The 72,089-nt window shown below is 36.8% G+C and overlaps 5 protein-coding genes and 4 long non-coding RNA genes across 9 annotated transcripts; 5 read left to right on the top strand and 4 right to left on the bottom strand.

Annotated features, from left to right (window-relative positions):
- Positions 1-746: 746 nt before the first annotated feature.
- On the top strand, positions 747-1,703 carry LOC135077523 (cuticle protein 67-like). Its single transcript, XM_063972076.1, has 2 exons — positions 747-850; positions 1,299-1,703. Exons 1-2 carry the CDS (start codon positions 833-835, stop codon positions 1,635-1,637), a joined length of 357 nt encoding a protein of 118 aa, XP_063828146.1. The 5' UTR covers positions 747-832; the 3' UTR covers positions 1,638-1,703.
- Positions 1,704-11,704: 10,001 nt separating this feature from the next.
- On the bottom strand, positions 11,705-26,604 carry LOC135077529 (uncharacterized). Its single transcript, XR_010258469.1, has 2 exons — positions 26,392-26,604; positions 11,705-12,412 (listed from the first exon to the last, which is right to left on the bottom strand). It is a non-coding gene; the product is annotated as an uncharacterized LOC135077529 (long non-coding RNA).
- A 1,415-nt stretch (positions 26,605-28,019) lies between these two features.
- On the bottom strand, positions 28,020-28,682 carry LOC135077298 (uncharacterized). The gene has a single exon (XM_063971832.1). It carries the CDS (start codon positions 28,680-28,682, stop codon positions 28,020-28,022), a length of 663 nt encoding a protein of 220 aa, XP_063827902.1.
- Positions 28,683-30,135: 1,453 nt separating this feature from the next.
- Positions 30,136-32,926, bottom strand: LOC135077528 (uncharacterized). The gene is made up of 2 exons (XR_010258468.1): positions 32,771-32,926; positions 30,136-30,650 (listed from the first exon to the last, which is right to left on the bottom strand). It is a non-coding gene; the product is annotated as an uncharacterized LOC135077528 (long non-coding RNA).
- Positions 32,927-35,482: 2,556 nt separating this feature from the next.
- On the top strand, positions 35,483-36,643 carry LOC135077533 (uncharacterized). Its single transcript, XR_010258472.1, has 2 exons — positions 35,483-35,553; positions 36,356-36,643. It is a non-coding gene; the product is annotated as an uncharacterized LOC135077533 (long non-coding RNA).
- A 3,152-nt stretch (positions 36,644-39,795) lies between these two features.
- On the top strand, positions 39,796-40,740 carry LOC135077534 (uncharacterized). The gene is made up of 2 exons (XR_010258473.1): positions 39,796-39,842; positions 40,462-40,740. It is a non-coding gene; the product is annotated as an uncharacterized LOC135077534 (long non-coding RNA).
- Positions 40,741-48,648: 7,908 nt separating this feature from the next.
- LOC135077521 (uncharacterized) lies at positions 48,649-50,236 on the top strand. The gene has a single exon (XM_063972074.1). The coding sequence runs from the start codon at positions 48,795-48,797 to the stop codon at positions 49,377-49,379; it is 585 nt and encodes a 194-aa protein (XP_063828144.1). The 5' UTR covers positions 48,649-48,794; the 3' UTR covers positions 49,380-50,236.
- A 1,888-nt stretch (positions 50,237-52,124) lies between these two features.
- Positions 52,125-55,263, bottom strand: LOC135077299 (uncharacterized). The gene is made up of 2 exons (XM_063971833.1): positions 55,015-55,263; positions 52,125-54,566 (listed from the first exon to the last, which is right to left on the bottom strand). Exon 2 carries the CDS (start codon positions 54,555-54,557, stop codon positions 52,125-52,127), a length of 2,433 nt encoding a protein of 810 aa, XP_063827903.1. The 5' UTR covers positions 54,558-54,566; positions 55,015-55,263.
- Positions 55,264-62,994: 7,731 nt separating this feature from the next.
- Positions 62,995-63,540, top strand: LOC135077522 (uncharacterized). Its single transcript, XM_063972075.1, has one exon. The coding sequence runs from the start codon at positions 63,049-63,051 to the stop codon at positions 63,493-63,495; it is 447 nt and encodes a 148-aa protein (XP_063828145.1). The 5' UTR covers positions 62,995-63,048; the 3' UTR covers positions 63,496-63,540.
- Positions 63,541-72,089: the final 8,549 nt, after the last annotated feature.

Consider the following 72,089-nt stretch of genomic DNA (forward strand, 5'->3'; position numbering starts at 1 on the left):
ATTGATTAGCTAAAGACCTACCATTAAGTTTAATTAGTCTTTAAACCTCAACAATGAAAGTTTGTCTCCCGGGATTGGGTACAACTAAGTCCTGGTTCAAAGTTAAGTTCCTTGACCAACTAATTCATGAAAAAATAGGAGATATTCAGATCTTACTGTAAAATTAAATTACAAGAACCTTTAAAACCATAACAAATCTAAACGGAAAATATTACCTTATGTCCATAAATTGAACTTATATTTAGACGATTAAACATTACAGAATTGTCTCACACAGTCAAATATTTATACCGAATATTTATCTCCGAAAGACATTTAGGTACTTCCACTTGGAAACAGTTTAATTTTGTTTCTTGCCAAGTGAAGGCCATAAAATCGCTGTAAGTCGATATTGGTTCCGTACATGAACGAAAATATTTTTAGAAGTGTTAAATAAATATAAGTTACAATAAAGTTACATTATATTTCTTCAAAATGTTTTTTTAAAGTAGGCTCTTTCTATTGTATAATCGGTTATTTTTTTAGTAATAGTTTAACACCACTCATTTAAAAGGATGTATCCTGCCTCTCAGAATGATCTCTAATTACACTAACAATTTCGGCACACATAGGTATGTTCTACTGTGATTATACATTCTTTTGTTTTCGCCATAGCTATTCAACGAAACCTTGGCGATGCCACACAAAGAATCAATTTTTTTTCACACATACTGATTTGTATTTTCATTTAAAGTGGGACAAATATAAAAGGAAACACGTTTTTATGTCAGTCAGTGCATTTTGAAGAGTCAAATCTAACAGGCGGCGGTACCAAAGAATAACATTATACAAAATGTCAAAAATTGCATTGGTAAGCACTTCTTTAAATACTTTCTATTAGAGTGAAGCGATTCGTTCAAAATTGGTCAAAAAATGTTATGACAGTGTGAGCATACGTTTTTATGGAATATATTATAGAATCGTAGAGTTACATTTTATCGGTACGAGTAATTAAGTGACTAATGCAAATGATATTACCGCAAAAAATGTTTGGCATCCGCATTTGTCGTCAATAAAGCGTCGTGTAATATATTTATATCTATTTTTACACATTTTTTTAAACATCCGCAAATCTGTATTTTGTTATCACAACTGCTAGAATAGCAGTCTTAGTAAAAAAATGATAATTACTGTATATTTATTTTATCACCTTGATGAGACTCTATCATCGCTTAAATGACATATGAACGAGAACAGCACATAGAAAGCACTGCTGTTTTATTCCCTGCTATTACAAATGTAATAATTTTGGTTCACAGGCAACAATCATGGCGTTGCTGGCCACAACAGCAGCCGAGCCTTTCGTCTTCAGCGCACCCTTAGTTGCGTCACCCTACACCTCCGCCGCATACGAGTACCTCAGCCCCGCCGCCTCTGTAGTGGCAGCCCCAGTAGCCCCTGTGGCCCCCGTGGCCCCCGTGGCCCCCGCCGTGCCAGCCGCCTACCCCGCCACTGTCCCGTACTCGACAGTGTCAGCCTACTCTTACGGGTCAAGCTACAGCGTCCAAGACTACTTTCCAACGGTGGTTAACCCTAGTCCCTCCCTGGCGTACAGTCTGCCGTATGCATACGCCGCCGATTACTACTACCGTCGATGAGTTGTACGTTTTTTACTGTGACAATGTGATATTTTAATTCATAAATAAATGTATTGAAAGTTTTAAGTTACGTTTTATTGTTTTAATAGCTGTGGTAGAACTTCAATATTGAAATCAAATAAGCTTGACTGTATCTTTGAGTGTAGAGTGTGACTCGACTCGACTCTCAATTGTTAATTTAATAGGAATCGTTTGACGCAACTAAAAAACAAATTGTATTTTCAGATGTGTTTTTAAATAAGTGATTACAGTTGATATAAACGTTGAGGCTATCTTACAAATGGATGTGCTTTAATATTACTTAAATATTAATGATTGCTAATTATTTATGTTAATAAGCATAGGTGTTTTTATAATATTTTAGTATCACTTAAAATAAAATAGATCTTGGTCTGCATAATATAAAAACGAGTATATTTCTTTCACTTAATATGCTATAAACATTATCAACAACGAAGTTATATAGATTCATCTGGAGATGTTTATACCACGAACAGGAAGGCGCTGGATGCAGGCCGCTACCAACCTGTAATTATGAAAATCATTGGGGGAGACTTATGTTCAGCATTGGACATCCTATCGCCGAAATGATGATGATGATGACGTGATTAAAATAAACTATCGTACACTTACTCCACTAAGGCTGAGTTATTTTTTTATTTCCGGCTGACATTGCCGGAGTTCGGTTTTTGAAGACAAACATTTTTTTGTGACAAATATTGTCTACATGACAGGCTTAGCCTAGCGTTGAAATCTCAGTTACTTTATGAACTGAAGCCCATGTCGGTACAACCTTAGCATTAAACGGGTCTTGTTAAAAACTTTTATTATTTATTTATTTTATTATATATTTTTTGCACCACCATATTTTAAGCATAACAATAACTAGTGCTTTTTGTATGGAGTTTGACAGATCTTTGTTAAAGTAAGATGGGTGCAATTATGTAGTAAAAATAAGTTTGCATTTAACAAGTGTCATTTTTGTAAGTTTTTCTTGTGAATGCTACAATGTAATCAAAAGGAAAATTGGTGATCAAATAAAAAAGAAGTAATTGTGGTCCAAAATAAAAGTATTTGAGTTGTATCAACTCTATACAATTCCCAAAGCGTCTGGAAGCGCAACTGGTTCAGTAAGCTAGTTCTTCAGCGTGCGTGGAGATAACTCCTCTGGCTCAAGGTCGCCGCGTGATCGGTGTTATGCACTCCTGCGCATACGTTAACTATTTATTGATTTACTAGCGGCTGCCCGCGACTTCGTACGCGTGGACCTCGTTTTATTACTAATGATGTTGATAGATGGCGTTTCACGGCTTCCCCCGCATGAATATTTACGAATGTCAAAAATTTTTGTCCAGCTCTGTAGATTTTTACCAATGACGATAGATGGCGCTTTTTACCCACGTCTTATTTATTTGTTGAAATTCAGTTTGTCACATATCGTCGTAAATTATAGCCTATATGTTAATCTGTGTTATAAACAATAATAATGTAAAGTTTCAACAAAATCCGTTCAGTAGTTTTTGCGTGAAAGAGTAACAAACATCCAGACATCCAGACATCATAATATTAGTAGGATAGGATGTCACTGTTATAGTAGGTAATAAATGATACAGTTTGTCTTCTTTTTTGCTGTTTAGTGTTTGTTTGATTTAGTCGTTTGGACTTCATTGACTTTTAATTTGTTCTTGTAAGGCAAGAACCATCTAGTGCCTAACTCTTATTTTGGGAAAATATGGTATAAAAGTGCCTGCATAGACGTGTGATGGGTGTGCGGTGCATATAATTAAGTTATACCTTGCACACAATGTTGATGAATTTTATTATAATTACAAAGTTACTAACTTTTCACTTAAAAAAAAATTTGTTATTCTCACCACTGGTTAACTCCTTATTGACTCCGTTCAATAGTTGAAAAAGTGTTAATTTAGAATTTTTTACAAACTGGCTTTAGCGTAGGCCTACACTTACAAACATTAAACATGCAGTTTATTTTGGTCTGTCAGTTTCATTTCCAGAGTGGAAAATAACCAAGCACGTAAATTCTTAAGGCGTATATCTAAAAATACAATTTCCAAATGTCAACAATGCTGTTCCCTTTTTGCATTGGCTGTAATAATAAGGTCAATGGGGTCCGTTGCCGCTAACTGGGCGATACGAGTATATAAGCCCTGCGGCCCTCAGAAGGGCATCACTCACCCTTGTGAACCAACCCAGCACCATGTTCAAACTGGTAAGACATTCTTATTTTAGACTAGCTTTTTCCCATGGCTTGCAAAATTAGCTCGTCACAGATCGTTATAAATTATAGCCCATATTTTATTCTGATGTAGGTATAGACAATAATTTTTAGGGGTTTTTAAGACTATTTTTCGATTTTCAAAATATTAAAGTTTAAGGTGCAAAATTTTGTTCGAGTAGGGCGTCCCCCCTTCCCCCTCTAAAAACTAAACTGTTGGCTTAAAAAAATCTGGGAAAATTCATAATAAGTGCTTTTTATGAACTTTTAAGGAAAACTGTAATGGTTAAGATAGATTAATAGTTAGTTTAAGAGTAATAGTCGTTTATCTCATGTATTATAAAATTTCTTACCTAATAAAAATTCCTTAGAAAAAAATATTAAGTTACTTGCTTCTGAAATATATTGTGTTAGTGACGGAACCCTACAATGCGCGTGGCTCGACACGCACTTGGACATAGTTTACCTATCAAAAACAATACTTGTCAAAAAAACCAAGTCTCGCAACTCAGTTGTTCTACGGTAAAAAGTTGTGAGATCCATGTAATACCAAGTCCAGGCCAGGAAATCTTTAACGTTTTACATAAATTATTGACTTGGCCATCGCACTAAATAATTGATTTACACGTGTTTTCATGCGATGGCCAAGTCAATATATTTATGTAAAACGTTAAAGATTTCCTGGCCTGGCCTTGGTATTACATGGATCTCACAACTTTTTACCGTAGAACAACTGAGTTGCGAGACTTGTTTTTTTTGACAAGTATTGTTTTTGATGGGATCTCATTTCTTTTTGTATTTTGTAGACAGCAGTTATGTATCTAGAAAACTGGACCGAAATTGAAAAATTTTACTCGACTTGGCGGTTGCACTACCGTGCCCCCAAATCTCATTTCTTTTTAGGGTTCCGTACCTCAAAAGGAAAAAACGGAACCCTTATAGGATCACTTTGTTGTCCGTCCGTCCGTCTGTCAAGACCCTTTATCTCAAGAACGCGTGAACGTATCAAGCTGAAATTCACATGAAATACTCAGGTCTATTGTCCCTTTAAGCTGTGAAAATATCAAACTTCTAAGACAAGCCAATCAAAAGATACAGCCGATTATGTCGATATTTTCAACAAATTTTCGACACTCGCAAAGGAATCAAAACCTACAGGATACTTCCCGTAAACTCAGAATCTTGAAATTTGGCATAAAGCATTGTCATATAATGCAAATATAGGAAAAATTGCGAAAATTACATTTTTTTAGTTATATAATATAATAAAAATATTTTAATAAAATGAAACTTACTACCTTATTTCTCACGAACGAATAAAGGTATCAAATTGAAATTTATACCAAATACCTAGATCTATTGTCCCTTTAAGAAGTAAAAAAATCAAACTTCTAAGTTAACGCGATCAAAAGATACAGCAGTTTATACCGACACCTTAGACGAATTTCCGTCATACGCTAGGGAATCAAAACCTACAAGGTACTTCCTGTGAACTCAGAATCTTGAAATTCGGCACGAAGCAACGTTATATAGTACAGATAAAGGAAAAATTGCGAAAATGATAAATTTGAAGTTATATAAAATTTAAAATATTATTTTTGCTTACATGACATAAAATATTTTTTTAATAATTATAAACTTACTACCTACCCTTTTTCACATGAACGCGTAGAGATATTAAAGTTGAAATTCATATCAAACACTTCTTAAATCTAATTGCCTCTAAACTGTGAGAAATTCTAAATCAACGCAAAAATTCAAAACGCTGAGGTAGGTACCTACCTATAATGCAAATATAGGAAAAATAAATAAATAAAAAATAATCATACCGCATATTTTGAAATTCGCCACTACTCGCAACGGAATCAAGTAAGTAATTTGATTTAATACGTCATAAATTGTAAACCGCTACGTTTGTACGGCGGAACCCTCGGTGTGCGAGCCCGACTCGCACTTGGCCGGTTTTTGTATTTTGTAGACAGCAGTTATGTATCTAGAAAACTGGACCGAAATTGAAAAATTTTACTCGACTTGGCGGTTGCACTACCGTGCCCCCAAATATTTTAGTTTTTCCTTGATTCATACACCAAACACTACTTCTGCCGCACAATTTATAAACGCAGTAAGTACCACTTACTGCATTTATGATTGTTTTGAATATTATGAATCCTGACATCGCGATCTATAAGAATCAAAGACCCGTTTTTTTCTATCTATCTTAGAACGGAAGATACATATTATCATAAACGCAGTAAAGAGCATATTTTAGGTTTCTTCACATACTATGTTAGCAGTAAGAGCACATAATAACTTAATATTACATGAATACTCGCGCTTACTTAATTTGCTACACAGTAATAGTGCAGTATGTGCCAATTACATCTTTCTTATTATGTTTCTACAATTGTTAAGTTCACCTTGCACATAGTATATGTGCAGTAATTCCACTTAAACACACACTGATATTATGTTTCCATAGGAAAAACAGATGACTCGTACTTAATTTAATGCAGTAATTACAATTATACTGCGTACATACTAAGGATTGTCAGAGTGCTGCCTAGGTGTTAACATGTTATGAACGCAGTGACTGACTCTTACGTTATTGGAAAAAGTTGAAAACCTGTCACAAATCTAGCCGAAGACCCAACAGCTAGATTGACCCAACACTATCCTACCGAAGATATCCCGGAGGTGTCTGTACGAGATTAGAATGGCTCTCAAACAGCTGAAAAACAACAAGGCACCGGGCGATGATGGAATCACGGCTGAGCTTCTGAAAGCAGGCGGAACGCCGGTACTAAAGGCTCTTTAGAAGCTATTCGATTCTGTCATCCTTGAGGGAAAAACGCCTACGGCATGGCACAGAAGTGTGGTGATACTCTTCTTCAAAAAAGGCAACAAAACCTTGTTGAAGAATTTATTTTTTACCCATCTCACTTCTGATTCTGTTTTTGAGACTCATCACGAATGGTTTCACGCGACATCTAGCCTCCCGAACAAACCGGTTTCCGATAAGGCTTTAGTACGATAGACCACATACTTATCTATGGCAGAAAACTGAGGAGAATAATCAGCAACTTTGTCTGGCATTTGTGGTCTATGAGAAAGACTTCTCTCTTCAAGCTACAGTCTCTCCAACGGTGCCAAATTTACTATAGATATAATCGTTGAAGGGCTTGTACGAAAACGCCACAATGTCAGTCCGTCTCCGGGATCAGGACTCCAGTTGCAGCGAGGGGTCAGACAGGGAGATACAATATTTCTAAAACTGTTCACTACCACCCTGGAAGATGTTTTCAAGCTTCTGGACTGGAGCGGATTGGGAATAAATATCATCGGCGAGTACATCACCCATCTTTGATTCGCGGACGATATCGTAGTCATGGCTGAGACCGTGGAGGATCTAAGCTCAATGCTCGATTGCCTCAATAGAGCCTCTCAACAAATGGGTCTTTAATGGACAAGACAAAAATCATGTCAAATGCCGTGATGTACCCACTCCTCTGAAGATTGGAGACACTATAAGTTGTCTGATGGCCGCTGGGGCAGGAAAGTTCTTCAGTGGCGACCACGAGCTGGAAGACGCAGCGTGGGCAAGCCTCCCACTAGGTGGACCGATGATCTGGTGAAGGTCGCGGCAGGTGCCTGTATGCGAGCGGCACAGGACCGGTCTTTGTGGAAATCCTTGGGGGAGGCCGTTGTCCAGCAGTGGACGAAACGAACGACCGAGTCTTTATTTTATTAGATTGGTATATTAAGATCTAAAAGTGGGTGTCATATCTTAATTTTTGATTGAATAACAAGCGATCTCAGCAATTATTTTGTAATACTTGTTTCATTTACCCCTTGGTCATTTGGGAAAGTTCAACATGAAAGCGTTATTGGCTTATGATAAGCGCAGTATAATTGTATTATTACTGCGCATTTAAAGTTTTGATAAATTATTTTGATTCACACTCCCACTCATAAATGCAGTAAGTTGTAAAGATAAGGCGCATATATTACGTTGTAAGAACTAAAATTTAAATCAATCATTTAACACATGTACCGTAAGTAACGAAAACTACTGATAAACGCAGTAAGGAACAATCATACTGCATTCATGGGTAGTAAGTATCGAACGAAAACTTAGTTAATCCATAACATAAACAGTTTTTTAATAATTTTAAATACAAAATATTAATTAAAATACAAAAAACTCATATCAAAATAAACTTTGAGTTTAGCTCTATAAGCCCATATATTTTTTTTTACAAATATTTGCGTAACTAATTGTAGACACCCCAAAATAAAATTTCAACTTTGATCGCGTTTTTCTCGAAACTGTTCACGTGTTACTTACTGCGTTTATAAATTGTGCGCCAGACTTATATTCCAAATTTGAAGCTTCTAGGTCTGCTAGAAGTGCCTTAGAATTTTGATGATCGGTGAGTCAGTCAGTGAGTCAGTGAGTGACAAAATTAAGTAACTTTGACCCGTTATAATTCTTAAACTACTGGTTCAAATTGAATGAAATTTTAAATATACCGTGTCTTTACAATGCCTGCATAGCTAATGAAAATTCAGCCTTCTAGTTTTATCCACAACGAAGTTACAGGCGGTCGAAAATGGCCTGAATTGCTTCGAGAAAAGGATGGTACGGCCGTGCCGCTTTTTTGCTCGACTTGGTGGAGATTAGTAAACAATTTGTTTCTATGGACACGTCATGCATAGACATGACAGTATCCATAAGTGCACACGCACACTAAGTACTAAGTATAATGATGCTCATTGCTCGGATCAAACTCCCCGCACCCCGCGCTTCCCTCAACCAAAAAGTGGTGGGGTGCGTCTTTGTGAATGAAACGATCTATAGTAATGTTTTTTAAGTAACTATCACAGAATCATGTTTTATAAGGTGTATTGTGTTATTGACCTCGTGTAATTGTCGTAAGTTTTCGCCCGAGTTAATATTCTATTTATCTAAGATACAAACAGTTCAATGAAATGTAATCAATCAATACTCCCCTTTGAATCTGTACAAAATATGTTTCCTCAACAAATATTCTTATCATTGTATCTATTAGTATCTTTTCAGAAAACTTCGAGGTCAATACTCTGTATAGAATTGCTGACAGGAAAACGATATTGCCTATAGATTTTAGTGATATAATAAACGTAACTCACATGTAAAATTATGACTACATACTTCAATAGAAAAGTGCTATTGTATAAAATATTAGAAAAATTAAATATGAATGTAATTTCATTATTTGCTTCAAAACATGGAAGTGATAAACCATTGAAAAGGGTTTGATATAGTGAATGAGTGGACTTCCTAAGACTCATATTATTGTCCCCAACCATTGGTATACGGTAAAACGTGCCATGTAAAATCTGTTATAAAAGCCTATTTTTTTGTTTTCTTTTTTCAGTTGTCTTTCTTCGCCATCCTGGCCCTCGCCTTTGCCGCTCCTGCGCCTGAGCCTGGATTAATTGCCCAGCCTATCGCGTACAGGGCCCCTCTGACGTACGCTCCAGGCGTCGAGTACTACGGCCCGGCGGGCCAGCTGACGTATGGGGCCCCACTGGCGTACTCTGGCTACCCAGCGTACGCGGCGTATCAGCCCGTCCAGTACAGCAAGATCTACTGAGCACTGAATTAAAATTGATTGGCAGCGTTCGTACATTTTTAATGTCACAATAAATTTCCGTTCCGCCTATAAGCCTGTTTTTATTGTACCTGAGTCAACATCATGTCTTAAACTGAGTTGCACCATCTTAATTTAACTTCGACAAACGTCAAAAATCTGTCAAACTCCATACAAAAAACACAGGTTATCGTTATGGATACGGTTAAAGTTGGTGGTGCAACTCAGCCTTAGTAGACAAGATTGATTATGTTTAAGCTAAAACACTGATTTGGTCTCTTACATCTTAGTGAAATCATTTTTTTTACTTAAAGTGATTAACATTTGTTTAAACGGAGCTAGATACCATATGCTAGATACCGTAATATCCAGACTAAAGAAAAGGCCTTTCGTAAATTGATAGCGAACGAGGCAATTAAGTTATCTTGTTGTCTTCACCAGAAACCTGAAATGAATCTTTCTTCTTGTCATGTTGTTTACTTGTACATAATTGTCGCGTCGCATATTGACTTAACTACAAGGTCGTAGCAGTTTGTAAACAATTATTAAGCCGCCCACACTGCAATGACAAGATGGACTCGCAAAAAATGGATCAAACGCCTACAATGGAATTAGTTGTTCAATAAACAATAATGCATACCTAATACCTATTGTCTGATAGATTCCCCACATAAGCATTATTATGTTTTAAACAGGTAGGTTCACAAGAAATCGTAACAAAATAGGTAAATATTCGAGTCACTGATATTAAATTTCAATATCTATTTACTCGTATAGATTACTCGTACATTGACATTTTTCACTTGTATCCAGAACAGGTGCCGAATAGGTTTTAGTGACAGTAAAAAACAGTGTTAGCAATTGATCTCGTCGGCTACAACATGCAGATAAGCGTTGCCCTTGATTCAACTTGAGAATGTCGCCTGTATTACATTGCGCCTGCTATAAACAATATTTCCGAAAAACATTGTATTAACGTCTCAATTAAGCTTCAAATGAAAAGTCATAGAAGCATAAATAAAGTTATTTGGCATAGATGAGACTTATAGAAACGTTTTCTCTTTATTTTGTGGTTATAGTTATTTTCAAGAAATGGTGGTCTTCCGTGGTCTGTATGAGAGTAGAATTATCTCGACTCAGAGGTTCTGCGTTCGAGACACACACACCTATGTGAACTGACAAGTACCTTTATGTCAAACTCATCAGGAATCGGGGTGTGAGCTGATCACTTCAGTTGGTAACAAGAGTAAGCGTAGGGTACGTTAATGTAACTTGATCAGAGGAAAATAATAAACAAGTTTTATGCCACATTACACGTCAGGTCATTGGAGTGAATCAGGTACAGTGGTATGAGCTGATCATTTGAAGTAGCAACCAGAGTAGGCGTAGAGTACGGGTGCGGCGGCGTAGGGCGCGGAATAGGCCACTGGAGCGGAGTACGCAGTTTACGTCAGAGGGTAAGCGTAGAGTACGTTAACGTAACTTAATCAAAGATAAATAATAAACAATTTTTATGCAGAAATAACTATATTATACACGTCGGTCATATTGGAGTTGTCGAAATCAGGTACAGGAGTATGAGCTGATCATTTGAAGTAGTAACCGGAGTAGGCGTAGGGTACAGGTGCGGCGGCGTAGGGCGCGGAATAGGCCACTGGAGCGGGGTACGCGGAATCCGTCAGAGGGTAAGCGTAGAGTACATTAACGTAACTTAATCATAAAGAAATAATAAACAAGTTTTATGCAGAAAGAACTATATTATACACGTCAGGTCATATTGGAGTTGTCGAAATCAGGTACAGGGTTATGAGCTGATCATTTGAAGTAGTAACCGGAGTAGGCGTAGGGTACAGGTGCGGCGGCGTAGGGTGCGGAATAGCCCACTGGAGCGGTTTACGCAGAATACGTCAGAGGGTTGGCGTAGAGTACGTTAACGTAACTTAATCAAAGATAAATAATAAACAATTTTTATGCAGAAATAACTATATTATACACGTCAGGTCATATTGGAGTAGTCGAAATCAGGTACAAGGGTATGAGCTGATCATTTGAAGTAGTAACCGGAGTAGGCGTAGGGTACAGGTGCGGCGGCGTAGGGTGCGGAATAGGCCGCTGGGGTTGAGTACGCAGAATACGTCAGAGGGTAAGCGTAGAGTACGTTAACGTAACTCAATCAAAGAGAATAAATAATAAACAAGTTGTATGCAGAAAGAACTATATTATACACGTCAGGTCATAGTGGAGTTGTCGAAATCAGGTACAGGGGTATGAGCTGATCATTTGAAGTAGTAACCGGAGTAGGCGTAGGGTACAGGTGCGGCGGCGTAGGGCGCGGAATAGGCCACTGGAGCGGAGTACGCTGAGTACGTCAGAGGGTAAGCGTAGAGTACATTAACGTAACTTAATCAAAAAGAAATAATAAACAAGTTATATGCAGAAAGAACTATATTATACACGTCAGGTCATATTGGAGTAGTCGAAATTAGGTACAGGGGTACCTATGAGCTGATCATTTGAAGTAGTAACCGGAGTAGGCATAGGGTACAGGTGCGACGGCGTAGGGCGCGGAATAGCCCACTGGAGCGGGGTATGCAGAATACGTCAGAGGGTAGGCGTAGAGTACGTTAAAAAGAGAAATAATAAACAAGTTGTATGCAGAAAGAACTATATTATACACATCAGGTCATAGTGGAGTTGTCGAAATCAGGTACAGGGGTATGAGCTGATCATTTGAAGTAGTAACCGGAGTAGGCGTAGGGTACAGGTGCGGCGGCGTAGGGCGCGGAATAGGCCACTGGAGCGGAGTACGCAGAGTATGTCAGAGGGTACACTCCGGGAGCAGAGTAGGTCACGATGTCGGGCTTCGGGCTGGCGAAGGCTACAGCCAACAGAGCGAAGACGGCGAACTGGAATGATAAAATATTATTTTGAATAAAATTCTTTATGTATAATTCAATTATCGTAAACTTTAGTTCACATATTCTGGGATAATGGGAGAGCTTTTAATGCTATGGCATTGTAGTCTATGTCGCGTAATGTAACATATAACTTTCTTTAGTTTCACCAAACCAAGTGTTCTTAAAATTGCTTTTGAAAGACCATAGAAAGATAAATACGACTGAACTTAGAAATGTTGAATATAAAACTATACCACCCTAAAATTAACAACAAATTAAATGTCAGCAATAAAAAGTTGCTTGAATATTAATTTCGAGATCTATTTATTGACTTCAGACGTTGAAGAGAATTGAGGTAGTATTCCAGAAATCCAGACAACCTTCAGACAGATTAAGAGGGAAAGGACAATGTTCGTTCTCCATACATTGTTCGCCTAAGAACCAACAATTTTGACATATTACTACCCGAAAGCGAAATAATACGATTCTGTGTGTAAGAACAATGATTCCTGATGGACACTTGCCATAAAATTAATGATTAAGAATATTAAATCACAGCGATTTTATAATATGTCGTTTATGACAACATGGCGTCTAATGTATTGTGTGAATGTATGAACACCGATTCGCGAAAAATGTTTTCTATTGTCGTCACGCCGAGTCGCAGCCAAATAGTATAAAATAATAGAACAAGTTTTAGAAATACAACTCGGCATTCCACTTTTATAATATGCCCACATATTGCACGTAAATAAACAACATGAATCGTAGGTTGTTTCCACCCTTGTCATCTGACACATGAAATAAACTCCTATTGTATTATAGATATCGAAGCCGAATCGTATATAATAATAGAATGGGTTTTGGAGATCACTCGGGGTTCCACTTTTATAAAATACCTACATATTACATAAAAATATCACGAATCATGAGTTTTCTTTTCACCATTTACATCTGACACGAGATAACAAACTCCTATCTCCATGACTACCATCGTAGTCTATGCCAAAGACTACAATATTTTAAGCAAGAAGTTTCAAACCTTAGCGGCTACGGTAACCCCTGGGCCACATACATCATGATAACATTCGGTCGACACCGGAACGAAGTCTTGCGATTATGCAAAAAAGCATCGTATTCTAGTGCGGCTATATCACGTTCAACCGGGGTTTTAATTCGACTAAAGTCCTGACTAAAGACTGGAAGAAAATACGCCGCATTGTATGAGCACTTCGTGTTCGTTAAAGCGGCTTCAGATCTAGCCCACATAGTTTTCTTTCCAATAATATCCGCAAGTAGCGCTGCATGATCTTTACAACAAAAACGGCAATAGTTATTAAGGTGCCAAAATTATATGATTACTTTGGCACGGTATTATACACGTTCGAAGATTTGTCATTTTCATTCATTTCTTCATCATCATCATCATTTCAGCCACAGGACGTCCACTACTGAACATAGGCCTCCCCCAATGACTTCCACATCGCACGGTTGGTAGCGGCCTGCATCCAGCGCCTTCCCGCTACCTTTATCAGGTCGTCGGTCCACCTTGTGGTGGGTTGACATTGCAGAATATGACTTTTGATAGGTTCATCATAGAATTCGACGGGGATATCCTCACGGAGGAAGTTCGTAACAGGGCGGAACAAGATCTTATAATAATGCAAGGCCGAAGCTGTTACGCGCGTGCTCCTACGTGTAATCCGGCGAGTATGCAATTAATAGTAATGTCTGGTAAATAGTGGTAATACGTATCGTTCGTTCGTTCGTTTCAGCCGAAAAGACGTCCACTGCTGGACAAAGGCCTCCCCCAAGGATTTCCACGAAGACCGATCCTGCACCGCTCGCATACAGGCACCTCCCGCGACCTTCACCAGATCGTCGGTCCACCTAGTGGGAGGCCTGCCCACGCTACGTCTTTCGGCTCGTGGTCGCCACTCAAGAACTTTTCTACCCCAGCGGCCATCAGCTCTACGAGCTATGTGCCCCGCCCCGTCTATGTCTGTATGCGCTACGATTACAGGGTATCATTTTGCATAGTCGCAAGACTTCACTCCGCTGCTGTCAAATCAATGTCGCATAATGTTATCGCAATGTGTGTGGCCCTTGGCCAAATCACAGAAGCCTATGCGAAGAAAGAGCACTTGAATGACAATAAAAATCAGGGTTACCATTTTATAAGATCTCCTCACTATTGAGGGTAACAAAGTAACATTAATAATCTAGCCATTAATTACATTTATTACCTATACGAGAAAGTAAAGCAACATGCGGTTTTATTTTAATTTGTAAAATATTTGAAACAGTTTGTTCCAAGTTTAGTTTTGGGTCAATTTCCCAAACACATTTTTTGAGCGGCGTAGCTGAAAATCATATGTTTTTTATGACATAGAACTTTGATTTTTTTTTACACGAAAATATACAGAGGTTCCATTTTGAGGACAACATTATTAATGAGTATTTTCTTTTACAAATTCGACAAAAAATAATTGAACTAAGCGTTTCTAATTTTGGTGCAGTGTCCACATCCTTAGTTTCTTACAATATGTATTTTTTTAGCTGAAGATCAATACAGAACTTAGGGAAAAAGTATATTTTTGGATTATACAATCTATCTATTATCTAAGATTAACAAATTAAGCAAGTTTCCCAAATAACTGTGATTAAGTCACGTCCTTAAGTTTTGTCCGCGAAAAATTTATGATTTTGGTGTCAATAATGAAATAGCTCGTCAGTTTCTTTAAAGATCAAACAGGATTTAAACACTCCCATCATTCGTTAGGTTTAGTACCGCCTCCGCGAGTAGTGACGGCAGACGGGTGCAAGACCTCTGCGTCTTCCCGCCAAAAACGTAAATGTGTTGTTTTTTTTTAAACGGACAACAATTCTGCAATTTTGGTGTCTTTTTGTATAAGATTTCTAAGCTATTCTTTTTAGTTGAATTCCTCGTATAATGTAAAGGAACTGTTTTCATACCATGTGTTAAAATGTTATTGTTATATTTAAAACAGATTTCATATAATTTAGCTTTTTCAACGAGAATCTAATTTTGGTGAGTCAATTTTGGTGTTTTTGGTGGTGCACCAAAGCATTTTTAACCGACTTAACTCCGTCAATTGTTAACCGATTTTCAAAATTATTTATTTGTTCTATAGGGTACACTTATGTGGTGGTCCCATTGTCACCAAGTCAGGATCTGATGATGGGATCCTAGGGAAATCGAGAGTAAACCTCAAATTTTGTAGGAATGCAATACGTTTTCTAAAGTTATTCAAGTAGTCATCATCTAATGTTGATGAGGTGATGATGGAAGGTAAAACTCCTTAACGCTTAGGAGTTGGAGGATAATTCTTTAAATATTTTAGGTAGGTATGTACATACAGTTGTATTATTTCAGGTATTTAAGATGAGCTGATGATGAAAGGTCAAACAACATAAGTTAGGAGTTAGATGATACTCAATACTCATTTGTTGATACATACATTGACACATGATACATTGATACTTTTTAGTTGCCGATATTTAAAGTAGGGAGCCTGTATTTTGCTAGGAAGATTATTTACACTTGGATTGTGATTAAGACTATAATTTTCCATTACAAAATGGAAAATTATAGTCTTAATCACATTAAACATAGGTACTGTCCCTCTTCAGTGACAATAACAAGGACTAATCAACTAAAAAGCATGAAAAAAAATAATTTTAACAAAAAATTAAAACCGACGCCAACAATCACTTAAAAGTAGAAAATAAGTACGTCGTTATTTATTTATTAGGACAATATACCATGATTAATATTTTTGGAGTCGGTGCTGGTAAATTTAAAACCATTTCTTGAGCTTGGCACTAAGATATGACCGACTGACAGCATATTTTCTAATTTTGGTGCTTTAATATAAATTTTGGTGTTCTCTTAATTTTGGTGTAAGGAAAATCTAAAAAACTACTGGACAAAATTTAATGTCTTAATCATTTTAGAAACAGTATAAGTTTCCAATAAATTTGATCTATAATTAAAGAATAAAAATACACAAATAACAATTTCCACCAAAATTAGGCAAAAATATGCACTTGTTGAAATTCACCCTTTTACAACAGTATTGCTGTTTCAGCTGTCACTGTGAAGCTTTGGGAAAATAAATAAATAGAAAAAATATTAACATACATATTTATTTAAGTTTTTATGTTCATTATCATAATATGCCAATTTAAGTTACACTGTGTGACAGTCTTTGACACTAAACAAACTCTTCAGCTTAATAATACCTACCTACAGGGCGTTTTTATAGTTACTCTTGCTGATGAAACAAGAAGGGTTTATTCTACTACTGAAATACAACTACTTTTCTTACAGGACCAATATCAAATTCTCAAAAAAATTCACATCCTCGTGATGGTGATAATTTCTATGGAGAGGTTTTTTTTATATTCGGTCTCTTGGGATAAGTTATTCCATTTGAGCAGTAGAATTAATCCTTTTTATTCGATCACATATAAAAACAACACAAGTGTTTAGGAAAACTTCTTCTTTGGTATGGTATCACTACGGAGTTATAATGTCGGCAACTCTGTATCACTGACTTGTAACTTTCAAACAGCATGAATAATAAGGGCACCACATTGGTTTTCTTTCTGAAAAAAGGCTTTCAGTTTTAGTACTAACCCTTTAGCACTATTTCATTGAAATAAAAATACAATAAACGCACAGAAGACTGAAATTGAGTCAACTGACGTGACATTTATAATTTGTTGACATTATGACAGTTTGACAAGACTAGGGATTGAAAAAGTTTTAATTGAAAAAGTAAAATGACAATTTATTAAAACGATTCACATGGATATAATCGATTAAAAATATTTATAAAATGTTCTGATACTTGCCTGTAGCGATTATCCAATCCTGGTTTCTACTGAAAAACTACCTCGTGGCAAGATTTTAATAAAATAATAAAATCTTTATCTTCTCTTTCACAATCTATAAAAGTTCATTTGGTCTATTATTATACATGTGCTATGAATGAGGGTTTTCGCGATTGAAAAATCCGCGAGATGGCAATACGTAGACGCGAGGTCCAAATGCTGCATGATTGGTGGATATCTGTCAATGTCATGTCAAAAATAACCAATCATGCAGCATTTGGACCTCACGTCTACGTATTGCCATCTGGCGGATTTTTCAATCGCGAAAACCCTCATTGGCATAGATTATGAGAGACTGGCAACTATACTAGGTTGATATCAGGTGATCCGTCTGCTCATTTGCCTCCTGTCACATAAAAAAAAAATATATATGTTTCTCACACTTCAACTGGCATTGGATTCAACATCGGATTCTGACACTTTTACAGTTATGATACCATGAATATCAGTTTATGGTCCTAATTATTTTTATTTTATTTACGACCTTCGACCAGTTGGACACTTTAGATATCTTCTTGTAATAGTGTCAAACTGTCAATATCTTTTTAGCTTTTAACGCAAATCTAGTCTTCAAAGCAGTTTAATCGATTTATTTTATTTTCAAAATCGATATTTTATTGTCTATGATGGCCGCAGGAACATCACTATACATGGACTCCCAGCAATAAAGTACGGTAATGCCTCGTACAGATTTTATCGGCAAAAATTATGGAACTTGATAGGTTTTAGACCATGCCACGCACCAAAACGTCCGGAAGTTGTAATAGTATTATAGAATAAACGTTAAAAGACTTATTTATTTAATTTTTCAATGCTTAAGTGTCCATTAGAATGAAAGGGTGCTTAATGTATTAAAAAAAATAGAAAATAATTATGATGGGTTAATGTTTTTGGGCGGTTTTTTAGGCGGTTTCTGACAATGTCCTTTATGAAGGTAAGATTAAGTCACAAGAATTCACAATACCTACAACATCTAATAGATGGAAATTACCTACGTAATTACATAAAAGTAATGTAGGTACATTATTTTATTAAAGAAGTTTTGGATAAACCTTCCATGAAAGTTGTTACATTTAGTTGCCGATAGATGTCACTGCACTTTGAGATGCGAAAAACTGTACCGCGGTGTCCAGATTTTTTACCCCTATTATATATACCCTGGAGTGTTTTGACATAACAAGCAATAAATTGTCACCTAAATATTGACGTCTTATTTATACCTAGATAAGAGTCCCTTAAGTGCGCCGAGAGTATCCGTGGTTTATTCATGGTCCTGTCGAGTCGGATATCATCAGGAAGCTGATGTCCATTGGGCACTGGTAACGGTGCAGGTGCCGGGATCACACTTTGTGCATTTTTGGAGGGGGGGTGACGTCCTGGACAGTGGATTGCTGTCGCAAACAGGACAGGTGAAGAAGCTGGGTCAGCTAGGAGCTGCTGACACCAGTTTGACAGTACCAGCTGTGGTGCTGTCAGGGCAACCAACTGGTTGAGGAACATCAGATGATGATGGTGGTGCTGCGCTGAAGTGGCGCCATCTGGTGGAGACACGCTCGGAGCCCTAGGGAGTCGTGTTGGAGCCCTAAGGAGGACGTCTCGGAGCCCTAAGGGGTTCGTGTCGGAGCCCGAAGAAGTTCGTGTTCCGTTCGGCGCCGTCTATTGTGATAGTGTGTGAGTGAGACGGATAACAATTGTAAGTACTCTTTTGACATTTTTATTTGTGAAGAAAATTGAAGAATTTTGGACTTTATTTACACTAGAAATTTAACTTGGAAAATTTAAACTGTTTATATTAACTTAGAAAAATTTTAGAAATAATTTTAGGACTTAGAATAATTTTGAAAAGCGGTTGCTACGGGGAACCTATGCCCGATTTCTGTCAGAGTTATTAATTTTCTCAAACACTTAGAAATTTTCGGAATTTTTAGCATTTTTTTTGGATATTTGTTTACATGTCAGTTGAACTGTCATTTATGATGGAACGGTTAGAGAACTGTCAATTTGATCTTGCGTCAAGGATAGAAAAAGCGAAGACGAATTTCAAAAAAAGTCCGAAAGATCGTTTGACCAAAGAGTATTTGGAGGAAAGGTTGGAACTTCTTGAAGGTTTGTGGAATGAATTTCTGTTGGGTCATAGGGAATTGTTGCGCACTACGGAACCTAAAGTATTATCCGAGTCGACCTATATGCAAAACGAGACCTATGACAAAACGGAAGATTGTTATATCGATTTTAAGTGTAAATTGAAAGGGGGTTTAACTAAATTCGTTATAATCCCAAGTTCGTCCAACAATGATTCCAACCAGCCCACGGTACAGGCGCCTAATGTCAAACTTCCAAAGGTGAATATTCCGGTCTTTTCGGGCAAGTACTCGGAATGGAACACGTTCCGAGACTTATTCCAGTCTCTAATCCATTCCAACAAAACTTTAGGAAACGCACAAAAATTACTTTATTTGAAAGGGTATTTACAAGGTGAAGCCGAGCAACTTTTATGCAACATCCCAATTACCGATAGCAATTACGAGCAATGTTGGCGTTTGTTGGATGAGAGATACAACAACAAAAGATACATTTGTCATCACATCCTGAAAAGACTGCTAAGCCAGAAAAATGTCACTTGTGAGTCGGCTAGTGGTTTGAAAGGGTTGATGGATACTACAAACGATTGTTTGTCTGCTCTTTCTAATCTTGGTATAGATACCGGTACTTGGGACGTGCTTGTGATTTATATAGTAGCGTTGAAGTTGGACCCTGAGTCAAAAAGGCAATGGGAATTTAGCATCATGGATAACAACTCTAGTGAGCTACCTACTTACGGTCAATTCGAGGAATTTCTTAAGAACCGATACCGCGCCCTTGAATTTTTGAGCTCAGAGTCCAAACCGATTCCGAATAAAAGCTTGCCTATCAATAGAACGAAAACTATGCACGTTGCGACGTTAGCCTGCCCCTTTTGTAAGGAAGAACACAAATTGAGCACGTGTAAGGGGTTTAGAGATAGTTCAGTGGAAGTTCGACGCGAATTTGTGGCATCCAACAATGTTTGTTATTGTTGTCTCGGGAACAATCACTCTGCCAAATTTTGCCACAGCAATTACAAGTGTCGTATATGCAAGAGAAGGCACCATGCTCTCCTGCATCCTTCAACCAAGAGTGCCGCTCAGGAAACCCAAGCTAGGGAGGTTCAGGCTGATGATAATAAGGAAGTTGATGCCTTTATTTCTTGTACATCTACAAGAGATAATGTTAATTACAGCCAGGTTTTGTTAGCAACGGCACTTGTAAATACTGTCTCTAAATACGGCCAAACCTACACGATTCGTGCTTTACTGGATCAGGGGTCCCAATCGTCCTTTATTACTGAGGCGATGGTTCAATTGTTGGGGTTGAAAAAGATACCAGTTAAAGGGCAGATCATAGGAGTAGGTGGCACGAACGGGCTTACGACGAGGTCTATGGTGGAAATTAAAATATCATCACGAATTGATCCAACCTTTTTTATTACGGTGAAAGCTTATGTGTTGGGGTCCATTACTTCACTTTTACCTACTCACAAGATAACAGCGGAGGAATGGAAGGAACTTGAGGACATTGTTCTCGCGGATCCGAGCTACTATACTTCCAATAGTGTCGACTTATTGTTAGGTTCAGAAGTATATAGCCGGATAATCCAAAATGGAGTCATAAAGGGACCACTTGGTTCACCACTTGCTCAGTGCTCGTCATTGGGGTGGATTTTGTCTGGGGTCGTGAATTCGCCCGCGAAGCCCTCTGGAACAATAAATGTGATGCACTGTAGCGTGGAGGATAATCAGCTTCTAAGAAAATTTTGGGAGCTAGAAGATGACATTCCGTTGCCAAAAGAGAAAATGTATACAGAAGATGAAAAAGCATGCGAGGAATACTTTACCAACACTACTCGTAGGGATGAGTCTGGTCGGTATATTGTGCGACTTCCGGTAAAAAATGAGGGTCCTGATGTGACGAATTCTCTGCAAATAGCTGAAAAAAGGTTTTATTCATTAGAACGAAGACTGAAGAACGGCGATCTGAAACAAAAATATACAGAGGTTATTAATGAATACGTCGACATGAATCATATGGAACAGGTGCCTAAAGATCAAATTCTAAATTCCAAGGCAATATACTTACCACACCATGTAGTTATACGCGAAGACAAAGATACTACAAAGGTTCGAGTAGTGTTTGACGCATCATGCAAGGGAACTAATAACCAATCTCTAAATGATTGTTTATTGGTAGGTCCAAGACTACAACCTGACTTACGTCACATAGTCATGCGGTGGAGAAATCATCCTATTTGTCTGTCCGCCGATATTGTTAAGATGTATCGGCAGGTGAAAGTGCATCAAGACGATGTCGACTTTCAAAGGATACTTTGGAGAGACGATGTAGGCGCTGAAATAAAACACTACAGACTTTTAAGGGTCACCTTTGGAGTAGCTTCAGCTCCCTACTTAGCGGTGAAAGCCTTACAACAAGTGGCTTTGGATCATAGTGAAGATTCTCCAACGGCGGCTGAAAAGATACTGTCCGACTTTTATGTGGACGATCTCATGACAGGTTGTGAAACAGTCGATCAGGGTATTCAACTTTACCGAGAAATAAACATGATGTTAACCAAAGGAGGATTTGAATTGCAAAAGTGGACTACTAACAATGAAGATTTGTTAAATGCGATGAAAGAAGATAGTGATATAAATCAAGAGGAAGAAAGCCTGAAAATAAAGACTGATGAAATAATAAAGATTGTCGGTATTACCTGGAACCGTAGTAAGGATGTGTTCCGCTACAAGGTTGATGTGCCGGCATTCGAAGAACCTGTAACAAAGAGAAAAATTATTTCAGACATATCTAGATTTTACGACCCCTTGGGATGGGCGGGGCCGTGTATTATAAAGGCAAAAATGATGATTCAGAAGCTTTGGCTAGCAGGTATTGATTGGGACGAAGAAGCGCCAAATGAGTTAGTAAGGGAATGGTTAATTTATCGTGAAGAATTAGTTCACTTACGAGACATTACTATACCACGTTGGACTGGTGTTAAGACTGGTGATTTGGTAGAGCTGCATGGGTTCTGCGACGCCTCCAAAGAAGCATATGCAGCTGTTGTATATGCTCGCGTTGTTGACACTGAAGGAAATATTACAGTGACGCTGCTTTCTGCAAAAACAAAGGTAGCACCTGTGAAGCAAGTTTCTATACCACGATTAGAGTTGTGTGGGGCTGTGTTATTATGCAGGTTATTGTTGGAAGTGGCATCTGTAATGAACATTGAAAAAACTTACGTGCATGCTTGGACGGATTCGACGGTGGTGCTGGCCTGGATCAATAGTTTGCCGAATCGTTGGAAAGTTTTTGTAGCGAACCGGGTGTCTGAAATTGTAACCAATCTCGATTCCCATCATTGGTCACACGTATCGACGAAATGTAATCCAGCAGATGTAGCTTCCCGAGGGTTACAGCCATCAGACCTAGTGAAAAATAACATGTGGTTTCAAGGTCCAGAGTTTTTGCACAAAAAGGATATTGAATATCAGAAGCCTAAAGACATTGAAACCAATTTGGAAATGGCTAAAATCAAAGCTTGCTGCACTACGGTAGAGACATTTCAGTGGGAAAGGTTTTCAACATTAACTAAGTTAATAAGGGTAGTAGCTTATTGCAAACGGTTTTTAAACAATTGTAAAAGGAGCATCGTTGATAAACGTGATGGATACTTAACAGCTAGAGAGATGCAAGAAGCTATGAATTGTTGTATAGTTGCATGCCAACGTGAAAACTTTGGTGTTGAGATCGACATATTAAAGAAAAATGAAAACTTACCTAAACGCAGTCATCTTCAGTCCTTGAATCCTTTTCTTGATGAGAACAATATATTGCGAGTTGGCGGGAGGCTTGAAAATTCGCAGTTTGATGAACGTCGAAAACATCCTATTCTGATGCCTCGAAAGTCTTTCCTGACCAATCTCGTCATACTGGATGCGCATACGCAAACTCTTCACGGCGGTCCACAACTAATGATGTGTTATTTGCAATCTCGGTATTGGATCTTAGGATTAAAACCAATGGTAAAGTCAGTTTTTAAGAAATGTGTGACTTGTGCAAAGCATACTGGTAATGTTCAAACGCAGTTGATGGGACAGTTGCCTGCAGCGAGGGTCACTCCCACTCGTCCCTTTAAATCTTGCGGAGTGGATTACGCCGGTCCCATTCAACTCAGAACGGCTAAAGGCCGCGGGCACAAGTCATACAAGGGATATATTTGTATATTTGTGTGTATGGTCACGCGTGCCATACATTTAGATGTGGTGTCCGAGCTTACTTCGGAAGGTTTTTTACAAGTTTTCAAGAGATTCGTGGGTAGACGAGGATTGTGCACAGATATTTGGAGCGACAACGCCACAAATTTTGTTGGAGCAGCGAGTGAATTGAAAAGGTTATTTACATTGGAGAAAAGCTCAATGATGCAGGAGATAGCCGAGAGTTTGGCAACCAACGGATGCACTTGGCATTTCATACCATCTCGCTCTCCCAACTTTGGTGGCCTTTGGGAGTCAGGTGTCAAATCCGTTAAATACCATCTGAAGAGAGTAATTGGGAATTCTACACTCACTTTTGAGGAGATGACAACAGTGCTGGTCCAAATAGAGGCGTGTCTCAATTCTCGACCTCTATCAACCATCACTTGTAATGATGATGACGGATTTAATGTTTTGACGCCTGGACATTTCCTCGTGGGTGAAGCACTTGTTTCACCACCTGAAAGGAGTTACGAATCCTCGAACGTAAGCACTTTGCGCAGATGGCAATATGCGCAGAGAATGCTCCAAGATTTCTGGCGTCAGTGGTCGACCCAATACTTGCAACGTTTTTATCAACGTTATCGGTGGTCTACGCAAAATCGTCAACCTAAGGTTGGTGATGTCGTTGTTGTAAAGGAGGACAGCTTGGCTGCCGGTCGTTGGCTTTATGGCAGGGTGATTGAAGTCCACCCCGGTAACGACAATATTGTTAGAGTTGTTAGTTTAAAGATTAAAAATGGTGTTATAAAGAGGCCAGTGTCTAAAATTTGTCTCCTTCCTATTACTGAGTAATATCGGTGTGTTTAGTTTTAGTGTTTTACGTTTCAAGTTGAAGGATGAATCTTTTGTTACATGTTACAATGGCTTTTTTTACACAGTTTGTTTTTTTTTTAACTTTATTATTGATGTGTACAGTAATCTATTAGTTACTATTGTTTCATGGTGGGCGATGATATCGCAATTTGAATTTGAGTTGACTGTTAATGTTAGTTTTATTTCCTGTTGTTAAGGACCTAGGACGGTCCTTGGTGGGCGATATGGATAAACCTTCCATGAAAGTTGTTACATTTAGTTGCCGATAGATGTCACTGCACTTTGAGATGCGAAAAACTGTACCGCGGTGTCCAGATTTTTTACCCCTATTATATATACCCTGGAGTGTTTTGACATAACAAGCAATAAATTGTCACCTAAATATTGACGTCTTATTTATACCTAGATAAGAGTCCCTTAAGTGCGCCGAGAGTATCCGTGGTTTATTCAAGTTTGATTTCTTTTGAAATAAGACCTCTATTAACTTATTAATTTTATCTAATTATAACTTGTTAATAGACACAAAAATTTTAATAACATCTATGTAGGTATAAACTAATTAAAAAAATAATCAATTTGCGAATTTGCCCGAGATAAATAAGTTACATAATAGTTTAGGAATGAACCCTGTTACTTAATTGTGCCCGTACTTGTTTATTATAGTTAAGCTGAGAGATATTTCTCGAAAATCGCGTCAAAAGGACAAAGGGAAAATGTTTCTTCACAACAATGTCTATAGACTTATCTTTAACTTTGCACTGACCTCTAGACTGTTTCTTATCAACAGGTAATAATTTATCACAGTTTTTGTCGGCATAGACTTTTAGTGGAGTATACACAAGACATCATTATAAAGAAAATTGAGCTTACACCTGACATTTATCCAATATACGTTGTATGAACTGACTATGTAAACCTAAGTACCTAGATAGTTTCAAGTGAAAATTCTAGCCATTTTAACGGATTCTACCGGAAAAATCTCATAGGCAGATCTGAGAACCCCATTTGTTTGAAACTTAATAATTATTTTGACTACCTTCCTAATAATGCAGGTGGCAAAAATTATACACACAATATTCAAGAAGCCATAAAAATAAAATTGCTGTTATGCAATTATTGGGAAATTTTAAAAAAATATGCTGATCTTGAAAACTCAAAACAAAACAGTCCTGTTTGCCCTTTACGTAAATCGCGTAGACTGGATAAAAATGTCAACGTCAGTGAGGTGTAAGGGACCTACACAAGTCACTTCATCTGGCCTTATTTAGCATCAAAGGGTCGAACGCAACGTGACGCAGAGCTAGCGGCTAGCGGTCAACCGTGCATCTCTTTTCCCTTTACATCATCGTTAACTACGTAGATTTAATTTTTGGCGTTAAGAGCTGCATCTCAAACTAAATAACTTGAAAAAATCGAACTGCCTAAACCACGAAATTTCGACGGGTTCTCCAGTGTCTAAGTAGCTCAGATGGAAGAGCAGTCGCCCACCAAGCGAAAGATCGTGGGTTCGATTCGATTTTTCAAATAATTTACAATCGCTATCTGCACTTAAAAAGCTGAAAAATATTTTGTAGATATTCAGATTTTGGTATAAAACTAATTAATAACAAACATAATTATAAGCGGCGATTGCGAATCATAGGCAGCGCTCGACAACATTTGTGTCACTACGTGTGGTTTCGACACAAATTGCAGTACAACAATATGCCCAAGGGATGAGAGTCGTTTTAGCCAAACATGTGACAATCAGCAAAGATTTTAATTTCATTTGACAGGTCAATCATACATTGATTGGCTTGACACTTATGGCTTAATACTTCAAGAGGATCTAATTAGGAGGCTCTATCACCATTGAATGTTTCTAGGTGCGCTGCAAGGGCTAAATTTAAGTCTATGGCTTATTTAAATTTTAGAAAATGTACTCACCAGTCTGAAGAACATTTTCAAAGTGTTATGTGGACTTATCACAGTTGATAATAATCAAATGGCGAGTACTGTCAGCTTATATAGTGCAAGTTACGACCACGCCTGACCAGTCGTGTCGTCGGCAAACGACAAAAAGCGTCCTTGATCTTCAAAATAATAAGTAATTCAATGACTGTACTGTCTGCTCCATAAACAAATGCTCTAATTGTTTTGGTAAAGGAATAGGATTACTCCTGAAACAACAACGCCTGGAAAATATTAGTCCTCAAGATTTCTCTGACTAATTTTATTTTTATTTATTTTATTGGGCTATCAACATGAGATACAGTATTAAACACAATTAAAAAATTAAGCCAAAGGTCTCTAGCTAACTGCTCCCACACAAACGATAACCACAGCATGCATAATATTATAATGTAAGCAACCCGTGAACTTTACACAATACAATAATATAATATAGTACCTAATTACAACTTTGAATTTAAACAACAAAAAGAAAGCAACAAAAAATAAAATAAAAAAATAATAAGAGGCCTCCTAGATGCATGCCACCAGGGGCACGTCACCCGTCTTAATTGTTTTTAAGAAACCAGCGAGGCTTTGAAAATGTATATCAAGTTCTGGCAACTTCTTGCTGAGATCATTGTACAAACGAGATACACGAACAATAATTGGTGAACTGCGACCCATCCTCGTCCTACAAAATCTATTTCTGAACAATCCACAAGGGTAACGTGGTATTCTCAAGGGCACGTTATAGGCAAGCTGACCCAGCAAGACAGGACTATCAATGTGGTTGTTCACCAATTTATGGAGGTAGGTCATATCCATATATACACGTCTCACAGAAAGCGGATCCAAACCAAAATACTTTGCTTTATCTGGGTAGGCCTTAATTGTTCTCGGCATCCTGAAACGATAAGACAGACTGCGGATCAGTTTCTTTTGAATTCTTTCAATCCTATTGATATGCACATTATATCCTGGACACCAAACCGTGCTGCAGTATTCAAGCTTACTCCTAACGTAGCTATTATAGAGCAGGATGACTGTAGAACGCCTTCTAAAACCCTTTGTACTTCTTAGTATGAAGCCGAGAGATTTATTTGCTTCCTTAATTATTTTGTCAATGTGTTCCGTGAATCGCAACTGGCTATCAAGCATTCAACAACTCCAAGGTCCCTAATAGTTTTAACTTCTTCGAGCTTATCACCTGCAATTGTGTACTCAGTGGATAGCTTATTGCGTTTTCTGGTGAATTTGATGTGGTGACATTTTGAGGAATTCAAAAACATTTTATTTCTACTGCACCATTCCTGAAGGTTGTTAATGTCTTCCTGTAGGCAATTCGAGTCAGCTAAGCAAGTAACCGTTTTAGTTAGCTTGAGATCATCAGCGAAGAGATAAACTTTGCAATGCTTGATAACTTATCTTATATAATGTTATCGTATACCTTTGTCAAGCCTGTACCTACAACGTTTTTTTATTTATTTTATAATAATAATAATAATAATAATAATTTTTTATTTCAGAAAAAAATATTTTCCATAGTGGGTTAGTAGTTACAGATGTACTTATAAGCTAGTGTTAGTAATTAAAACAAAGAGAGTGGAAAAAGAAAACCTAACCTACTTTACATTTACCCGAGCAGGTCTCGAGCCGACATGGACGCTGTTCCAGTGTCTCAATATAGGACAGCAATAGCGACTCCCTATCGCCGCCAGGAGGCTGTTGGAGCTGTCTCGGACGCGGCTCCACGCGGAGGCAACCCGCTTGCGCATGACGACTGGGAAACTGTCTATGCGAGCCTCAGTGAACATAGCTGACGCGCTACAGTACCGAGGCAGCCCCATCAGCATCCTGAACCCATTATTATATTGGACGCGCAGGGCTGACAATGTCCTCTGTGTGTACTCAACCCATAGACTGCAGGTGTAGAAAGACTGGCAATAGGCTCTGAAAAGAGTTAGTTTAACTTCAGTGTTACACCGTGCAAATCTACGGGCGAGCATGTTCGCTCTCATAGCTAGAGCCCTGCGCTCCCTTTCTATATCAGCCTCATCCGACATACTTTCATTTACCCAGTGCCCCAGGTACTTAAAACTTGTCACTCTTTTCAATGGTAACCCTTCAAGAGTGACAGGAGGAAAATTGTAGTTCCTACCTTTGGATTTAAAAACCACAATCTCACTCTTCTTACTATTGTACCGCAGGCCATGGGCTGCCGCATACCCCTCACATATATTGAGCAGTTTTCTCAGACCGCTAATTGATGGGCTCAGCAGCACCATATCGTCGGCGTAACTAATGTTGTTATATGAGATATTATCAATTGAGCAGCCGACTCCGCTACCACTGAGCTCACCAATCAGACAGTTCATGTAGAGGTTAAAAAGCGCAGGAGAAGACAGGCCGCCCTGTCTTACCCCGCACTCAAGCCCATACGCCTCAGAGAGCACTCCTGCCCACCTCACCTGATTCTGTTGATTATTGTACCAATACTGAAATAGACTTATCAGATCTTTAGGAAAGTCATAAGTTTCAGTAGCCAGCTTCTTCCAAAGTACATCATACTGAACCGTATCAAAGGCCTTCGAAAGGTCTAGGAAACAAGCTATAATAGGAACCAAGATATAATAATATTATAGAAACCAACAGCGATACATTGAAATTTTAATGTAAGTACAAATAATAGGTACTTACTTAAAAACGTTTTTTTTACTCATAGCCGGGGCAGTAAGGTTCTGGAGTGGAGGCCACGTAGGTACCGGAAAACGCAGCGTGGGACGTCCACCCACAAGATGGACCGACGACCTGATAAAGGAAGGCGCTGGATGCAGGCCGCTACCAACCGTGCAATGTGGAAGTCATTGGGGGAGGCCTATGTTCAGCAGTGGGCGTCCTATGGCTGAAATGATGATGATGATGACTCATAGCCACATAACTACAAAACAAACACCACTACGAGTAACTTCTATACCCATTGGATCATTTAAAGCAGTTAGTATTTTCATTGTTTTCTATACCAATCACGAGGGCTACTGTACATTAAATACTTAATAGGTGCACCTATCATTATAATCGATATCCGCCTTGGTCGTCACCCATCTCCTCGGGGACCTGACCTTCAAGCTACGCGTTATTTTTTGTGTGTCAAGCTTTTTATAATACAATACTCATTAATATTCGAGTGTCCTTTGAATATCCTTCCCTCTGCGTCATTTGCCCTTTGGATCCTTGTATCCGACCAAAACGTTTGTTGACAATAGTGTCCAGATATAGGTACTTACTTATTGTGTATCAGCAACTCAAAGAGCTAACTTGCGACCTGGCAATGATGAAATAATATTTAAATCCACAATTGGTCATACACGCTGGCCGACAAAGTCTGAAAATATTATTAGTTAATAGGCATGGGTAAAAAATATTGTTTTTTGTTCATTTTCTCGTCCCTAGCTCGATGACAAGGGCTTATAATATGGGTCGTGTCAGCCTTATTGAGTATCTTCGAGGAGTTTAGACTATCTCCCACTTCTGCCCTTTTGAGCATGATGATATAATTATGTAGAAAGAAACCTAAACTTAATTTTGGCTATAACACCATGTTTCAGGATTCCAAGATTAGGTACCTATATTAGAAAAGCCTCATTTGTATTTCAATTTGGAGCTCTTAATTTATGTAGTAAGTATTCATAAAAAAGAAAATAATAATGTGGCTGCTTTAGGAAAATAAAACATCATTGGTAATTAATTAAAACCTTTGTAAGAAATAAGACCTTTTATTGGTGCAAACTTAAAACAATAAAACAACCGAATCAAATCATAGCTAAAAATTAATTTAATAAAAAAATAAAATAAAAATAAAGTGAATTTGTGCACCCGGTTGTTAAATACAATAATGTCAAATACGTATTAACAATTGTGTTCCTTTACCAATTCAAAGAATTCGATAATTCCTCGAATTGATAATGATAGATGCTATCTACCAAGCGCGTGCACTTATTACAAATATCACGAAACAAAAAACTAAAGAATATGTACATCATCGGTGGAGATCGGAAAACTGGTAGTACGAGTTAATAGTACCCGTAGCCGTAGTTATAGGGAGAGCCGCCGTACGATCCGTAGCTTCCGTAGGAGTACGGGGTGTAGCCGGAATAGCCGTAGTAGCCGGGATAGCCGTAGCCGCCGTAGCCGTAGCCGGAGGAGAAGTACTGCGGCTTGGCCATCGCAAAGGCCAGGATGGCGAACAGGAACACCTGGAAAGACCATATCGTTGTTAAAGACCATTAAGGGTTAATCATCATCATTTCAGTCATAGACGTCCACTGCTGAACATCGGCCTCCCCAATGATTTCCACGTCGCCCGGTTGGTAGCGGCCTGCATTCAGCGCCTTTCTACTACCTTAAGGGTTAATGCTACAATAATGATAAATTAAATTAACACGTAGAGATCTATCTAGGAGTGTAGGTACACCTTACCAATAGTTAGCTATAGCTAACTATAATTCCCATAGGAATTAACCTAATCGACTCGTGATTTCGCTCCCATGAATCCTTAGTTTTTGGATTGCCCATAACAAAAATTCATTTTATATTAATATTTCTTTTATACGAATTTCGTATAAAATTTGATTTAACTGTTTAGGCGTGAATACACAAAATTTATGTGCCCGCTTATTCATAATATTCGTATGAGTGAAGTCTTAACAACGTCACGAAGTGATTCAGATTGTTGAAACAGGTAGCAGTTAATAAAATGTTACGAACAAAATCATTACAGTATGAATCAGAATTTGCATACATTGTCATTGACGGGCCGGCTGTGGATACGAGTCCCGCAAATGGCAAATGTCTGCATTAAAAACAAAAGGCATTAAATTTTATCCGTTATTAATTGGTGAACAAGCTTTTTGCTCCATTTGGAGGTGCAAAATGATATCCAAAATGGGTCAGATAACATTATCCCGTATGAGTTATCACGAAGTAGTTTGAAAAGAACATCTATGTTTTCACGATTATAAGTTGATTTGATTTGATTATAAAAACTATTTTGATTATAAAGCCAGTGTTTAAGTAGCTCAGATGGCATACGCCTGGCAAGTGAAAAGTCGTGGGTTCGATTCCTGCCTTAGGCAGTTCGATTTTTTCAAGTTATTTATAATAAAAACTCTTATACTCAATATTTTAGTCTGTAATGCTCAACAATGATGATAAAAAAATGGAAATTTAATGTAATACAGGGTGTATAATTAACTAACAAGAAATACAGCTGCACAATATTTTTCAAAGCGATCTCTCCCAGTAAACTCAGAGAAGGGACCGTCATATCATAAATTACTGTGCAAGTACCTTAGTACTTAAAATATTTTGATAATGCGTGTGGGCTGTCTCTACTTAGCGAATACAGGCACGTAGTGATTTGTGCCTATTCGTAACATCACGTCGTACTGTCAAGTATGTAGCGAATAATAGCCCTATTGTATCGATAATAGCACGCAATAAATATCAACAATCAATCTGTATCTTTGACATGTGGATTTTCCCACAAAGCATTTGCATACAGCCGTGTAAAAATGTTTTTGTGCGATATGGCAAATGGTAGTTACAGCTACCGTGTACTCGGGTATTATGAGTAATGGTATTAAAGAAGTAGAATAAAAACTGCTTTGGTACCAAACATCGGTTTTGATTTGATTTTTAGGCGACAATTAGCACATCGTAGCATCGTGCAGCTTATCCAATATTTTTTAAATTGGATAAGTGCTCTTTTATCTAATTAGATACGAGTACATACGAATAATAAGTTATACCGTTAATCACTATCCGTTAATTTGGTGACCATTCGAAGTGTAATTTTACTTTAAGAACATTCTAGAGGTTACAAATTATTATATTTCTTATTCATTATAGCTTTAGGGAAACTTGAGCCTTATTTATAAACAGAAAACAGTCATTATATTGTAAATAATGTAATCTATACCTAACAAAAGCAACAATTGATATCTTATACCGAACGTAAGTAGAGCAATAAATCCGTTAGTTCAAAGTTTTACTCATAATTATCAAAATCAGTATTTATTTAGGTACACAAGTACCTTAAAATTAATAACAAAGGTAACTTAATAGCTTTAACTGTTAAAACCGCCTTTACTGAAATAAACTCAAAGTATCGTCATGCCAAACACAGTCGTTAATAATTGTTTTTGAGAATACTCATACAGCTTTCATTGTTTACGTGTTTAGAAGAAAAACAATTCTAATTTTGTAAGAAAAACAAAAGACTCAAGTGACAAAATATATTAATAACTTGTTTGACTTAACTCTATTGTGCAAACTAGATTGAAAAACTGTTAATGAAAATAGTATCAAAGCTCACCAGTTTAGCGAACATTTTTCCTTATTTGTTGTTGGGGGTGCTTATTGAACGTATTCCCTTTGATATCGAGCTCGGACTGTTTAATTTTGTGATTCCTTCAGCATTTATACGTGGTCTACGTCCTTGGGATCTGCAGAACAATAACGGAATAACTATACAAACGCATGTCTGTTGGGAATCAATGTAAATTATGAACGCACACAAACCCGGTGCTACGCGGTCCACATCAGCAATTAGGTCGCTTTGTTTATTCTCCAAAAGTTAGTGTCGCGAATCACCTTCGGACGTATAAAGTATGTGTCTTTTAGTTTAACGGCCAGAAACATTTAGACACACTTATTAAGGAAATAATGTGGTCATACCATAAACCTTATGCTTTAATAGTTTAATACAATTGCCCAACCAAATATGAGAACAAAACAGAAGTATCTACCTACGTGGGTTCTTTTGTGCTACGAGTAGTAGGTTTTTCCTCAGCATCCACATCTGCAGGGAAGCCATGAGAAAATTGCTTTTTAGGGTTCCGTAGGCAAATGGCAAAAAACGGAACCCTTATTAAACGATGTTGGGATCATTAAATTATTTGGCTATAACTAATGTTATAGTTTATGCTAAAGCACCCAAAATGTTTATCTAAACGCTGTTAAAAACATATTTTAAAGATCTATATTATTGATGCGTGAGTAGAAAAGTGATTCTCAAATGGTATATTTATCATATTATATTCATTAGAATAGTTTTCACAATCGTAACATAGTTTCTAAAGTAACTGCTCCCAAAGGTTCTCCTAGTCTCGAACAATTTATCGATGGGCGATTTTCTATTTGAATGTTAACATTGTCATTCTCAATTACTGGTATCTATCAGTGAATCACTCCGTCTTCTCAACACTTGACACCTCTTACGCCCGTGTTCACAAACATTATTATGAGGTCTCACAGTATGCGTGGACGCACAGGGTGACAGGAACCAATCACAGAGCTCTGTTCAACGCTGTGCATTCGATTTGCTGCTTCACTTAAGCAAGCATCGTTTGTGAATACGAGCGTTAAATTAAACCTATCTTGTATTGGTTTTGATCTAACTTAAATACATTCTCTTACGACATGTAAGATTGAAATTAATTAGGTAACGTAATTCCTAAATGAAATTAAATATGAAACTGTCGAAAATGATATCATTGATAGCTGACACGAATTCAAAGGATATGCTTACAAATAAAATCGTAACTGAAAGTTTACTGCATGAATCAATGATTAAGGATTGGCTGTCGTAATATCTGGGGGCACGGCAGTGCCCCCACCAAGTCGAGCAAAAAAGCGGCACGGCCGTACCATCCTTTTCTCGAAGCAATTCAGGCCATTTTCGACCGCCTGTAACTTCGTTGTGGATAAAACTAGAAGGCTGAATTTTCATTAGCTATGCAGGCATTGTAAAGACACGGTATATTTAAAATTTCATTCAATTTGAACCAGTAGTTTAAGAATTATAACGGGTCAAAGTTACTTAATTTTGTCACTCACTGACTCACTGACTCACTGACTCACTGACTGACTCACCGATCATCAAAATTCTAAGGCACTTCTAGCAGACCTAGAAGCTTCAAATTTGGAATATAAGTAGTGTTTGGTGTATGAATCAAGGAAAAACTAAAATATTTGGGGGCACGGTAGTGCAACTGCCAAGTCGAGTAAAATTTTTCAATTTCGGTCCAGTTTTCTGGATACATAACTGCTGTCTACAAAATACAAAAAGAAATGAGATTTGGGGGCACGGTAGTGCAACCGCCAAGTCGAGTAAATTTTTTCAATTTCGATCCAGTTTTCTAGATACATAACTGCTGTCTACAAAATACAAAAAGAAATGAGATCCCATCAAAAACAATACTTGTCAAAAAAACCAAGTCTCGCAACTCAGTTGTTCTACGGTAAAAAGTTGTGAGATCCATGTAATACCAAGTCCAGGCCAGGAAATCTTTAACGTTTTACATAAATATAATTATTGACTTGGCCATCGCATGAAAACACGTGTAAATTAAATTATTTAGTGCGATGGCCAAGTCAATATATTTATGTAAAACGTTAAAGATTTCCTGGCCTGGACTTGGTATTACATGGATCTCACAACTTTTTACCGTAGAACAACTGAGTTGCGAGACTTGGTTTTTTTGACAAGTATTGTTTTTGATGGGATATGTTTATCTATAAGACTCTGACAAGCAGTTGAAGTCTATAAAGGCTCTACAAACTAGTTTAAGGAAAGGTAGGGTAGTCTAGCAGTCAATAGACTCCTCGGATGTTTGGGCAACAACCCTTGAACCTCCTAAATTCCCTCAAAGGGTTAGAACGTTACAAGTAATTGCTTTTATCTATCTCGATATCGGAAACACTAACTAGTTGAAAACATTTCAATTTAAACTCAATAGAAATTCAGTTCAATAACCTATCTTCACCCTTGAGTGTCCAGTGACTGGAATTACCCTACTCAAACCCTAAAAATTTGAGTTAGTTCCTACATCTAATAAAGTGCCATCATAAATGTAAGTACATTGTCCTTGAAACGACTATTATCTATTAAACAATGATCTCTCGTTAAACGGAAGTGTTCAGCTCGATGTCAACAACCTCCGAAATCTAAGCTCGTTATAATTGTCATCCCAAACAATGCGAGCACTTGTAAAGATCAAGGCTGGGGCTTTGAATCTCGTATATAAAGCTCGCCGTCCCAGCAATTAGTATGATACAGTACATTGCATCAACAAACTCAACATGTTCGCTAAAATTGTAAGTAATAAAAGTAAAAAGCTTTTGAATGAAAGTCTGAGAGTTACATAAGCTTTAAGTTTCATTACAAGGGTTACATACGATATGAGAGGATTATTCTGTGTCCAATAACATGTGTTGTTTTGGATATTATTTTTCCATATGTCGATCAAAATATCAGCTTGTTTTTATAAAAGAGGGAGTTTTACCTACTTGTAAAACGTGAATCTTTTGGGAAATGTCCACGTGTCCGAGACAGCAATAGAGGAAAGTGTTTTTCCTAAGTAAGTTACTCGCGTGTGTTGTTACGAGTATATTATCATATGTCTGAGAGAATTGGGTCCTTTGGAAGCTTTTATGCTATCTATTCGTCACTTTCATCATCATTGTCTATTTAAGTAATGAATTAGGAAACTAAAAAATTATGCTCACGTTACATGACGAGTCCAGTTTCACATCTGTCTCCATTACAAGAACATGACTCCCTCAAATTTCCAGAGGCAAATAGAAGATTTTTCCTGCTACCTTTATGATGTCGTCGGTCCGATGTTACCCGGTCGGACGCAGGCCGCTACCAACCGGGTAATATGGAAAGCATTGGGGGAGGCCTATGTTCAGCAGTGGACGTCCTATGGCTGAGATGATGATGATAATGATGAAATAGAAGATTTAGGAAAAGGTTGGGGAGGCCTGATGTTCGCATATTTGTCTATTGGTCGCTTTTCCTTTCGCATCCACGGGAAGAGACACGGGGTCTTATTTTACTCTCTCGAAAACACTGCTAGTTTATAAAATAACTAATTTTCATTACTTTTATTTTCAGTTCGCCCTGTTCGCTCTGGTGGCGGTGGCCCTGGCCGCGCCCAAGCCGGCGCCGGCGCCGCAGCAGCTGCTGACGTACTCGTCGGGCCTGGACTACGTGTACCCGTCGGGCTACGCCGCGCCCGCCGTCGTCTCGCCCTACGCCGCCGCCCCGCTCGCCTACTCCGCCCTGCCCAATGCTTACTACTACCGTTAAGACGATGAGGAATTCCCGAAATGATGTTACTCTGACGACCGCCATTTGATTTGATTTTGATTGGATTTAAATAAAGCAAGTTCGCAAAAATAATCCGTTTTTATACGTCTCCTTCAAAATGAATTGTCTATTCATTCATAATTGACAATTCATAGGATAATAATCACTTACCTACCATCAGGTGATCCGTTTGCTCGTTTGCCTCCTATCACATAAAAAAAAAAAAAAAAAAAAAAATCCATCATGGATTACACAGCTTGTATACTAGTTTCAGGAAATTGGTTTAAAACTTTATTAATATGATTTTAATACAAGAGCTAAGACTACTTGCTGCTAACGTTGAACTGTCACGCGAAACATAACAGACACGAATCAAGCTGAATCCCAGTCATTCAAACTACCTACATAATATTTTCAAGCTCACAAAGTTGCGGACACAGCTAGTAATTTATAAAATTGGATAGCTACTGGTGGTGATAGTAATAAATATTTTATGTTAACAAATAATAAGACAACCTACTAGTCTTTATTAAGCTCTACTTAGTTTGTTATTAGATAATTGGAATGGGTAGGTTATATGTTACGCCCGTATTCACAAACATTACTATGAGGTCTCACAGTGCCCGTAGACGCACAAGGTGACACACGAACCAATCACAGAGCTCTATTCAACGCTGTGCATTTAATTTGCTGCTACACTTAAGCAAGTATCGGTTGTGAATACGGGCGTTAGTTACATTTTAAAAGTCGTCATAACGTAATGTCAGTTTTCAAAGCTTTATAACTCGCACAACATACCTGCAAATATTATTATGTGTGTGGTTCGATTCCCTACTGGTCACCATCTATTGTTAGTTTTTATAGTCACCGCTCATGTAAAGTGACATAATATTTTTTACACTGGAATATCATTTGCATATAATGAGACATGTAAAAAAGTAAAAAAGCGTAAGTCGTACCTACCAAGCAGCCGATTCAGAGTCTTACGATAATACAATTACACATTTGTCATATGACTCACTTAGATGTAAAACGTATGAGAATGTCGTAAAATCCTTTCGATTGGTATAGAATGATGATTGTTTAACAAATGGCAACCTGCGGAATGAAAATCAAAAGTACAAGTTTTGTTGTTAACGAGTAGAAAAAAAAACTTACCTAATGAATCCTTTAGCTCTAGCATAAACAACGTTGTTCTTCGAAAAAATTCGATACTCAACCTGCGAATTAAACGATAGCGTGACAATTTTGATTCTCAAAATAAGTTTCGTGCAAGCATTTCTCATACTAAGTTCACTTTACGACACGTTCGCAAGGGCGCTGCTATAGTTTTCGTACTAAATCTTTTGATGGCGATTCGAATACGCAAACGATTCGAACTCGAAAGTTTTTCGTGCTAGCCGTACTGGACTTTGAGTTTGATTTTCCGAATAAGTCTATTATAATGATGGAATGTAGAAGTAGTAACTAAATTGAAATGACGTGAATCTAATTGAAAGTCCATCTACAATCATATATGCATACAATTGGAATCTTTTTGGATCCCAGAAGGCAGATATCGCGATACAATGGATGGACGACAACTAATAAGAAAAAATCCTATAATTATATGCAGAAATATAATTAAAACTACATGCATGATGTTAACATGTTTATTTAAATAATATATGCCTTTTGTTTGCTGCACATAATTCAAGATGAGTGAACAATAAGGACATTTGATAAGTCAATGTCAAGGGCAAAATGTATGTTCACATTATAGCCTTGACTTTGCTTAGAAAACAAATTAAGGGCTAATTATAATTAAGCGTTGCCCTAAAGAGAATGTTGTAGGTAATTTAAAACATTTGGCAAAATGTGGAGTAGATAAATTGATCACAAACATATTTAGCGTTTCAAACTAAACATAGTGAAATCTTATTATGTTTATAACAACATTGTATAGGCAGTTAGATGTGCTATCTATATTAAGGCTGGGTTGCACCATCTTACTTTAACTTTGACAAACGTCAAAAATCTGTCAAACTCCATACAAAAACACCGGTTATCGTCATAGTTACTGACAAAGTTATGTGGTACAACTCAGCCTAAGTTTAACAAACGTCAAAAATCTGTCAATTTCCGTACTAAAAGCACCGGTTATCGTTATAGTTACCGAACCAAAGTTAAGTGGTGCAACTCAGCCTTAGACTGTACATAATTAATTTAGAAGCATTTTCTAAATTTGCGACTACATTCTTTCTTACCATTAGATGATAGAAGACTACAATACACATTACGCTATCACGGCGAAGATGTACAATAGAATTAGCGGTTAGCGACGATTTGATTGAATCTACCAAAAAGTTACATTCTTTTTATACCCGACTCAATGAATTGGATATCGAAATAGTGAAAAAACTCGTGACATCTCAATGTGTTCTTAAACATTTTAACTTGGGATTTTAAACTTTGGGCTACCTAAATGTAGTAAATAAATATTAAGGGCTTAAACAATTTTAAGCCATAAGGCTGGGTTACACCATCTTGCTTTAAATTTAACAAACGCCAAAAGTCTGTCAAACTCTATACAGGGTGTTAGGTAAATGGGTATATGAGCCGACACTAGCCCATGTTAACATGGTCATATAAATGGTATGGTGAAGTCAGAAATTTGATATCATCATTTTTTTTTTAAATTTTCATACAAAATAAATTTTATAAATTCCGATTTGTATGAAAAATAAAATAATTAAAATGAAGATATCAATTTTCTGACTTCACCATACCATTTATATGACCATGTTAACATGGGCTAGTGTCGGCTCATATACCCATTTACCTAACACCCTGTATACAAAAAACACCGGATAAAATAAGATGGTGCAACTCAGCCTTAATATCTACTAACTACATGAAAAATACATTGTGTGCAAACTCAAAAAATCTATACCGCTAGGTTTTTAATTACTTCCTTAAGATAAGGTTTTGGAAACAAATTACACTAAACATCTTTATAGCAACTTTGCACCAAAAAACCTAACTATATGTTTCAGGGCTTAGCTTGATGTGCCGTCATCCGTATACACATATACGAGGTATTGTCCTTGATATGACTTACGTCTCCTTAAAGGGAAGTGTTTAGTTCGATGTCATCAACCTCCGAAATCTAAGCTTGTTATCGTTGTCATCCCAAACAATGAGAGTACTTGTAAAGATCAAGGCTGGAGCTTTACTATATAAAGCTCGGCGTCCCAGTGATTAGTATGATACAGTACATTGCATCAACAAGCTCAACATGTTCGCTAAAATCGTAAGTAAATGTTACCAAATCAAAAAAGTATTTGATTAAAAAATGTCTAATAAAAAGTGAGATCGTTACCTAACAAATAAGGTGGTCATAATTGTGCCGTCTAAGTTTATATTTCATGCTTGACACTTTATCAGTTTTGTGAAATTTACCTACCTGAAAGTGATAAAAGTGGAATGTTCTATGTGTCTTTTCAAAATATGTATAGTGAGGCTACAATATTTCTCGTAGAACATTGTTTTTGTTGACGTGGAAGAAATGCTTTGCGCACCCTTACCAAGCCCTTGCCGAAGGACATGGCAAGGAGTAAGACTCCTGGCACCCTGAAAAGGCTCCATTCTAAATATAACGGGGTATACTCACTAAAACCTGCTCGGCATTAAGAGCGGCGGTGCCGCAAGTATCTGACTTTAGTCTTAGACTTCTGCGATACCGTCGCCTATAGCGGGCTCTAAATGCCTTGTAAGGGACCGACCGGCAAAGGCCCGCTACACCAAACCATTCCCATCCAACGACGGTGATGGTGCCTGATGGCTGTAGAATCTAAATTAAGTCATTCGAACTGTGACATACCTACTAGTATTTTTAATGTACCTAATTAAATACGATTTCTTATTTCCAGTTCGCCCTGTTCGCTCTGGTAGCCGTGGCTCTGGCCGCGCCTAAGCCGGCGCCGGCGCCGCAGCAACTGCTGACGTACTCGTCGGGGCTGGACTACGTGTACCCGTCGGGCTACGCCGCGCCCGCCGTCGTCTCGCCCTACGCTGCCGCCCCGCTCGCCTACTCCGCCCTGCCCAATGCTTACTACTACCGTTAAATGATACCGATCTGTGATTGAAGATATTGATGTAAACCTTCCAACCGCCATTTGATTAGGATTTAAATAAAGCATTCTCAAAAATATTTTTATTTTATTTTAACCATGTAAATAGTTGTAGGATATGTTATCCTGTAAATTTTTCTACTTGATAAGGAAAGCAAATTTTGGAGAAAAGAACGACTATTTTAGGACACATTTTTGGAGGAATTAAAACCCTTTATTGCCTTCAGTATATTATGTTTATTTAGTAACAAATAATTAAGGGTGAAGTTTAAGTAAATTTTACTCTATCAATACAAAATATTTTAAGACACCAATTTACCTGATTAGATCCGTACATTTTGGTTTATTTTAGGTGGAAAAGCTAGTTTAGCTTTCTAAGGTTGCATTGTAGCTATAGGCCAGCAGAGTAAATAAACGTCTAGGTAGGTGACGCTGTAATGAGATAATAATATTGTCATCACAAACTTTGGAACTCCCACAGTATACCTACAGAATTAATAGACGGATATGTTTTGATCTTACACTTAGTCACACCCATAACGTAAGTTTTTATAGTCACCTCACATATAAGCGTATATTTTTTAGATACACTGGAATATAATTTACATAGTAAATAAGGATCGTTTGTACGAGTTTGTGATCCTACTGACCTTAATATACCTATTTAGTAATAATAATCATCATATCGCAGGACCAGTCGTTATGGAAATCCTTGGTCCAGTAGTGGGCGTCACTTGGCTGAAACGAACGAACGAACGAATCATACAACTACATAATACATTCTAGGTAACATAAACTTACTTAAATGGATACCTCGTAAGAAAAAATCAGCGTCCATGATTGGCGAAATCAAGAAACGCGAAACAATCCTCTTAGAGTAGGCGCACACCGTTGATTTTTCGTCGGCCGATAGTTTAGTCGGGCAGTTGATCAGTATGTATGTGAGTGCGCACACTACGCCGATTCGATTTGGCCGATTTTTCATACAATTTGAAATCGGGCACAACTATCGGCCAACTAAAAATCAACGGTGTGCGCCTACCTACTTTTATCCGATAAAATAGATTCTTATCTCCTGCTGTTCTCGTTACATTTCATTTAATAACGTACCAATATGAATGAATACAGTTTAATTTAATTTAGAATTGTACAAATAATGATGAGAACGTTGAGGCGTGCCGGTAGCATACATTGGTATGTCAATCAGCTTGCCTTGTCGCATATAATACAAGATGAATGGCCAAGCGACATTTGATATGATACGTTTTGAACCACTTTGCATTGGAAAATAGAGCTGAATTCTGAATGATTACTCGTAGATGGAATACCCTTAAGTTAACATTAAAAGTATAAGTATTAGGCTGGGTTGCACCACGTTGCTCGCTTGCTCGCTGCGTTGCTCTACATGCAAGCTGCATAGGCCCTGGATTCGTAAGTGTAAGGAAAATCCATAGTGGATAGGGATCTGTTCTGTAGTGGACGAAGATAAGGTACTTACCTACATAAACATAATAATAATAAACATCTCATAAAATTACGTAGTGAATTGTTGAATGTTCAGTAAATAATACTTATCTACGAGTATCTCTATATGTCTATGTACTTGGAAAGTTGGAATCCAAAATTAGTGATTGTAAGTTAACCCAGTTATAGGTTATTGGGTTCGCAGACGTATTACATAATCTGGTTTCGGAGTACTGTTTAAATTTTAAACGTAGAGCAACAGAGTGGATATATTGACTCTCGGAATATTCTGATTATATAAAACAATTAGGTAACTAAATAATGTTTAAGCAGACACCCATAATCCAAAAGCTAATAAGTAACGTATTATAATAATACGAGTTACATTTTCTACGAGTTTATGCTTATTACTGGTATGACCCCGTCAGACAGTCATAATGCAAAAGTTAAGAAGTCTTATTTATTTTTATTTATAAAAATAAAATTTTCTACGAGTTTATGCTTATTGGTAGGAGTTTCACAAGAAAACTTCCAGCACAAGTAAAATGAAAAGGTGCCGGATAAAAGCTTCTCGGAAAACCGGAAATAGCAATCATTTTATTAACTGACATTCCGATTCAACAGTTCAGAAACCGATATTAAATATATCGGAATAAAGGTATATTTAAGACAAAAAACAAGATAAGGATAAGTAAGTAACAGAGATTACCAAGAAAGCAGATCTCAGAGAATTTTTCGAGTAAAGAAAATACGGAAAATCAAAGTTTAAGAAATGGTAAGTAAAATAATTAAATATCCCGCGAAAACACTAGCTTGTATCATCTATGAATCATGATTTGAATTTACTGCTAAATATTTTAGTAGTTCATCCTTTAAACTTGACCTTCATTGGTTGGGTTTTTATGGTGGTCAAGCTGTAGCTAGTACACAGGAGTTGCAGCGGTGGGAACGAGAGGTGGGAATAGTCCCATTTAGTTCATCCTTTACAGGATTAGGTATTTTAATATTTTAGTCAACATTTTTCCACATAAATAATATACAGTGAAAGTGATTGAGTTCCGACAGTTGCATATAAGTGGTAATTTAGCAATGGCATATCAATATGCAGCGCCGCTATAGGTCGGTAGGCCAAGTAAGGATTGCGGGCGAGTGGGCCGAAATAGCTAGATCAGTGGTCACTATGCCCAGAATAATGATCGATGTTACGTTGCCATTTGCGACGAAGCTAAGCTAATTCCATAAAATCACATAGTTAGGTATAGAAAGGAAATTAGGGAGCGCTGTAGGTTTTAGGCATACGCTAAAGGTACTGCATTTAAATTAAGGTAACTGCATTTCATTTATAGAAAAACCAAGCAAAACATAAAAATTGGTGAACAACGTTTTTGTTTGATCATATAGTTTTACTTCATGACAAAGTGGTTTGGTACACCAAGCTTAGCAAAATCGGGAATAAGTTAATAAATCGGGTAATCTAAATTTTCGAGGAAGGATATAAGGTTAACTTTAAGTCACATGACGGGTCACGAAAAACAGCTAACACAGATAGGTAACTACAAACAAACGAGATAGAAAACTGAATCTCATCAGCAATAACTACATAATATCCATCTAGAATATTCTAGAATATTGATCGTTCTAAAGACCTAAATAACAGAGACAGTTATCCTCCCAATGATTGGATAAAGTTACATTGTTGAGCAAATCTTAAGATACAAAAATAGACACTCAATTATGAAACTTTATATGCAATGAAAGTCACTTAGGAAAACTACACCAATCTAGGTCTTGAATAACCTAAAACGGTTATGTAACTTAAGTAATTAGAATCTTCTACCAATTTATTGGAAAGTGCTATCTAAAGGAAAATGTAATATTAGAACTTCTTGACACCCTAAGGGCGTACACTTTAACCGCAAAATAATATCGAGAGGCTGTATTCTGAGCATGGCATGAACTTTAAAAGATCGTTCTTTTGTAAGCTTATCGATTATAGCTTTTGTAGATAAAGGAAAAAAAACTAAGACACCACACGAGTAGAATATTACCTACCTAGTATCTTCTAAATGTTAACAAAACATTCTTTGAACTTATTCCAAGCAAATTAAAATATCAATAACCGAACGGCTTTTGTAATATCGATCACAGGGATAACATTACTTTTGATTGTTATTTTGAAGCGAGGTGTTGAGGAGTAACATGGCTCAGGTAACCGTAGGTAGGCGGCTTTGAGACGTTCAGCCGCGGTGAGGACCGGCTCATTGTCATTATGTCACATTTACCGAAATATCTACTGAATGAGATGACGCAAGCCTTCAATGAATCCAATTGGCAACCGATACGTTCATGATAATGATGTTACGAAGCCTTTGTTCCACCTTTGTCTGTTCACAATCAATAGTTTGTTACATCATCCCTTATTACTTTGTGTTATGGGATTTCGAATAATTTGAATCGGTAACCAAATAAAGGTATCAGGATTATATTAGTTGCGAAGTAATCACTCGCAGTATTTTGTTGTTTACTGGTTGTTTTCTAGTAAGTAGAAAAAAACATTAAACACCCTAAGTAACAGATTTGTGGCTATTTACTATCACAAGAACCTGGTTGTTGATTACACAACGAAGCGACACCAAAGATTTATCTTTTCTAAAAATAAGACGTAGGAAATAGTGGCTCGTAGGTTGACTTTTTATTCACATGTTTACGTGGACAAACAGCAAGCATTGGTCTACATCTTAACTGTTAGATACACAATGTTTTTAATTTATCAGCCTTCATGAGCATGCACATGCATTACAGAGCGATTAATACGGCTTGATAGAGGTTACTGAGATGTGCGCTCCGAAAACGGAATCATATTAATCCATTCTGAAATATTCTCAGTGAGCTTTCATTTCTTTGTTTCATAACTCGCATTCATACTAGTGCATTTAGACATTTGAATATTCGTTACTTGGATTTTTTACTCCCGTACACAGGCATGCACAAGCGTTAAGCAGGTATAAGTCGATCCAATCGATCATGGAGCAAAGGATCTCCCTTTAAAGCTCCCTAGCTACCAGATCATGGAATAATTTATAATAAAAGAATAAATTACTTAGCTTTACTCTACAATAATCCTAATCACGTCAAGTAGAGCAAACGTGTGCGCGGCGGCAGGTGAGCGGGGAAACCCCGCAAGTTCTAATTGCCTTCTATTGAGAGGAACTCGCAATATTGGCTGCTCGACGTGCGAACGTAGCTTTGAATAAAAAGTCACGTTTCAGCCGTAGCTGAAGTACTGGCTAAGTACTAGATTACTTTGATTTACAGTTATATCGACCGTAAGTCTTTCCAGTTCACATTTAATTAACGTGTTGCATCTAATGAGAGTTATCCATAATAGTGGTTATTAACCTGTTCAAAAATAATGGATTGAAAAGCGTTCATTGCCATTTTCAATTCACATATCAGTCAGCAATGAAGATCTGCTAACAATATAAGAATATTAAGATACTAGGTAAAAATGCTATTAAAAATTGCTAATTTATTACAAAACCAAACCTCACGAAGATATTTCAATTAAACTTACTTACCCAATCCTATTCCTATTGCTTGTCATTTATTACGTAAACCATGTCCAATTAAACATAAACATGGTGTCTACCCAAACGATTGAAGAGCGCAAACGAAATGGGGTTGCTTTTTAAAACAAACCAAATTACCGAGTACTACGGTTCTCATTAAGCACATTTTTCCCTTAAAAGAAATCTTCCAACAATGAAATGTGCATCTATTTCCACTATAATGGAAGGTAATGGAGACGATCACGTTTGCTCGTCTCCGAGTGAAGTCGGAAAGAGACGAACCACGTGGACGACCGCATCACCCACGCGGCTATTGCATGACCTGGATAAAGCTCAAAGAACTTGAAAAATAATTAATAACGCCAGGTGAAACCATCGAAAAACAATATTCATGCCAATTATTGTTTTTATGTGGGAATATTTGATGAAATTCATGTTTGTAGAACGATGATATTGTGTTTCGTTCCCCTAAATCCCTTGGCAAATAAAAGTACCTATCTGCTCGTATGGAATTTTTCGGATAAAATAATATTTACAACAACAACACTTACTTAAGTTAGGATGGGGCATTTATTAAAAAAATAAGAAAAATTACTGAATGTAGTTCTATATATCTTGCCTATTTCCAATGTCTAGTCATACAACTCAAAGTCAGACTAAAAGTCCTATAAATAGGAGGTCACTGGGTCACAGACATCCAACTAATCAAAGACTTTAACAGGCTGCAATCTCGTGATAAATTTCAATTACAAAACAATGGGATCAAAAATTCACCAACATAATTAAACTTTTACTCGAAATCTAGGGATATCGATTTAGGCGTCCTTTTGCTCTAGATTCCATCAGTATTAAGTACGTATACCTACTGGATGGTTCGTATAGTTTGGTAATCCACTTTGGAATTTCTAGGGTTGGCAATGGCGCATGCCGGTTAAGCGCCTCATCTAATTCGATAACTTTCGGGATTTGCAATTAAATCCTATTGTTAACGCGCGCGGTCAAGTTTGCGACCTTTTGTTCCATAGAGTGTCTCTAATGAGTCGAATCAACGTTCGAAGAATACATTGACATCGCAGATACACACATCTAGTATGACCTTTTGGTTGATATGCCAGTGGAACCTATTTTTATTCAATTAATTTTAACAAATCTAACTCTATGTTACTTTTAATGAGGACCCACGTAAATAATGACAATAATAACACAAACAAAAGTTGGCACAACACCATCTATTTACACCCGTTTCCCATATTCAATCCTTGTATGAACTCAGGATTTCAACTGTCGAATTTGATTCTGTTTTCGATCAAATATTCATAATTTTTGATGTGGTTACACTTTAATTTTGTTTAAATAGTCTTTTAAACAATGCGAAAATGTTAAAACATTAAAATCCGTAGATATTTCGACCAAAAACATATTGAAATTTTACAGTTGACGGACGGATTTGGATTAGGATTGAATATAGAAAACTAGCAGCGACCAGAAAGCGATCTCTACCCGAACAACTTAGGAAGAAGCTAATTAATTGAGACTTTAACAACTAATTACAGTATTTCAGTATCGCAAAGCAATATAATAGTTACCAAAAACAAAAGGTGACGGAAACCCTAGACTTCTAGATTATATTGACAGGCATTAGAATTTTAAACGATCACGCCATGCAAAGGCCTTGGGCCGCCCTTCACGGGAACTTGGAAACCATGCGTCACATCTCTATGGAATATTATTACAATAATGCCAAATTAAATTATTTCCAGCTAGATGAACACTCTAGCAAATTAAAATCCATTCAAACTTTACAGATTTGAAAAACAAAATTTACCGATCGTAGTATGAATTTATATCAAAATCAAAAATAGGATCATCAAGGAAACATTTTCTAAGGCTCAAATTAGTGAATTTATAACACATTGCACCTTAATAAGCGCCAGAGTCGACACGATTAATTTACTCTTATCTAACTCTTACAAGCATAAAACAAAAGCCAAAACAACAGCTCCTAATTGAAATAAATTGTTAATTGTAACTCGCTCAACAAGGTGCTCTAGCCGACACGCCAGGCGTTATTTGCAAACAATACTTGCAATTCACGTGTAGCACGTGCTACGTAATTATTGAAAAGTTATTTACATTTATTAAATATACTACCTATAGAAACTTTGCAGGCCAATATCCCTGATATGATATTCAAACTTGGTAATAATGGCTGTCATTCGGCTGTTTTCGCTAACGATACCAACTGAATTTCGTACAAACACTTCTTGTTTCTTTCAAATATCAAGTCTATCTAAAAGTTTTGGTATAAGTAATATGTACACAGGTACTTTTGTTTGCCAGGGGTCCATCATTCAGAGACCTATAGGCAGTATATTTGAGAAAAGAATATCACCGTTGAATCTGACATTATTAAAAAGTGCGTAGTTCCTACATCTTTCAAGGTACACACCGACAATGGAAGTAAGTAGTAACAACGTGGTCTGCACGTTTTTTACTGCGAATCTGCGTTCTAGTGGCCTTACATAGTACGTCACTAAAAGGGAAGCTTTGCAAAAAAGTTTCCATCATGTTTTGTTTAAAGTAACAACGTGCTGTAAAGCTATTTAATATTAGATGTATTGTTAACTTGTTTGTGAATGTGACGAAAAAGTTTTGTTTGTTCTTTTCATCAAGTTATTCAAAACTCGTGTTAAGAGCTTCGACGTCTTTACTCTATAAAGAGTTTTACTTTTGCCCCAAAAATAATGCAATATGTGTTGAAATAATGTACACGTTTTTTATTATTGCAACATCCTCGATTTTCGTGAGGGGGTTGAGGTAGCGGCGCCTTGGAGGCCGCGGGGCGTGCAACTACGTGTGGCGGTGCATGGACGGCCGCCGCGCCTCTGCGCATGCCCCAACTACCCCTTATAAGGGGTGCACGCGCCAGCCCGCCAACAGTTCGCAACACGCCTCCGTGGAGCGAGCTTACGACTCTGCTTACCCACAAGCACGCGACCATCGAAAAAGTTTGCCAACATAAACAACATCTGATTTTTTCCCAAAAAAATCAACCAACCCGTTTTTTCGACGTTTGAAAGTGGTGATATCAACGAACTTATGAAAAATAAACTAGGAGTCGATTTTGTGACGAGTGAGAAGTTCGTCGGTGATCTGCCGGTGAACACGGTCCAGCAGCGCGGGCAGAAGATCAGTTCGCGTCGCGAATCCGTCACACCGAAGATCGTGGTGTGCCCACCAGTGGAAGAGATGCCTGAACCAGTGTCGCAGCCTCGCGGCGGGCGTCTGCTGAAGGCCCTCAGCCGGCGGCTCTCCCGGCGCGGCACCGACGCCGACTCCCTCGGCAGTTCGAGCAGCAGCGACAGCGTTTCCTGCGAGCAAGGACGAAGTGATGACCGATCATCATGCTCAGCTAGTGACTCCGGCAGCGACGGCTCCGAAAGGCAACGCCGCCATCGGTCAACGGTCTCCCTGCGCCGCGTGTTCCAGAGCCTAAACTTAACATCGCGTTCGCAATCCTGCTCACCGTCGGAGCGCCAGCGCCAGCCGAAGAAGCAGCAGCAGCCGAAACGCATCCTGCGGCCCCCCGTCACCTACACCTACGTCCGCGGCCTCTCCGGCCTGCCGACGCAGAGAGTACCACGACACACAGTCTGCTGCTCCTCGATGGGCTTAAACCGATAAAGTGATCCTGAAACGTATCCTTCGGAACGATCAAGGGCGGAGTTCAAGACTGGTTAAGAATTACGAGTAGTCTAAAAAGCGCTAGCGAGAGGAGTAAAGTTCTCATCATATCATTAGTAGGTGGCACCTGGGCGTCAAGCCGATGTAACGCTGTCTTCATCAAGGACCAAGATTGAGATGATGCTGGGACCGTCGTGCTGTTGGCGCAATCTTCGCAGCGCTACATGCGAGCTGTGAATCGATTAAGTTGTATTTAAGGGACAATATTAAAGACTGTGTAAATCGTTACGGGGTCGAGTCTCTTGTCAGTATTAGTAAATTAGTATAACACTTATTAAGTCATAATTATCATGAGATAATTCATGATTATCTCAATCGAGTTGCACCCTAGTACACAAATCTTTGTTCTTTTCAAATATTTTTCTAGATATTTGTATCGAAGTTTCGATCGTGCATGATATTTTAACACAATTTAATAAATTAATCTTCTTGCATTATGTAGATAAACGAATTTGTACTGGATTGATCAGAATCTCGATGTAACATAATGTGTAATTAATTGTATTTTCTTTCTGTTATTCAAGTATAGTGCCTTTCCAAATTTTAAAACTAAGTAGTTCTAGTTATATGTATACTATTAACTTTAAGAGTCGTGTACCTTGACACAATCACTATAAAAGCTGTGCTGTAAGGAATTTATGTGTTTTACACCATAACTCATACATCACTTAATGGAAAACCTACTTAAAATTGTAATCACTTGAAATATTTCGATTTTGATATACCTACTTAATTGGACTGTTTGTCTACGGAATATTATTGTTCATAAACTAAACTAATCAGTTGATATTGCTGTACACGTAGATAGTATAAATATTAAATCAACTAGATGTAAGTCATTTTTATTGCGAAGTAAGATACACTTTCGTATTCAATAAACTTATGAAAATATAACTATGTCTTATCAATCCTAATCCTAAATAACCCCAAAACAGTAACAAAGAAAATAGTACTTGTAGAATTAACAAGTCGTCATGCAGATCTCAAACATGGAGACCTAATAAAGTATTTATCTTACCATCTCTAAATACGTAATCTAAGATTTAGGTAACTACCTAAGAAAATAAGCAAAACGTATTAATCAAGCAACTGCTCTCGCCAGATCTTTCAATCTAAAAAACTCATTCAATTAACCTAGATATTTTTCCAACTAAATCTGACGTAAGCCACCCAAAAAAATTGAAATTCAGTAAACGAGTACCGATTCTCTATGGGACCATTATCTAGCTTTTAACCTTTTAATGAAAGGTCGAACAGCTAGGACATTTAATTTTATCTGCAGATGAATATTTGAAAAACTTTTTTAATTGACTTGAGCATTTAAATGGAAATGCGGTTTAAGAATTGTACTAACTTACAAATTATATTTTTTTTCTGCAAGAAATTCTAAAATACTTCAGTTTGAAAATATTTGCTTCCACATAGAGCTTTTAAATGTATAATTTTTCGCAAATTAATAAGTTTTACTATTATTTATTGACAGGTAGCAATTACTGTATGCCCCATAACTACATCATTTCACACATATCGAACACGTTTGTTTTGTTCAAGCCATATTAGCCTCATTATTTCCATAGAGCTAATCATTGAATAGACAGCATTAAAAATTATGGGCACGAGAAGGTATTTATACCTACGTGAAGGAAATGAAAACTAATATCTAGATTTAAATAAGTTAATAACAATAACATTACTGAAATTCATTTAATCCTTCGAATGTCTATCTCTAAATAAACACAACATAAAAGATATATGTACCTGTATAAAAAGACGAACAACTCTTTTCATGAGTATTGCAATCGAGCGAAAATTATTTTCTCATAATGAAATAGGCCCTTTTCTTTAATAATACTCATACGTAAGAGCTTATCAAAGTAAATCAACCAAGGTATTAAAGGTTTTTCGAAACTACTTACGAGTACTTCTAAATATTCGATGTACCTACTCATTTTTTTACACACATGGTAAATTCTATGGTATATTGATGTCTATGGTTGGTCCACATCAGTCACCTGCAGTGGGCACGCTGCCGGCCCACTCACCGCTCCGCACGTGATGTTCAGCTAAAACTTGTTAAAAGCTCTTTTACACCGGAAAGCTTTATAAAGTCCATCTATTTTCATTGACAGCTGAGTTATCAAAGCAGATTAAAAGGAATAAGTAAGTAAAAGCTGTTAATAACAAAAAGAGCATTTTTGAAAGAACTCTACCTATGAGTCACATATCAGCATAATCAAACAGTATAGAGGCGGTTTTAAGCTTCCAAGTAGGTACAAATGTATAGAAATCCTTGTTCATAAAGTAGGGTACTGGCACCAGTAGTCAGCCTTTTAATGGCAAGTTTGAGTTCAAACTCATATATGAAAATATTAGAAAGAGTAAATTGAAAGTCTTTTGTGTTAATTGACTTACTCATTTATTAAACTATGTCTCAAAATTAACAAAAAATAGAAACTTATCCTTTAATAAAATAAAAAATATTTTTTAACAAAATGAGGCACTTTTCACCAGTGTTCAGCCGCCAAAAACTAGTACTCGGCCATATTACAACCGGTGGTCAGCCTCTCTTGAGATCAATAGTTTTAAGCTTAAAGATTAACAACATTAATTAACAATAAGTCTGGTCAAACAACCTAATACTCTAACAATCACAGTAATCAAATACTTATTTAACTTATACTTAGATCAGTCGGAAAATTCTGCCATATTTAAAAAGTTTTCAAGTTCTTTTTCACTTCTGAAAGTTTGTCGTCTATTACCAATTTTTTGCAGGACCTTATCTTCTTTACAGGTTTCTGTTTCAGGAGTTTTAGGAGAAAGAAGTATATTACTGAGAATTTTAATTTTATTTTGTTTGCCTTCTTCTAAATGGCAGTCTATCTTCTCTGCTTCTTCAGCTATGTCAAACAAGTCTTCCAATTTCCTTTGTTTTGTACGTATTACTCTCACTTCTTGATTAGAATCATTGTTTTTCTTCGTTTTAGTCTCCTTCACTTTACTCTTTTTTGAATTAAGAGCTGCTTCTTTTCTTTTTTCATTTTTTTGTTTCTGTTTTTCTTCTTTAATTTTTTGCCTCTGTAATTTTCTTTCTTGTATAGCATCTTTCTTTTTTTGTTTCTCTTCTTCTTTAGCCATTTCAAATTGTCTCCATTCTTCAGAAGAAATTGCGCCAATTCTATTCATGACTCTAGGAGTGGTAGATTTCTTTATTGGTGATGGTATAATAAGATGTTTTCGAACAAATGGTGATACTTTTGGAGACTTTACTTGTATAATAGAATTTGTCTGTATTTTGTCATCACGAAGTTTGTTTTCATCAATCAGAGAATTGTTATTATTTAAAGGTACTAATATTAAACTGTCATTAACTTCAAATGACCCTAGATTAATGTCATCTAACAAATTGTTATTATCAAAGGTAAGATCGCCAAGTATCAGATTATTTATATTACTAGTGTCTATCTCAGGGAGCGATGAATTTATTTCAACGTTGTTATTTTCTTTATTTTCAATCGGAGTTATTTCACTCTCAGTGTCAGTCTTGTTTAGGTAATTATTTTCGTCTTCAGTTATAACTACGTACATTCCTTCTTCAACTCCATCTTTTTCAATTCCGTCACTCATATATTTTTCTTTGTCTGTCACACGTGGTTCTATTCTTTCTTCAATAGTTATTCGTTTTTCCTTATTCTCAATCTCTTTTTCTGTAGTTTCACTTCTCACCGAATCATTTAAGCCCTGGGTGAGTTTCGCATTTTCCACGATATCCAGTAAAATGTTAACATCAATGCCCTTTGCTGTCAAGTCTTTGTCTAAATGTTTTATAACTTGTGATGCAATGTCAAAGTGTCTTTTCTTCAAGGATTTTGATGGTGTTTTCTTGGAACCAGGTGATATATTCTTTCTGTTCTCTAAGATATTTTGTACGCATTTGGTGTAGTCTACAGCATTTGGATCGAACGGATACAGGCCACACTTACGAAACCCATTTTTGATTGACTCTTTAAGAGATTCTTTACTTAATATTTTATTAAGCAATGGACAGAACTTAGTTTTTGACAGTACAGTGTTAACGTTTTCTGGCTGTGAACACCAGTCATGGACAGTATTAGCCCATTCAGATTTTAATGGTTTAAAAACACTTACATCAGCTGGTTGCATCAGATGTGTTGTATTAGGTGGAAGTGCATATAAGATTATATTATTATCATGACAAAATTTACTTAGTTTCATCGTCATGTGACTTTTGTGACCATCGACGAAAACAAGCACCGGTTTCTTCACTTCATTGTCTTCTATCCATTTGTTTAGGCATTTATCGATATAATCATAGAAAATATCCGCTTTCATCCAACCTGTGTCAGATTTACCAAGAAACCAATCGTCTGGCATGCTATTTATAATATCTTTGGGTGGTCTGATGTACGGAAAAACCACACATGGGGGTAAAATATCACCAAATGCAGAAAAAAATGCTAAAACAGTGACTGCCTCTTTTTCTTTTCCTTTTACTATTTGGTATACATTTTTATATCCTCGGGGTGCTATCACTTTTCCTGTTTTAGGGCAAAGCATGAAACTTGTTTCATCCCCATTTAAAATTCGTTTAGGGTCTTCTAACACATTGAGTGCTTGATTTTTAGTGAGATAGTCCTTGAGATTCTCAAACCATTTTCTAATACTCTCTTCGGTGATTACTGCTCTCCCCTTTGAAATTGCTTCAGGTGTTCTCATAGAGAATGAGTCGTTTCTTTTGAAAAAAGAATTCATCCATTTTTTACCTGGTCTTCCGTTTATGAAAGGATTAGGCCTACCATCTTCGATCATCATTTGTTGAACAGAATTCAGTAGGTTGTCTGGTTTGTTGGGAAAACCGCACATTGCAAGATCTTTAAGCCAACTTGCAATTTCGGCTTCTTCATATTTGTTGAGAACGGAATCAGGGCCCATTCTTCTTGGACCCTCAGGAACTCGAAGATGAATTCTATCTTGAAGTGTGCCTCGGGGAACGCCATAAGTTCTACTTGCTTCCCTGATTGCCATCCCATTTCTAATAGCTTCTAAAGCTTGGGTTAATTTTTCTTCGGGGTATTGTAATATGGGTCTTGAAAGAGACATTAGATGTGACTGAAACAAATGTATATAGTTTTAAATAGTCTAAAAATAAGAAACTGTATGAAGAAATAATTTAAATACGGCGGGCTGAACACTGGATCTATTTTCTCCAGTACTCAGCCATGTAACAAACTTTAACTATTTAAGTGGCCGACTTCTGGGTTTTTGACAAAAATATATATGGAATGGGTATTCTATATTAAAGGATTAATTCTGAACTTTAAAATAATACCAATATAACTTTAAATTAAAAAATAGCGTTAAAACCAGTGGTCAGCCAGGGGTGGCTGGCTACTAGATAACGTATATAAAAATGAAACCCAGTAGTCAGCCACTTCGTTATTTAATCATTCATAAGAAAAATACAATACTTTTTAATTAATTACGATGCTTAAACTCTCGATTAATATGAATTTTAATACAACGTGCCCTAAACCTTACAAGAAATTAAACAAATTACCTTTTCTGCGAGCGCTTCCCACTAACAAAAACATTGAGCACGGGCAGCTTGTCGCTTCGTCAGCTGACGACGTCGAAATGGAGTCATTTTTAATGTGCTTCGCACCCACTTAGCAAATATGTTATGAATTATTTCGACCAATGAAAAGTCACAGAACTAATTCAAAGTAATTTGATTGGTTAGTTTCTGTTATAGCGCTATTTCTATTGGCTTTAAAGCGAAAAGGGCTGAGCACTGGTGAGGGGCTGACTACTAGTGCCAGTACCCTATCTAACTTTTAAAAACAATTATAATCACGGATTTATAATTACAATCAAAAGTTATTTTTAACTTTTCACGTAACTTCGCTAACAAAGTCTTTGATCTTAAAATAAATCCGACGTTACTTATCTTAGTTAACGTGACAAAGGTGAACTTCCATAAAAAAACTCAAAAGTAAGGATCCGATACTTTAGAGATTTACGTGGGTGTTTTATTTGGGTTAAATCAATTAGATTTACTTGAATAATCAGACTTGTAAAACGTGACCTGAACAGATACAAAAGTTTAACACCACCTTGAGCTAAGCAGAAAACAATGGCCTCTGCAGCTGCCAATTAGCAGGCACAAAATAGCAATGGCTGCAATGCGGTGAGGCGCATATCGTATTTATAGGGCAGTAGACCTAGATGCCAGCTGAAAGTTGGACAGGGAGGGGAAAGGTGAACGACCGATGCATCTATCGAGCGGAGGCTGACACCGGAAAAGGCCAGGCCCTTTATAGAACTCCAACATATGCCCTCCTCCATTTTGTAAAAGCCCATTCCGGAACGGGGCTTATTTATTTTGATAGATTTATCGCTCGGCTCTGTGTGTTATCCTTATTTTGATATTTTTATATTGCTTACCCCAAGGGATTTATATGTTAAATTGTTTCTTGGAATCGTCTTATAATATTAAGCTTGCAAAATACCGCTATCAAAATGTACAAATAACCGACTCAATATGCAAAAGTGGATAGACTTTTGCATTACCAAACTCAGACCACTCAGACGCGAGTCAAAAACTACCACTATTTAGAATTCCCAAACAATTTCGCTAATCACTTCCACTAATTAAGAAGATTAATGAATGCACTTTTCTAAATAAAACATCATCATATTATGATGACGTAGGTAAATAGAATAATATTATGTAAATTCCTGCCTGCACGCGTTAGAACAACCCTGTCATTTAAGACATAATTCACATAATGTTCCGGGCTTCTAGAATGGCTCAGATGTAAATTATATGAAAATAAAAGCTCCCTGATAAGTTCGACGGCCGAACGAGGCCATGGGAAAAGTTTTCATTGTTTAAACGTCACGATTTCATCCAATAAGTTCTTTCTTAACTATTGATTGTTACTAGAACTAAAGGATCTTGAAACACTGATACAAGAAATCTAGGCTCCAACTTTTAATGGCTGATAGAATTTTATTTTGCCTTTAATAGAAAAATCACTTACTTTCGTTCGTTTTCTAGGTAGGTACATAGATACCACCCAAAAATATGTAATAAACCATTGAGTTGTGATAGATGAGTTCGATTTTTGAGGTGGTATTCTCACGATGTCATGTAATGATGACCCAGAGCATAGCATACTTGAATATACCATATTGTCCGAAAAAAAAACATATTACGGCCTGCAAAGTAGACTTAAGGCTGTATTGCAGTCCCTATCAAGTCATTTATCAAATCTTTCTTTAGATAACACTTTTTTAATATAGGTAATTTGTGTTTTAGTTAACATATTTATTTTTACATAAAGATGTCACTGTCAAAACAGTGGAAACAGTCACTAAAGGAGACTCGTGTGCCGACACACTGAACCCCTTGGCGTGTTGATAAATTATTGTAATCAATGCGGGTCAGGTTGCTTCCAATCTTCGCAAACGGCGCGCACGTTGACTTTACCAACATAAAGTTAAGGGATTTTTCACCCTTGTTTGTATTTCATCCATACGTAATAATATATCCCCATCGTAGGTCTCAAAGACATCCTAAGTCATGACCCTGAGCTAAGTGCCTTCCCCGTCCAGGACAAAAAATGAAGGTAAGCCAAAAGTTCCCCTCTTCAACTTTAGATAGAGCGCCATGACTTTGGTTTTAACGACTTCTATATCAGTTCGATAGCATGGCCAAAGCAAATTTAAGTCTGATATTGACACTATGTAAAATGGGAATTATGTTAAAGAAACTACTACAGTACGACCAAGTACGACAATCTTAAGTTACGCCTGACCTCAAACAACCACATTTTTTGTGTGAATGCATACCTATACGATACATTAAATCCAATGTAACTTATCTTTCAGTTGCTTCACAGAGATTACACGATGGAAAATATTAGCTACATAGAACTATTTAAGTTGTAACATGTTCGTAAATGTGTTCATAATAGCCTTCTACTACTGCTTATGACAGCTGAGTCATATCCAAAAATCAAATCTATAAATGAACGTCACATTATACTAGTATGCAGGAACATTACTTGTCACATCAAAACATGCGGTTGAGAGGTCTATTAATAGCAGGCCTCGGCCGTTATTCAGGCACCTAACAATGCTAATATTGGACTCAATTTGTGAAACATAACAGAAGTCCGTAATATCAAGGTCTATTCGCAACAAACCGCCGAAGGTTGGGGGGTGGAAGGCAGTTTAAATTCAGCCCAGCCATGGCCGTTGCACACTAACGCATGGCATTCAGACCCACACATGGAAATGTTGCTACTCCTGCTAACGTAGAAGGTTCCATTGAAAACGCAACAGACAGACCTCCTCGTTGTTTATCCTCTCGCCTAAGCAATACTGGAGGTCCGACGGCGGTACCTGTTTGAGGGGTTGTACATGTGCCTACGTCACTGGAAATCCATTTTGGGTCAGTAGGTCATGAGAAAGGACTGCAGCTGGTTTACCCGGGGTGGGGGTTTGATTTTTAAGCCGAGTTGTGACGTCATAGAGTATGAGCCTTGGACCCCCCGCGGCCCCCGCCGTGAATGATGAATGAATAGGTCGATTGGTGCTAACTAACGTTAACTAGGTCAAACGATGTTCCCATAGTAAATAAAGATAGCATTGCAAATGTGAATGAAAACAAATATTTAAAATAAATAAATAAATATAATTTTTCAATATGTTTCATTATTTCTACTTGTTAACTGGTCCAAAAATATTAGGTGCAAAAATATTTTTAAATTTTAAAATATCAAACATTTTATTAGACTACAAAATATTTACTGTTTCTCCAACGATTTCATTAACCCCTGCTTTCGTTAGTTGCTTAATATTAAAACCATTACATAGTTATTAAATTACTACAAGTTATTTGAAACTGCGTAATAAGTAAACAGTTTCTGGGAACGCTCTGTTATCTTTTAGTAAGGCAAGGTAAAGTTTAATGTGCATTACAAACATATTTAACAAGATATTTTGTAATGCACATTATCCTTTTCATACATGATGTTTTACAGCATTAGAATAATGTGTTTTCGAATAAGTCCTTAAAGCTTTTATAAAAAGCTTTTACCTTTGCACGCTATTTCTATCGAGATAACTGTATGAAGAGCTGATAAACCTTAATTTAATGAACTAAAAATGTTTGTTCCAAAAATATTCTGTACTTTTATCCCAGCAGCATTTTCACTTTTATTTACACGTTAATTTGTGCGTGTACCCCACTTGTGAAGTAGCAGGCTTTTGCTGAAACGTGCAAATACGTGTTGCGCCGTGACCCGATTCTGCAAGGCCAGGATACGCCTCCGATGACGTACTTCCGCCGATTGAGGACCTTCGAAGGTAGTGCTGAAACAAAGGTCTACCTTCACTGCTAATGACACGTCACCTTACCTGTCCTGATGCAACGAAGCTTTTTTTACGATAAAAAGTTTAGATGGTCAATTCTTTACTGAAACATGATTTTCATCACTGATGGTCACAATCTCCTGTATTTAGGTATTAAGACACTGCATGGTGATTCCTATATCCTCCTATGACATTTTTACAACAAAAAGTTTAGGTGGTCAATTTATTACTGAAAAATTCTTCAATTTTTTATATTATTTTCATTACGATGGTCACAGTCTCCTGTATTTTTAGACTTTGATGATATCTTACTAGTATTCCCGGAAAATTGTTTGAGAGTTTTGACTTTGTAATTTGAATATCTATCTGGTCAACCAACACGTAAGAGCCTCAACAAATAGGGCCAAAAATGAACACACCAAAATACTACCACTGTAAGGGCTGATTTTTCAATCAGCGGATAACTTTTAAGTGAAGAATAAGTTTGGCATATTGACAGTTTCTGTATGAGAAATATGTCAAAATGTCAATTTTATTCTAAAAGTTATTCGATGATTAAAAAACCAGTCCTAAGTATAGTAGTTTAGTAGTAGCTTTAAGTTTTTTATAAAAATTACCGGCCTGTTCGGGCTTTGTTTGCAGAGGTTTTTGTAAACTGACCTTTCAGTATGTATGAAATCTGAGTCAATGTCGAAAAGATTATTTCTAAATATAACTTTAGTTTTACTATAAACATTGAGGAAGAGCTTAAATATCTATTACCCTTTATAAAATAACGTAGTACCTATAATAATTTAACCATTAGTAAATCAGTAAGAAAAATCATATAAAATTAGGACAAGTTGATATTTATTGAAATAAAGAATTTGTCGAGTAAGTACGTTTACTTACCCTTTACTGAGGGGTTATTATCACTTCAATAATGGAGACAAATGTTTGTACAGTGGATTGTAAGTATATTTAAACAACCAGAACAATGAACTCTTACATGCTGACTGGTTAGAAATGGGAAACTTAAGTTTCTACTTAATGATAGCTCTATTTGTAACTTTATATACGAGTAAGTAAATACTAAATTCGTTGCTTGAATTTTTTTTGTTTAAGTTAAGTTGATATAGAGATACATATTATTATCAACGCTACGATAAGCGTATCTTTTTGGGTCATTCCATAAAAATCTGTATATTTTCGACGTCATTTTGTCCGTAACTTTTTTAAGATGCTTTTGAATACTTTATTAGTGTAAATTATAGTTTATTAATTAATTATGTTATGTCTAAAAGGGCCAGTCACTTTATGCTTTATTTTAGGAGAAATTTATAATTTTAAATTTTTTCATACTACATTACTCCTATATGACTTCTAATAAAGTATAAAACTTATAACCTTAACATTTATAGATAACTTAATATACATAATGTAGTTGTTTTGTTATTATCACTATATAAAAAACATCATTCCCTAACTAGTAATTTAGTCCCAAGTGCCGTTTAAAGCTAGGGCCTGACGCTCTAGGGACTGACGATTTGGAGTAAAACTTAACACAAATGCAGATTAACTTTATATTATAAGATGCTTAATACGATGTGCCGAAAATAGCCAAAAAACCACAAGTAAATACTAATTAAATTATGTACAATTTCTTATTGTAATCAATAAAGCTACTCAACTAGGGACTGACGAAGTGACTGGATTAACACATGTTTCCGCAACAACTGGCACGTTTGCACTAATTCAAAAAACGGATACCGCAAAGCCAGTATGGTCTGAGGATAACTTCGTATCGTACTTTAAACTCAACTAAATGTCATTCACTCTAAATACATATTAAAGCGCAATATTATAAAATCAGTGCGTGGCGAGGGAATGACGCTAAAAGCTGTAGACTCTTTTTCAACTAAAGAAAATCAAATTATTGTTTATTGAAACCGCAAAATATTAATAGAATTTGGTGTAATATACATTTAAATAGATTATTCGTTAATTAAAACAAAGGATAAAGTTGATGTTTTTATAAATGTGGGTCCCAAAACACAAACTTTAGGAGTACGGACATGCCTAGGGAATGACGTTTTGGGTCATTCAAAAGGAATTTACGATGTTTTAAAAATAGTTTCAAAAAATATAAATGAGTGATGAATAAAGCACATTGCGATCTGTTATTTAACAATTTTGGACTAAAATATTAACAAATATTTCATGTGAAATGTGGCGCGGACTAAGAGTTGACATATTTTTGTGGAATGACCCTTTTATAAGACGTTGAACTTTAAACCTGTACTCCACTATGAAAATTTTATTATTTTTTACGATACGATAATCAAAGACTAGCAAATATTTACGCCAAGGGTACACTTACATAACAAACAAAATTAAGATGAAAGAAACGAAACTTTTGCCAAAAAGTCTGGAAGTTCCTTTGTGATATTCCTTATTAAAAGTTGTTAGGGAAGGCGTAGGAAAGAGACTTTCTGGATCGATTTAAATTAATTTGTTTACTTCAAGTTCACGTGACTTGATCGGCGTCACGCGACCGGCACTTCAACGACGTGTAAACTTCCAATTAGTTTCGTAGTATGACTGGCTGCAATCGCCTCGTGATCAATTAAGGGCAAATGTCACTATTTCAATCAATTTGGATATTGTTTAAAGGTTTAAGGGTATCTATAACTGTACTGAAAATCTGAAAACAAATGAGATTCTTATATAAAAAAGTTTAAAACTTTGTTATCGAAGCCTTTTATTAGTTTTTTTTTTTTACTCTGTACAAATGCCTACCTATATTATATTATTATTTTTTGAAGAAGTTCAATTTACATCTACACCAGCATAATTAAAATTCTTTCAGCAGCTTAGACATGACAAAGGTACGAGTATGAAACAAAAATATAAATGCTATGATGTAAATCTTTCAACAATTAAATCATTCCAAATTAAAACTGTTTATATTTTTCTTCATTTACTTTAGACAATAAGAAAGTGTGTAGAAATAACGAAATTGTATATAGAATAAAACCTTGTGCCTTAAAAAATTATATCATGTTTATGTTTATACCCTCCCGTTTTATTTCAGTCTTACATAGGCTATGTGTGGGAAGTCAGTTTTAATGAAATCTTACGCTTATCCGTTTCGTTAGTACCACGTGTACAGAACCTCTAGCATGAAAAACTTCCGACTTCGAATCGTTTACGTATTCGAATCGCCATCAAAAGATTTACACCCGTATTCACAAACGAAGCTTGCATAAGTGAAGCAGCAAATTGAATGCACAGCGTTGAATAGAGCTCTGTGATTGGTTCATGTGTCACCCTGTGCGACCACGCGCACTGTTAGACCTCATTGTAATGTTTGTGAATACGGGCGTTAGTATGAAAACTTAAACAGCGCCTTTGTGAACGTGACTTAAAGTGAAATTAGTATGATAAATGATAGCACGAAAATAATTTTGACAATAGAAATCGTCACGTTAACGTTGAATTCGAAGGCTGGTGTCGAATTTTGTCAAATACGCAAACGATTCGAAGTCGAAAGTTTTTCGTGCTAGAGCTACAGAAGATTCGTTGTAGCAACATCGTAGTTTGTACAAGTACATGCTGTAATAAAAGGATACTCCCACTCTGGCGCTAAAATTAGAATACTCGCAGTTTTCACGGAAACTGTCTATCTAATCAAGCAATGTAAATGCATGACGAAACACTTAGCGGGGTACGAATGGCAAATATTATGTATTGTGTATAATTACGACTGCTTAATTTAGAATAACAACGTTAAGTACAGATGACGGCATATCAAACCAAATACTGGTAACTCGTGTAGCTCTAATACGAGTAGGTACGGCTTTGGGAAAATATGTTAGGCTAATATTATGTGCTGAAAATTAGCATAATAAGGTTATATTATGACGAATTCAACGTTCTGGATTAAATAATATTATATTTAAGTATTAAGGAAGACACAACAGGCATATATTTAACATTCCTACACACGTTATATTTATATCGATTTGCTCTTTAAAATCGCTCTACAAAGAAAAAGAACGCCCGAGTAAATATGTGAACTTTTACTGTGCGCAAAAGTTGTCCTTTCAGGGCCGCGGTGTCTTCCGGCGTCGCCCAGTACAATGTAATTAAACTAGTATATAAACCGATCGCGACATCCCAACAGCATCAGTTCTTCTGAGTTCACAAAGCAACACAGACCACTTACAAAATGATGAAGCTGGTGGTGTTGTCCTGCCTGATGGCCGCCGCGTCTGCTGGCATTATCTCTGCTTACTCCCCCTACGCTGCCTACGGCGCCATCGCCTACAGTGCGCCCATCATCGCGCCCAACAACTACCGTGGGCCTCTCTCCCTGGCCCCTGGGCAGCCCGCCAACATCTTGGGTGCTGACGGCAGGCCTTTGGACACCTTGGACGTCAACCTGGACCGCGCTGCTCACTACAACACTAAGGCTTTCGGCGGAATCCACCTCCTGAAGAAGCGCTCCGCTCCGCTAATTGCTGCCGTGGCCCCCGTTGCCCCCGTGGCCCGCGTTGCACTGTCCAGTCCCGTGATCGCCTCAGCCCCGATCGCCTACTCAACCCCCATCGGTACCCCATACGGTGCCTACTACGGTTCCCACCTCACATACGCCGCTCCCTACCTTCACTACTGAAAAACCTGTGTAAATATGAAATGCAATAAATCGTAGGTTTACCAATCTTTTGTCTTTCTTTTCAATCGTGCAAACTACTTTCAAGGTTATCTTTCTTAGAAGGATTTCTACATTCAAGTTAACAACGACACTGTCAACACATTGCATTGTTGCATTCAATAAGGTTAATGAAGTTAATTTATTTTACAAGTAAAATCGAGCCTTTAAAAATTAATCAACATAATAATTTAATCAAGAAGTTTAAAAATCTATAACTTCCATTAATGAACACCTTTCCAATATGTGTAGGTACTTACATGTACCTTGTAATCTTGCACTTTAATCATAAAACAGTACCTACGCCTCAACCTACATAAAGGCTAATGGTGTTTTTGTTGTAGTTCATTTAATAGGAAATCAAAGCCCGAAATGGTGCCACAAGCAGCTGGGACCCGTGATCCCCAAGTCACGCCGCGCCACTAAAGGGCTAAAGGTGAAATAGCCGTGACAAGGCTTCCCTGTGACGCACGAAGGAAACGCCGAAAAATGTATACATTTATATAACTTTTATTTCTACTGAACTTTCAATTGCTGGACACCGAAATACGTCATTTGTTTTTTTATTAGCGGTAGTTCTGTTTATTTTAGATATTTTTAACCGTAACGGTTTTGGCGTCAATATTTTTTTAATTAGTACAAGTATTGTGACATTTATTAACTTATCAAAACATTACCAAAGCATCGCTATGAAAGTTTTGGGTGCGCATTCAATTATATTGTAACACAAAAGCTTCCAACGCGATCAAAAGAAAGCTACGAATACCTATTTACCTACTTATAACTACATTTCGCCTCATAATGATCCTAAAATACACACCCCTCGTATGGAAAATTTCTCTCACATACAGCGACAAAACAGAAAATCAAACTAAGTAGGTAAACAAATTATACCTCCGGGCTCTTTGATATTAGAATAGAGAAATATCTTTGAAGTTATTATGTTTATTCACTTTTTCGTAGGATATTTTGTATTCAATCGCAGACCAAGTATTTCTTAAAGAAGAAAAGGGTTTATTTTCTAATTTCTTTGTTACAAGAGTAGGACACCGTAGTTTTCTAAGAAACGTCATATTATTAATAAAGGTATTAAACGTAATACAGGTCGATGTATTACCAAAAATAATTCACAATGGAATTTAACCACTTCATTCAACTAAAAATATATCGTGGCAGGGTGATGTTAGACGAAAGGGTTTATACATATAAATTAAGGTTCTGAAAATGTAAAAACCAGTATTTCATAGTAGACGCCCATCTGAAAACCCGTAATATGTTAGATACGTTTTTATAAAAGGAATAATCATAGCTATCAATCGTGATTTGAGACCACGACCTAGCCAATTCCAATAAAATTGGTCATCCGTGGAAGCCAGACACAATTTTCCATACAAACAACTCAGACATGTTTTTGCGTATACAATCTTCATAACAAGCCTAATTTGGTGTCTATTGATAAAATGATTACTAGTTATTCAAACCAACTTATCGTTCTTTTTTACCCGTAATAACACAATTAACTATATACCTCAATAGTAGTAAGTTAAATCAATGTTTTTGACATTACCGCGTGTGCCGAAAGTCGTCACTTCTGAACCTAGAGGCTTACGCCCGTATTCACAAACATTACTATGAGGTCTCACAGTGCGCGTGGACGCACAGGGTGACACATAAACCAATCACAGAGGTCTATTCAACGCTATACGTTCGATTTGCTGCTTCACTTAAGCAAGTATCGTTTGTGTGAATACGGGCGTAACTAATGTAGTTCTGGTGACAGATAAAAAAAGAAAATCCAAAAAACAATGTATTTTCATCCCGGTATAAAAAGGAATTTTCTTCTGAAAGAATGTCAACTGTATCTGTTTACAGTCATTACGCTGAAAGTACTTAAGATGGGAAGCGACAGAGCACAAAAGCCAAACAAGTTTATTTTTGTCTTCACAATGGCTTACACTTAAAAATACTTTGAGTGAATTTAGGTCTTTCAGTGGAATAATATTCGTAATAGGTTTGAGGCGTGTGTTTGGCGCTTTCTTAAATGTGTGATTTGTCATCATCATTACCATTCAGCCTGATGGATGTAACCTTATTAAAGTCGGCCATCCATGAAGAAGATGAGCTTCCTACGCAGCGCTTTCGAACATAAACCTCCTCATCAGTGATCGATCTCCACGCAATGTTGGTAGTATGTGTCAAGCTCTCTTGTAGTAGGAATTAAGTTTCTATTATTAATTTAATTAAGTTATTAATATGTATTTAATTATCTACTGACCGATGAAACGAATCAACATTATTTGTCTTCGTTTCAATCGAAAGACGTCCGTCCACTGCTGAACAAAGGCCTCCAATGTTTTCCATAAAGACAGGTGCCCGCAGAATAGATACCAGTAATGGGCATATAGCATACTAAGGGCATTTGGCATCTACTGGTAACTCAATTTTTAATTTTGTGACAGCTATGAATGCCCAAATAGCGTTTTTAGTCATTTGTTTTCAGATTACTAGACGCATGATAGTACTTTTTGATGGATCTCTTTTCTGACTAGATCTCTTAATGAAAGACTTCGTAACTTTCCTATACTAAGGCTGGGTTGCACCATCTTACTTTAACTTTGACAAACGTCAAAAATCTGTCAAGCTCCATACAAAAAACACCGGTTATCGTCATAGTTACGGTCAAAGTTAATTGGTGGAACTCAGCCTTAATGTGTTTACTTCTGATGTTTACATAATTTAACGCTATTCATAATCTTCATAGATCAATTAGGATCTAACTCCCACGCGATTAAATCTGGAGCCACGCTTTAGAGCATTAATAAAGATGAGTGATACACGTTCTACATTTATTCATGTATAAAAAATTAGAGAGTGCCGTAGCTGCGTAGCTGAATCTACGACGTAGTTATTTACTACGGCACTTCGAGACAGCCTATTGGAGTCGATATCGTTCAAAAAAGCCCATAAATTAACTCCTAACGAGTGTAAACTCGTATCAAGTAATTGATAAAACATTTATGAACGAGATACGAGTGCTTTTGTAATGCTAAGCTAACGTAAGTTGCGACTTTGCTTCTTATTGTTATTCCTATTCATGTGTAATAAATAAATCAGTCCACCAACAACTTCATTCAAAAATCACACTAATGCACTAATTAAGCACGCTGCCGCTCGACTATTGTGGTGATCTCACTCGTGAACAAGCTTATTATTTAGCTTAGTACCTACGAGGGGCTAACGGGACTATTAGTAATTTGTAAACATAAATAATTAACAACCTGTTCTTAATAGATTATGGTCAGTCATCTAGTAAATCAAGAGGGGTAATCCGAGTATGGCGTCTTCTTTTGCCAGCTCGAAGGCTGCCCGAAATACGACGTAGATTGCGCGGGCGTGTTCACCCGTCTGAGCAAATCTTCTATTTATCTACTTGAATGGTGGACTCTGGCGTCAACAAATTAAACATAGGCTCATATAAAAGCCGAATTTTGTCAATATCACCCAAACAATAAATACCCACTCGAATCAAGTCGTAATCCAAATACTGTCGTTAAAATTGCGTCGTATAAATTGAGCAGAATCATCTCTGTCTTATAATTTTGGAATAAGATATTCACGTTGTTGCGTAATCCGAAATTGAGCTATTGGCAAATTTTATTGAAGGTTAACTTAACGTAAATAATCACCTGAAATGGTAAATACAAAAAAAAATACTATAAAGCAGCATAATTCGAATATGAAATATTCACTGAGAACAAGGATTTTACTGGCCTTATGTTGTGACATAAAGTTTAGCTTAATTTAGTAGGTACATAATATTACGAGTATTTAACTTTCATCATAACAATGTTCTTAAAATAGCATAGCAGTATTAGATTACTTACGTTACTTTGTAATAGTATTAACGCATGTTATCAGATTGTATCACAACAAAGTATTTCAAAGAGACGTGGGGTATAATTAGAAACATTGTTAACCGAGAATGTAGACAATCTAATTTCCATTTATAGGCACAGACTATAGTCTGTAGACTTTAGCAAGCATGTGGCTGTACAGATGTTGTTCTATGAGACACTTACATAAAGTTTTTTAGTTGTAGTGGGGCGCACGTTTCCGACTTGCTCCACGAGGGCTGCCGCAAGGGACTACCCCGTGACCAGTCATCGGTTCCCAAACTATTCTATGATACTTCCGGTTTATACTCAAAATCAAAGTTTAAGATTTAGTTTAGTTTTTTAGCGCTTCTTCTCAGCACTTGCCAAATGTTGGTCTCAAAGCGCTGGTAGGGTAAAAAGATTATGAGACATGTAGAGACTTCTTAAGAGCAAAATATTTGACGATTTGTAAGCACTAATAATAGTCTATGCAAATAAAGAAAGTTTGACTTTCGACTTGGACTTTATAGTACTTAGGCCCTTTCTAGGGCGCTTATACACGTCCTAAATATAGCTTGCCCTACCACCAGTTCGGGACAACATATGGGTTGGTGCAGAGAAGAAGTGGCAGAATAAACTCGGTCACCTTTGTCACTCGTAGAAACCTGCAGATCAATTTGTAATGCCATAGTAATCACCATACGTGAAAAGACGACGTATTATCTATATTGGATATCATTATAAACTGATAGAATTAAAATATTAGAGAGGTATTTGGTAATAAGCTTTACTTTACCGATAGAGCAAGTTCTGAAAAATTTATCATTGATAAATTTTTGCTTAGCTTTGTTAGTTTAAGTAATTGACTTGTCAGCCAGTTCACTGCACAGAAAAAACTAGCTATCTACCGTAAATGTCAAGGAGTAGGCAGAAACTAATTTCACTTTGATTAATATACAATATTCGTTTTAGAAATATTATAAAAAATATCGTTAAGTCTTCGATAGTTTTCTACATAGTTTGAGCGCTGCAACAAACTCGTTTTTCTTGACTCACTGGGGTTCTCCTAGTCACGTGTAGACTCACATTTTCTCTATTATTTTCATATGCAGCTAAAAGTAGAGTAGGAAAAATCCTACACGCCTACAATGTAATGAGGTTTGAACGTTATTTTTAGTAACCACTTAAGGAAAATATTTAAAAAAGGTAAAATTTTTGACACAGCTGACACACCTACACATTTTGTGATATTTTTATACATTACTAGCTTTTGCCCGCGGCTTCACCCGTGTGAAATTTAGTTTGTCACATATCGTCATAAATTATAGCCTATATGTTATTCTGGGTTATAAAAAATAATACTGTAAAGTTTCATCAAAATCCGTTCGGTAGTTTTTGCGTGAAAGAGTAACAAACATACATCCATCCAGACATCCAGACATCCAAACTCTCGCATTTATACGAGTAATATTAGTAGGATGAAATATGAATGAATATGAAACGTGTTAAAAGTTAATCCTTCCAACAATAGTAATATTATGATGGTCACTTTTAAAACATTTGAGTCAACAATGGAGGAAACATTGTTCCAACAATAATAATTTAAGAAAAACATGATAAAGAGAAGAAATTTAAGTAAGTAATAAAACTATAATGACCTTGATAAGTGTCTCTTGTAAGTAAAGTAAACATAAACACAATGAAACAAGACGCAAAACGTTACTTAATATTGTCTTGTTATGGTAATCAAATGACTACCTACCTTTGTTGGCTTTCCATTTACCCATTTCCCAATTTAGCTTCACAGAAAGCTTCTCTGTTTATTTAAAGTAACAAACTATCAGCCGTTTCTCATCAATGACTTCCTCTTCTCGTGTAAAAGTGTCGTTGACCCCAGGTATTTGGTGATAATGATTACAAGAAAGTTTGGATCCGTTCCGGTCCCAGTGGATTAGTAGAAGTCTACTTTACTGAACTACATTCTATGAAATAGTCCATATATTATCTATTCCTGCTTTAGTAAACTTTTTGATTAAGGCTGTACGAATTAGACAGAATACAGTAATATGTACCACTTTTGGTAATCCAAAATGATTATAATTCACTACATACACTTAACATTCATTCTCTATACCTACTCAAGCTCATCACACTTCAGCTGGCATTGTTGTGAGTGAACAAAGACTAGCGCAGCCGCACTTCCGTGCTTTAACTTTAAAAATAACATCGCAGCTTAACCAGACTAATTGAGTAACAATATCATATACAGGCCCGTAATTATATCCTCATTAGGGAACTGCCCACGTAACGGCTTAGGAAATCTCAAATTAAGAACCGAGGAAAAAAGTAAATAAAAAGTCTACAACGGTTATTTTTAGTATAAGACGAGACAGCGTCGTTTGCGTGGCCGTTAACGTGACGGCCGCCGCAGTTACAAAACCTTACCAAACATCCTTCTCTCTTCCACATTTTTTAATGGAAAACTGCTTAAGTCCAACGTCAAGTTCACGGAACGACCGCCACTCTTGCGTGGTGAGGAACGTGACCGCAAATAGTAAAACATTTTTCTTGCCATTCAATTGAAATTACCAGTTACGACACACAACTAGGGTTTCTGCTCGAGCTTTCTCGAACTCGAGAAAACTCGAGAAATTTGGCTTCATTCGAGACGAGAAAAAAATCACCGGAGCTCGAGAATTCTCGAGTTTCGATTTTGAAGCTTTAATATTCTTGAAAGCCTATTTTCTTAGACAAAAGTAAGTTTTTAATTATTAAATAGGTTAACGTTGCGTTTAGACTGGCCTAGTCTTTCCTTTTCAACCGACTTCAAAAAAGGAGGAGGTTCTCAATTCGACCCGTATGTTTTTTTTTTTAACTAATTTGATTTGCAAGTAATGATCTTAACCGAAACTAATAATGTTCACCTACGAGTATGCTATATTTTATTATGTTTGTATAACTGACTGATTTAAAGACTGACATTTTTTTGTTAACTGTCTGTCATTTTAGGTACTCGTAAATACGTTTATTCAAGTCGTTATCTTTAAGTTTAAAAATTTATTAAAAAGTGTTTTTTTTTTGTAAATGTAGGTTTATTATCGTAATTTTTCAATTAATTTGGACTTGTGTTCTTTGGAAAACAAGTGATTCAATTGGAGCTCTAGATATTTATTGTTATTAATCCTTAAAGTACACGCGACTTTATGACTTTTGTTCCTTTAGTTAATTACTAAGTTATAATTTTATCCTACTAATATTATAAATGCGAAAGTTTGTGTGGATATCTGGATGTTTGTTACTCTTTCACGCAAAAACTACTGAACGGATTTTGTTGAAACTTTACAGTATTATTGATTATAGCCCAGACACATTATAACATTAATAAAAACCCGTGTTTTTATTAAATTTCAACCGATTTCAACAGTTTTAATTAAAAGACTCGAGACCCGAGAAAACTCGAGACTTTGGCCTCGAGAATTCCCGAAACTCGAGAAAAAAAATAAGTCGAGAAATCAGAAACCCTACACACAACTGATTGAATGACCTTTAAGATTCACGTTTAAACATTTTTTATGTTTTTGTTCACGTGCCGAACAATTTGAAAGAATAAAGACGTGAAACATAACTTTTTCGGGAACCAACAGTCAGTAAAAATACACTGCTAAGTACTGATGCTTTCCCTGTAAAGCGTCAATTGGCAACTCTAGACCATAAATAATTATGCTTAGAGCCTTGATCTTATGGAATTACTAACTTATACGAGTATGTATATGATATATGCCCACGTTGCAACTGCTGTGAAACTGCCGCTGCCTTCAGTGTGCCTACTGCCGCGCTGCAAGCTGCAACTGACCCGCACTGGTGGAAGCTTTTAAGATTGTCGTTCTGTCTCCTTTCTAAAGTTGCTGTGCCCCAACTGGCTCCACATTGTATGACTGCCTAAATTGTAAGACCTAATGTGAATGTGCTAATGTGGTTATGCAATAAACGATTGAGTATTGAGTATTTGTTTGAATAGGTACTTACAATTCGTCCTATTTAACTGAAATTACTGCTACACTTTTGAAACTTTCGTCTATTGAGGTGTAGGTATGTATAAAGTTAGATAAACAAAGAACATAATCACAAAAGCTATCAAAAGAAGTTTTCCTTTGAATAAATGCTTTGAAGCCTTTTTTGATGTTCAAAACTTATTAGAATTTAAAAAGTCTATACCAATCGATTTACTTGAATAGGATGTATTTTTAAATATTACCTTGAATAAGGTGATTTAAAAATATGTAAATACGGCAAACGGCCATAAGACGTCCACCTGCTTAATGGACTGACGATCTCAAGTAAATTGTGATTTGTGGCGTTCCTTGGGAGAATGTCTTACCACTCACAGAAATGTACTGTCATATTATGTAATAGATAATACTCGTATAACAAAGTGCATTTAGTAGCCAGGCTAATTTGTGGAATCGAGAACTAGAAACAGTATAACTATCTGAGTATGAGTGAATATTATCATACTCGAGTGCATTAGGTATTCTATAAATATAACATTGGTGCTAATAATAAGTCAATGAGTTACAGAAATATCTACAGTTGTCCGAGCCCCAGAGACAAGTATTATTACGGTCAACCATATCTAGTTCTAGTTATAATTAGGTTGTTGTTGTTCACTTCATAGTAAAAAGG

This window comes from Ostrinia nubilalis, chromosome 13 (genome assembly GCF_963855985.1).
Source record: "Ostrinia nubilalis chromosome 13, ilOstNubi1.1, whole genome shotgun sequence".
Lineage (NCBI taxonomy): Eukaryota > Metazoa > Arthropoda > Insecta > Lepidoptera > Crambidae > Ostrinia > Ostrinia nubilalis.

What these genes read in the sequence shown, in the direction of transcription:
- LOC135077521 (XM_063972074.1), top strand. Translation starts at nt 48,795, where the DNA reads ATGAAAAATAAACTAGGAGTCGATTTTGTGACGAGTGAGAAGTTCGTC.
- LOC135077299 (XM_063971833.1), bottom strand. Translation starts at nt 54,557, where the DNA reads ATGTCTCTTTCAAGACCCATATTACAATACCCCGAAGAAAAATTAACC.
- LOC135077298 (XM_063971832.1), bottom strand. Translation starts at nt 28,682, where the DNA reads ATGGTGCTGCTGAGCCCATCAATTAGCGGTCTGAGAAAACTGCTCAAT.
- LOC135077522 (XM_063972075.1), top strand. Translation starts at nt 63,049, where the DNA reads ATGATGAAGCTGGTGGTGTTGTCCTGCCTGATGGCCGCCGCGTCTGCT.